This window comes from Cervus elaphus, chromosome 1, assembly GCF_910594005.1.
Source record: "Cervus elaphus chromosome 1, mCerEla1.1, whole genome shotgun sequence".
NCBI classification, from domain to species: domain Eukaryota; kingdom Metazoa; phylum Chordata; class Mammalia; order Artiodactyla; family Cervidae; genus Cervus; species Cervus elaphus.
This window is the reverse complement of record NC_057815.1, coordinates 69,533,647-69,602,067: the sequence shown is the minus strand read 5'-3', so window position 1 is coordinate 69,602,067 and position 68,421 is coordinate 69,533,647. Positions and strand designations below refer to the sequence as shown.

Below are 68,421 nucleotides of genomic sequence, written 5' to 3'. Positions count from 1 at the left end.
TTTCTTCTGGCAAGGGAGGCTTTAAAAAATTGTATTCTTCAAGTTTCTATATTTGTTATTACACTGAAGAAAGCAAAGAGTGGGGGAATGTGTCTTAGAGCAAACAGACAAATAACTGCAGAATAAGGGTTTTGTCAATAATTATAATATTCTAATATTATACTTATAATAATATATATAATTATAATAATAATTCTTATGGCAGAAAGCAAAGAGGAACTGAAGAGCCTCTTAATGAAGGCGAAAGAGGAGAGTGAAAAAGCTGTCTTAAAATTCAACATTCAAAAAACTTAGATTATGGCATCCAGTCCCATCACTTCATGGCAAATAGATGGGGAAACAATGGAAACAGTGATGGATTTTGTTTTCTTGGGCTCCAAAATTACTGCAGATGGTGACGGCGGCCATTAAATTAAAAGGTGCTTGCTCCTTGGAAGAAAAACTGTGACAAACTTAGATAGCATATAAAAAGCAGACACATTACTTTACCAACAAAAGTCCATATAGTCAAAGCTATGGTTTTCCCAGTAGTTATGTGTGGATGTGAGAGCTCGACCATAAAGAAGGCTGAGTGCCAAAGAATTGATGCTTTCAAACTGTGCTGTTGGAGAAGACTTTTGAGAGTCCCTTGGACTGTAAGGAGATCAAACCAGTCAATCCCAAAGGAAATCAGTCCTGAATATTCATTGGAAGGGCTGATGCTGAAACTGAAGCTTTAATACTTTGGCCACCAAATGCGAAGAGCCAACTCATTAGAAAAGACTCTGATGCTGGGAAAGATTGAAGGCAGGAGGAGAAGGGGATGACAGAGGAAGAGATGGTTGGATGGCATCACTGATTTTATGGATATGAGTTTGAGCATGCTCCTAGAGATGGTGAAGGACAGGGAAGTCTGGTGTGGTATAGTCCATGGGGTTGAAAAGAGTCAGACACGACTGAGCAACTGAACAACAAATAATATCCTTAGGAGATGCCAGAGCTCCCAGCCTGTAGCTCACATCCATCCCCTTTTCTCCAGCAACTGCCGCCTGCCCTTTGTGTTCCAGCTACATGGAATTTCTTTCAATTCTGCTCTAAAACTTTGTCATTTTCTCCTCTTCATATACTGTTCTTTCTGCCTGGAACTTGCTCTCTGTGGCTTTTCACATACCTGGCTATTCTTGTTCATCAGGTATCACTTCTTCAGAGCAACTTTCCATGACCTTGCTGATCTGTTTAAACTAGCCTCATCTCCCCCACCTCCTGCTTCATCCATTAAATCATCCTATTTATTTACAGTCCTTGTTTCAATTGAAAATTATCTTGGGTTTATTATCTGTCTCCCCTCCCTAGAATGTAAGCTCCAGGAAGGCAGGGGCTTGCTCTGCCTTTTTGGTACTGTGTTCTCAGCATTTAGAACAGTGGCTGGCATATAAAAGGCTCTCAATAAATATATATTGTCTAGATGAATTGCTTCCTTCCATTCTTCAGGTCTGGAATCTTTCCTGTCTCTCTAGCTGAGTGAGGTATTTCTGCTGTATGTTCTAAGAGGAATGCAGACCTCTCTCATTGTGACTCTTAAAATTACTGTAATTACTTATATCTTAACCCTTGCTGGACTTAAACTCAATGAAAGTAGAGACCACGTCTTTCTTGTTCATAGTTTCTAGACACATTCCCCAGTGCCTAGCACAGTGCCTGGGATATAACTGAAGGTGAGAGTTGACTTGAAGGATTTGGTAATCATATTATCCTATCAAAGAGTTTGGGAGAAGATTTAGTGATGAGTGTATTGAAACTAAGCAAAAGAAAATAACAGGACAATTATTAACTCTAGGAAAAAGTCCAAGGAAAAATCTTAACAAAAATGGAAGTTCAATCACAAAGTCCTATGAGGCTTGACTATGAATAATATTTACATAGTCAAAATCAGAGTCAACAGAACTGTATTAATTACATTAGATTTCACAAGTTGTTAACATTTTGACATTTTCCTACACTGGTTAGTAAACAGTAGCTACCCCAAGCTCCCTGAGTACCCCACTGCCACTGTTCCAGCTGCCCTCACTGCCCGCCCTGCACCCCCACCACCCCACTCCCCACCCCCATTTTAGAACTCCTTGAGCCTTCCCAGGGTTCACAACTGCAGAGACAACAGCTAGCACAGCCTGGGGCTTCAGACCCTGCTGGAAAGGCCAGCATCTGTTTGGATCAGTCACTGCCTGTGCAAGTAGGCAGTCTCTAGCCCATCCTGGGCACTGCCTTTGGCATCCCCAGAAGGCTTAACTCAGCCTTGCTTGCTACACTTACGTGGGCCCAGGAAGTTCTGCATAGGAACACCAGGCTGTCAGCCAGTGGTCAGCCTGCCCCTCCTCCCACACTTCAACCCCCTTTCATAATTGTTTTGCCTTCCCCCAGCAGGCTCATACCTCACCCCCCTAGAAACAGTAGTCCTGGAGAGAATGCTGGCGTCTCAGAAGGCAAATATTTTTAATGGTACTCCTGGTCATAATATGTAACAAAAAATTGTGATATAATTATACTGGAAGATGGGGCAGGGAAGTGGTGTTAGAGAAATCTTCCATTGTTCAAAATCAATATACAATGCACTTAAAAATCAAGAAACAAAAGGATAGTTGTATTATTTGGAAAACAGAAGTAAATTCCAAAAGAAACAGCTGGAAGAGTTGAAATTGTCTAGTTATCTCCAAGGAGAAGGGCTTAGTATGGGGAGACATGGGACAATAATCTACCATTTTTTATTAGAAGCTTTAGAGAAAATTGACTTTTGAAGCGTGTACACATTCCTTTTCTTTTCTTTTAGGAGACTATTCCAGGAATCCTGATGAGAGGTGATGGTCAATGGTGATGGCAAGGAGAGAGAAAAATGGATCCAAAGTTATAATTAGGATTTTAATTAGCATAACTTGGCAATTGCCTGGTGCATAGAGTGAGGGAGGAGGAGAGAGCAGAATCACAAAGATTTCGGCATGTAAATTGGGGTTAGAGTAGGACTGCTGTTTTTTTCCTTTTTTCTTTAACATGGAGATGCAGACTTTTATTTATTTATTTTATTTGGCTGCACCAGGTCTTAGTTGTGGCATACAGGATCTTTAGTTGTGGCATGTGGGGTCTAGTTCACAGAGAAGGGATATTTGAGCTGGGTCTTGAAGATAACACGGAAGTTCTCAGTTCCACAAAGGATGAGATCTGTGCTGAGTGGATATGTTAAGAGAAAAGATATTCCAGGCAAGGGTGATGGGGAGTAATAGGAAGTACAAAGGCACAAAAGTATTGGAACATTATTTTGGAGGGAAAATATTGAGTTGTTCTGTGCAGTTGCAGTGTGGGAGATATCTTGGGGAAGAAAATGGTGGAAAATAAAGCAGGAATGAGAGTTTGTGGCCAGAACCCAAGAGCCTGTAATGTAGTCCCAGTGGTCCTATCTCTTGAGTTGGTGGCAAAATAATAGATACAAGTCTTCTGAAAAACAACTTGGAGGGACTTCCCTGGTGGTCCAGTGGCTAAGACTCCGAGCTCCAAAGGCAGGGGGCCCCAGTTTAATCTCTGGTCAGGCAACTAGATTCTACTTGTCGCAACTAAGTTTGCATGCTGTAACTAAAAGATCCCGCATACCTCAGGTAAAGATCCCATAGGTTGTAACTAAAGATCCCACATGCCCGCAATGAAGATCAAAGATCCTGTGTGCCATAACTAACACTCAACATAGTCAAATAAATAAATGAAAATAAAAATATTTTAAAAACTTGGAAATATACATGAGACATTGTTAAAATGAGTCTAACATCTGTTCTGGTGATCCTGTTCCTGGAGGATGTTCTTTTTTTTTTTTTTTTCCATTTATTTTTATTAGTTGGAGGCTAATTACTTTACAATATTGTAGTGGCTTTTGCCATACATTGACATGAATCAGCCATGGATTTACATGTGTTCCCCATCCCGATCCCCCCTCCCGCCTCCCTCCCCATCCCATCCCTCTGGGTCATCCCAGCGCACCAGCCCCGAGCACTTATCCATGCATCCAATCTGGTCTGGTGATCTGTTTCACACTTGATAATATACATGTTTCGATGCTGTTCTCTCTGTACATCTGTGTCTCTTTTTCTGTCTTGCATATAGGGTTATCGTTACCATCTTTCTAAATTCCATATATATGCATTAGTATACTGTATTGGTCTTTATCTTTCTGGCTTACTTCACTCTGTATAATGGGCTCCAGTTTTATCCATCTCATTAGAACGGATTCAAATGTATTCTTTCTAATGGCTGAGTAATATTCCATTGTGTATATGTACCACAGCTTTCTTATCCATTCGTCTGCTGATGGGCATCTAGGTTGCTTCCATGTCCTGGCTATTATAAATAGTGCTGCAGTGAACATTGGGGTACACATGTCTCTTTCAGATCTGGTTTCCTCGGTGTGTATGCCCAGGAGTGGGATTGCTGGGTCATATTGCAGTTCTAGTTCCAGTTTTTTAAGGAATCTCCACACTGTTCTCCATAGTGGCTGTACAAGTTTGCATTCCCACCTGGGGGTTGTTCTTAAGGAATACTTTTTTTTAAAAGATGGAGTGAGCAATATATATGAAGATATTTATTGCATCATTATTGAAAACAGCAAAAAACTGGAAAACAGGCAACATTTCCATTAGAGAATACCTAAGTAAAAGATGATGCATTCATCCAGTGAATATTAAATATACAGGCTGGAGTTCTTGTCAGAATTAAGGTGGACTCATCCAAGAGGCTTTCTGGGCTCAGTGGAGGTGAGAAAGTTCAAAGTGGGCAGAAGAAGAATGGCAGAAGCAGAGTAGACCCTATGTCAGTCCCAGCAAGGGCAGAGGCAGGGGAGCCACCATTATGGGGCATGTGCCTTTTGGTGTCTTATTTAACCCTCACAGCAGTAGCAATCCTATGAGGGTGGTACTAACTGCATCCCCACAATACAGACAAGGACCTGAGGTTCAAAGGATGGAGTGATCTGCCCAGGGCTATCCAGCTTCGAGGTAGATTCCAGCCCAAGTCTATGCAATGGCAGAGCAGCCAGTGCTTTCCTCTGCACCATGATGCCAAGAGTCAATGACCACGATGTTATCTATGGGGCATCCTTTTCATATGACACTGGCAATCTTTCTTCAGTCTTGAGCAAGCAAACAAAGTCGAGATTGTGTGGACACCAGATATGAACAGTAAGTGGAAAAACAGAAAAAGTTGCATGATAGAATGTTGAGCAATAAGAATATGTAATTTTATCAGTGATCAAAGCTGCTCCCCCACCCCACCAGGGACTTCCCGGCTGTCCAGTGGTTAAGAATTCACCTTCCAATGCAGGTAATATGGATTTGATCCCTGGTTGGGCAATGAAGATTCCACATGTAGGGCAACTAAGCCCACAAACTTCAACTACTGAGCCCGCATGCTCTGGAGACTGCAGAGAAGCCTGCACTGCAATGAAGAGCCCATGTGCCTCCACTAAGATCTGATGCAGCCAGATAAATAAATAAATATTAAAAAATAATAAAGTGCATGAGGTAGAGGTCTTTGTATTTTATTTGATTTATTGGCTACTCTGGATCTTTGTTGCTGCACGCAGGCTTTCTCTAATTGCAGTGCTTGGGCTTCTCATTGCGGTGGCTTCTTTTGTGGAGCATGGGGGATCTAGGGCTAACAGGTTTCAGTAGCTATGGCACACAGACTTAGTTGCCCTGCGGCGTGTGGGATAGAACCAAGGATCGAACCTGTGTTCCCTGCATTGGCAGGCAGATTCTTAACCACTCAACCACCAGGGAAGTCTGAGCTGAAGGTCTTACATTAAAAAAAAAAAAAAAAAAGCTGCCTCCCCCAAATTGTGCTCACAGTCAATAGCAGGAAGGGGCAAGAAGAAATGGAAACAGATGATGAGTGAGTGAATGCTCTTTCCTCTTTCTCCTATTTTTGAAGTTTCTGTTTTTATCACTATTTTATTCGCACAATAAAAAATCAATTTACAATGAAAAATGGAAACAGGGAGAAAATATGAAACCCTGGGGTGTCCCGTGGCTATGCCTTGAGACCACCAGTAGCTCCTGGCCTTCCAAAGCCACTTGGATGGCAGCACACTTAAAGAAGTTGGTTTCTTCTGGACAAAGGAGGAAAGGAGAGAAAGGTACTGCACGACCCAAGCCAGGAGGCCTCAGGTCCTCACTGTCATGCTTCATATGTTGGTGTCATAGCTGCATCGGTGAACCTCTCACCTGGACTGAGGAGGCATCGCTGTAACCAGGGCTTCTTAGACCAGGCCACTTTGTATCTGATGGTTGTTGCTGTTCCCCATTCATTTTTATTGTTGGTTATCCTGGCTTGGATTTGGGCTTGCTAGAGGAAGAGCCAGTATAGGATTCTCTCTGATTGAGGGACAGAGGCCAAGGTGACCTCAGCCAGCAAAAAGAATAGTGAAATAGAAATATCCATGCCTTGGTTTCAGAGCAAGGGTCCAGCAAGTCTTCTTTTGTTCGTGCATACACTCCTTTGTTGTTATTTATTCACTAAGATGTGTCTGACTCTTTGCAACCCCATGGACTGTAGCCCACCAGGCTCCTCTGTCCAGTGGGATTTCCCAGGCAAGAATACTGAAGTGGGTTGCCATTTCTTTCTCCAGGGGATCTTCCTGACCTAGGGATTGAACCTGTATCTCCTGCCTTGGCAGGTGAATTCTTTACTACTAAGCCGCCTGGGAAGCCCTTACACTCCCTATCTCACTCAGTTTTACTCTGTCCTCTAGATCGCCATTCCTTTCAGGATTCCACGCACTGGCCATGCTATTCCTTCAGTCTAGAGCGCTCTTTATGATGTTTCCTGACAGAGCCAAAACCCACCCATTCTTTAATAACACCTCCTTGATAAAGCTTTTCCCCATCTCCTCTTCGGAAATAAATCATTCCCTTCTCTGACTCCCACAACATTTGATTTGTATCTTTCCTATGGCAATTGTAATTTTCTGCAGTATGTTATAGTTATTTATGTCCACATCTGTTTCTCCCACTAAATGGTGAGTTTCTCAAGGTGGCCATAGAGCCTGTCTTATCCAAGTCTGATTCCCCACACACCCTGGCCAATGCCTGGCATATGGTAGGTGCTCAGTCAAAGTGTGGAATGACGTTAAATTAAAATAGCTGAGTTCTTCCTCTTTTTGGGTCGTGGACTCTCTGGGAAAGCTATTGAGATTGTAGGCAGATGACCAATTGGTTATATATCTGTTTCTTTCCTGTGCATTTTGAAAGGGGCAGGAAGAGGAAGAGAGTTAAAGCTATCTATGGATCCATATTGCAGAGATTTCAGCCAGGGGTCCTTAGAGAGGGTAGTAATATGAATAATAACTAACATGTGCATAGACTCTGACACTTTCACACCCATTAACTCTGCTGGGTCTCACAAGGACTGTAGGATGTAGGCTGGGTAGACAATATTTGGCTTGTCCCAACGTACAGCTGAGGAACCAAAGGCTCAGAAAAATGATTTGCTCAAGATTACATCAACTCAAAGGAGAGCTGAGACTCCAGGCCAGATCTGTTGATTTCAAATCACACACTCGTGGGGTTGTAGAGGTGACAAGAACACAGAAGTAAGAGATTACTTTTGTTAAATGTTTGTGGAATGAAAGAAGAATACCCACAGTTTAACCCTTGAGAAGGTTTACCTGCATCAGATTCCAGTCGTTATCCTCATGCATGTTTATTTTCTCACCTAGGGGTTCAGTTCCTCAAAGACAGAATCTATGCCTGCTCCTTTATTTCTCTTCCCACAGCTCAGGCCTTTGGCGGCCCCCTCACTTTTGCTGGGTCTTGGTTTCCATGTCTGTAAAATGAGGAGGCTGAGCTAGAAGTTTAAATCAGGTCACATTCCCACCAGCGCCCAGCATAGAGCCTGGCCCACGATTTCCATCACCCTCCTTGTGGACTACTCTCAGCTCCAACGCTAGAGGCCTCTAGGACTCCAGCTGACATGATGGAGTGTGTACCCCGCACGTCGCAGCCTCTTCCCAGGCTGGCCGTGGAAACTGAGCCTCCTCCAGACGGCAGGGCTGCCCCGCTCACACGGATCAAGTTGGGAGCCTCATTAGTCATGTCAGATGACATAGTTAACACTTGGGGCCAGCACAACCAGTTCATCAAAAGCTCCTATGTGCCTGGCTCCATCACTGCGGCTGAGGAACTACTGTATGTGGAGCAGACAGCACATCAGAGGAGCAGTGCCAGAGTGCTTCCAAATTGGTTTTGATTAATTGCATGGACATGTCTTTAATTGGTGCCAGGGTAGCGGCCAGAGAACTTATGGGAAAGCAGGATGTTATGCTTTCATTCCCTGAAGTCCCATAAAGCAATGAAAGATGAGGAACAGAATCACTGCTCGTTGAAAATTTATCGACCGTGCAGACCCAGAAAACACAAATAACTATCTGAATCGAAACCTAACCTCATTTTCCCAACTCATTGGAAGCCATGCATGTTCCCCTCTGTGCCCCTGCCTGCCTGCTGAGATGTACAATCAAGTGAAAGGTGTGATTTCTGAGAAATGAGTGCTTTAGTGTGGAGACGGCACACTCGGCTTTCCCAGATGGGCGCAGAGGTATCTGGGAAGGCCTCTCCCCTCAGAAACATCTGCTCCTCTGGCACATCAACATCCTTTGAACTGATATCAGATGTTGATCCACTTTGGGTGAAGCATTCATTCACACATTCATTCTTTCTTTTCCCTCCTTGGAGATTTGTATTGAGTGTGTCTTAAATACATAGCACGGTTCTGGGGAATACAGAACGGAGTCAAGTACAGATCCTTCCCTAAGGAAAACAGTTAACTAGGGGAAAACAGAGGACAGGTCCATAGATGAACTAATGCATAATGGTTGCATCACAAAAAATGAAGCATTGAGATTTGCCATCAAGAAGACTGGGGTTCAAATCTTAGCTCTGATTCTTATTTCTTAGTCATCGCAGAAGTCACCCTGATTCTCTGAGTTTTAACTACAGAATGGGATAAAACCACTGCACTGGGTAATCATGAAGCTTATAAGAGGTTGCAGAGTTGAAAGAACAGGGTACAGGGCCTGGCATTGATCAAAAAATGGTTGCCAATTCTGAATAAGCATCACCGGGGAGGTTCTAAGAAAGTGCTATGTGAGAGTTCATGTATTCAGGAAACAAATGTTTACCAATCACATACTCTGTGCCAGGCTCTAGGGATTTAAGAAAAGAGGTTCTGCCAGCAATGAGACAGGTCCACTAGGTAGCAGCAATGCTGTATAGCTCGGCACATGCGTGTGCATGCCAAGTCCTTTTAGTCATGTCCAACTACGTGCGAACCTACGGACTGTAGCCTACCAGGCTCCTCTGTCCACGGGATTTACCAGCCAAGAATACTGGAGTGGGTTGCCATGCCCGCCTCCAGGGGATCTTCCCGACCCAGGGATCGAACCCCAGTCTCCTGTGTCTTCTGCATCGCAGGTGCAATCTTTAACCTGAGCCACCAGAGAAGCCTGCTATGTATGGTAAGAATGGCAAATCGTTACAGGTGTGCTGACAGAAGCCTGCTCTGAGTCAGTGGGGAGGAAAGGAGACAATGGTCACTCTTACCTAGGGTAAAGAAATAGGATAGATATGCCTAAAAAGGCAATGCTTGGGCCAAGTCCTGAAAAATGAGAAGATTTTCATTTGTAGCTAGAACACAAAAGGGTATTCTACACACAATAACACAGTGTTCTTTTTGTTTCTAGAACAAGCAACGATTATCCCCTGGGATTTTGGAATCAGCTTCTCTCTTTTTATGGGAAGTTCTTTCCTTAGATTTTCCCAAAATGACTGCTTAACATTTATAACCTGGTATTTTCTCATTTATTCCTTTGTTTCTTGTATTTCTCCTTCACTAGAATGACTGATCCAAGAGAACACGAGATCTTGGCTTTTCTCTTCACTCTATCACAGCATCTAGAACACTGCCTGCCACAGTGTAGGTGTCTGATACATATTTGTTGCCTGAATAAATAAATAAACTTCAGGAGGCTCAGGAAGGCATACTGCCATCAAGGAAATATAAACACACTGCCTGGTGCACTGTTGGCATTTAATTTTTTTTCTCATAAAATTGAATGAGAAATAACTAAAGCACATGCGTGCTCAGTCGTGTCTGACTCTTTGGGACCCCATGGACTGTAGCCTGCCAGGGTCCTCTGTCCATGGAATTTCCCATGCAAGAATATTGGAGCAGTGACTGATCCATGTTGATGTATGGCAAAAACCACCACAATATTGTAAAGTAATTAGCTTCCAATTAAAATAAATAAACAAAAAATTTTAAAAAAGGATACCGGAGTAGGTTGCCATTTCCTTCTCCAGGAGATCTTCCTGACCCAGGAATCAAACCCACTATCTCTTGCATCTCCTGAATTGGCAGGCAGATTCTTTATTGCTGAGCCACCTGGGAAGTCTCACCTAAAGCACAGGCTGGAGGAATTAAGATAGGAAGGAACAGAAGAGGTGGTCTCCGAGCTGCTCCCTGAAGGCCAAGAAGGGTGACAACATGATGGGGATGTTAGAAGGGCTTCAGGAGGATTAAGTAAGATAGCTTTTAAATCTCTTCCAACCTTGAGCTTCTAAGACTGTCTCCCAAACAAATCATCTCTTGCCACCCTTTGGGGTCTCCTCATCACACCCCTCCTTTCTACCCCACCCTGTCTGGAGTCTGTAAGGACATCTGACACACCATTTCCTGCCAATGTAAATCATGAACTGATGTGTGATGCTTGTTCTCAGTTTTTACCATCCCCCACGTGGAGATGGCCCCATAACTCAGGGTGGAGGCCCCAGGCAAGGATAGCCTTTCCACAGGGTGGCAAATAAGGTGGAACTGTTTACCCACCAGCACCTTCCTGGCCCTGCTCCCAAATAATTTTATGTCCTCTGGTCCTGAATCTGCTTCTTCGTTGGATGCACCTCAGTTCACTTGCTAGAGCACTGATGTGTGACTATTTAACTGCCTCTGCTTCCTGTCCCAGTGATGCTGGGCTTTAGGGAGCATGGGAGAGAGACAAGAAAGAGAGCTTTGTATGAGGTAAGCTTTGACAGTCATAATAAAGGCCCCAAACTAGCTTATACACACACAGTGCTCAACAATTTACAAAGCCCTAGAGAACTCCAGTTCATCCCTCAAGACCCTGCACCTCTTTTCACTCACCTTCAACTCTCCCAGGCAGAGCTAATCCTTCCCTCCACACTTTGTAGAGCATCCATTAGATCCCTTATTACCTTGTAATGAATTTGTGTACGTGTCTCATTTCCTTCATTAAACCATCAACTTCTTGATGACAGATTTCTTCTCTCCTAGTTAAACACATTTCTTTCTTAAAAAGTACTTTTCATCATACATATTTTTCTAATTATAAAAGTAATATTTATAATGATCAAAATTGTATATATAAATGTATAATGAAGAAAATTTTAAATCACCTATAATTTCATCACCCAGATAAAACCACTGGTAACATGTTTAATATATCTTGAGCCTTTTTGTAGCATATAGAAAGTAAAAATGGACTATATAATACATGCAGTTTCAGAGTCTGGCTTTAGCATCTTTTCATTGTGAACATAAACACATCATTGACATTCTTCGAAAACATTATTTTAAATGGCTGCACTATTTTCATTTAATGAGTTGACCACAATTTACCTGACAGTTTCCTCATTGAGAGACATTTAGGCTAGTTACTTCTTTTTACTGCTTTTCCAAATAAAATGAGTACCTGTACCAATAAGTCTTTATCTACATCTTTGACTATTTCCCTCAGGAAGATTCCTAGAAATGGAATGTCTAGGTCAACCGGTTTAAACTCCTTACGCTGGTTCTTGATGCTCACTGCCAAATTGTTCTAAGAACCAATTTATACTTCCAGCAGTGCATAAGTGTGCCCATCTTACAGTGTCCTCACCTACAATTAGTATTATCCCATTGGAATCTTTACCAACCACAGTGATCTTCTCACAATTTCCCTTAGGCTGGGTAATTTTTCTTAAACACAGCAAAAATTATTCAGCCATACAGAGTTGTCTTCTTCTGAGATATTAACCTAAGGAGGGTATATTTGTTTGAACAGATCTTTTACGGCTGTAAATATTTCTATACTTTTGATTTGAAAATTGCTCAAAGAGCAGAAAGTTCACTCTTTTGCACCTCAATTGCAATATAATTCTGTCTTTGGGGAATGATTTTTTATTTTCAGCAGCCTCAAAAGCCATTTGGAACTCATGGCAAATGAGATGAGGAGCTGCAGCTGGGTTTGAGTCAGAAATGAGGTGTAATTTTACAGTAATGAGATTGAGGTCTTTTTGTGACTTGTAAAGAGGAGTCCCACAGGATTTCTTGGGCAGAAATGGCATCATCATAACAAGTGCCAGGCCTCCCTACAGGACCATTCAAAGTGCCTACAGGCAGGAGGAGGCATGAGTCTAGCTTGTATACGATCTGTCTACCCAGGACTTCATCATTATAGCCCCAGGTACAGGCGTCAATTCATTTCAGAGCTGGTCCTGTTCCACTTTCTCTCTTCATCGAGCCCACTTGGCCCTGATGTGACTCCAAGGCCAAGATCTTAAAGGGCCAGTTTAGGGGGAGGGTGTCTCCAGCATTGCTGCGTTGGCAGGTGGGTTCTTTTACCGCTAGTGACCCCTGGGAAGCCTCTGGAAAACAACAAAGGCTGCGGAAGCGGCAAGCATTCAAGAATGGGATTCAAACCTACAGCATGCAGAACACAATGGATTAGCAGTCTGTCACTTTAACCACTCGGCCACCTCACCCAGGTGGCACTAGTGGTAAAGAACCCGCCTATCAATGCAGGAGACGTGAGAGACACTAGTTCTAACCCTGGGTCGGAAAGATCACCTCCAGGTGGGCATGGCAACCCACTCCAGTATTCTCGCCTGGAGAATTCCATGGACAGAGGAGCCTGGCAGGCTACAGTCCATGGGGTCACAAAGAGTCAGACATGATGAGAGACTGAGCAGGCACCTAGGTGATTTTACTTCACAGGATAGTTAGAAATGGGAACTACATAGAATCACACCAACATAGACGTACACAGATGCACAGTCACACAAAATAGCTAACATGTATTGAGCACTTACTCTGTGCCCAGTACTGTGCTTTATATGCATGTGGCCAACACCGCTGTTTGACTCCTTAGAAGCTGCTTCTCTCTTTCTACTTCCTTAGAAGTGATTGTGTAGTCCAGTTCCGGCAAGTGAGATTTAGGTAAAACTCTCCTGGGAGTTATTGGGAGAGCTTTTGCTTTCCTAAGGAAACAGGACTGCTAAATCCGGGCTGTTTTCCCGCCCCCACCCTTTTCTGCCTTGATCTTGGAGGTAAAGGTTGGGCATCGCAATCATATTGTAATCTAGATGGAAAGACCAAAGGAGCACCTCTGTTATGTAAGAAAGTGACTACCTATTTGGTTAAGTTACTGCTAGTTATTGCTTGCAGCTAATAGTATTCTAATACACATGCATAAAAGATATCCACACATAATAAGATGCCCTATAAAGTGTTTCCACTGATACACTTGTTCAAACACAGTTCCTCCTTTCAGAGAACTAATGATATGAATGATGATCATCTCGTATTTATGTAGCACTTGGCAATTTGCAAAAGATTTTCACATCCATTTTGTCATTTGTTCCTTACAACTCTGTAAGGAAGGCAACTTTTTATGTGAAAAATCCTTTTCAATTGCAAAAGGATATTTAATAAGTATTTTAGAATGCTCATATGTTACACATAGGCTTGTCTTCTTTTCTTTTTTTCCTTTTTTCCTTCTTTCTTTCCTTCCATGCCAACCCTGGGCCTGTTTTTCTCAGACTCACCCCTCAGCCTTCTGCTCTGTTGTGCTCTGTAATGCAGGGACATTGATCCATTCAGGCTTGGAATCCAGGCTCCAGTGTGTCTGACTTTGGCCTAGGGAAAGTATCATACTAGCAGGAGATTGGAGCTAGGTGGGGGTGGGAAGGAAGAGGCTGGGATGTTTTTTGCCTCCTGCCCCCCACCACCATCTGCCTCAGTGGCATTTCTGGCTGCACATTTTCAATGGCTCCTGCTCCCAGTGCTAGGGTTCAAGCTTCTGACCACATGGCTCCTGGCTTCCATCTCCTGGCTCCCCATACTCTGTGAGACTGCTTCCTCCCTCTGCCCCTTTGATTTATGGACAGCAGTGGTTTCCCTAAGCTCTGGGCTGCCTCTCCATCCCCTATCTTATCACCTGTGTAACCAGTCCACTTCATTAGGTCCCACCACTGTAAATATTTGACCTGTCCTCTTTTTCCTCAGTTACACTCATTGATCCATATCACCTTTTTAGGGCACCCACTCAGGGCCAGGTTCTGTGCAGGACGCACAGGGCAAGAGGTGTGCTAGTCTATGGAGCAAAGTGAAAAGCTTCAGAGTGTGATGGTCTCTGCTGAGACATCCCTAAACTCAGCAAAATTTACAGGCAAGTCTTGCCATTGCTGGGGCTTCTTCCTTTTTCCAGAGGCAAGCCAGAGACAACGTGCGGGACCCTCGGTATGTCCCCTTCACTACCCACTGCACGAGTGAGTTTGGGGGTGCTTCTGGATGGCGGCAGAAATGCCTGTTGGCTTCCACCTCCTCCCAGGCAAATGCTCCTACCAAGGGCTCTCAGGCTCAGGACAGCCCGGCTTCCATGACCTGCATTGTACTCCCTTCCCTTCTCTTCTAAACAGCCTTACCTAAAGAAGCAGGAAGAATCTTTTACAGAGTATTTGCTTCAGCAAAATGCCAGAGATGAATTATCCATAAAAGTCAATAATGGAAAGAAGCCAGTGGTACCAAGTCACCTTGAAGATGCTTATATATCTTGCATGGGATTCTGCAAATAGACTGGACAAAAATCCCATTTAAACTTTTATGGCTTTGGCAATGTAGACAACCATTCTGAGTTTCAGTTTTCTCACTCACAAAATGGAGACAATAAATGTCTTCCTCATAGGATGCTTGTTTCTGATCTGAGAAACTTTGAAACATGACCAATTATCCTAACATAGATGGGTTCTCCCCCCAACTATAGACACGTGGAGATGTTGTATGAGCTATAACAGACAAGTTATATTTTTATTGCCAATTTTGAAAAAAAATATAAAGAGGAATCTCTAGATATAAGAAAGGAAAAAGAAATGGAAAACTCAAAGCCATAACAGGGCACAGGTGACATGCCTGAGCTGCCACAGAGATTTCACACTTAGTTATAGATCCTGAGAGCTGCAGGCCAGGGTTACACTGTACAGTAAGGAGTAGAGATGGAGCTTCGGTCCTGGACAAGTAAGAAAGTTGGAACAGAGCCCACTGCAGAAAGCCCTGACATTGGAAGCTCTGTCCCCTTCCATGAAAAGAAGACTAGCAAAACTCTATCCCAAGGTCAGAGAAGTTCAAGGAAGCTATATGTCTGATGAGGCCTGGGGTAGGGAAAAAAATGGCACTCATGAGAAACAGAAACTCTAATCACTGCCAAATGCTATGGGGGGTTTAAATTTACTCTACCTGCATGTGAAAACAGCTACTGAGATAAGTTAACATAAAATTCTTGGATTAGGGCTGAAGTAAGACCTATTAAAATTCTTAGGTTTAGGCTGAAGCGAATTCAAAATAGCTCTGCGGGTTGCTTAACAATTCAGGGCTTGCAGATCCACTAGAAAAAGCAATCCTTGATGAAGATGCTCACAAAAAACATGAACCCCATTAGGAAAGAAATGAGCAGAATGGAGAGTCAATCGACATAACAAACTAGAAGGAAAAAGGGTAAAAACAGAACCATCTGAAAGAGATTATGAATTAGGATGATTAAAATAGATATAAGAGAAGCAATAGAAGCCATAATAAAATAACAGAATAGTATAAGAGGAAAAGAGTGGGGAGATTTAAAAAACAACCATGTAGAACTTCCTGAAATAAAAGACACTGCCACTGAAATTAAAAACTCAGAGGATATTAAACTACCTATAGATCTAGCTGAAGAGGGAGACTTAGAAGAAAAATTTGAGGAAATTACCCAAAACAGAATAAAAAGAGAGAAAAGAGATAAAAAACCTGAACAAGAATTTAAGAGATATGAGCGATAAAAAGAGAAAGTCAGGCAGATGTTTAATAGGAATTCCAGAAAGATTTAATAGAGGGAATGATGGAAAATCATTATTAAAAATATTACAGCTATATAAGTCAGGGTTCTCCAGGGAAACAGAACCAACAATTTCATAACTAGTCATACCCTGATGAAACTGCAAAACCACAAGGCAAAGAGAAAACTATAAAAGCCCTCAGTGAAAAGGGCCAGATTACCAAAAGGGATGTTAACTATGACAGCAGCCTTTTCATCAGCAACAATGGAAACCAGAATACAAGAGGATAATATCTTCAAAACGTGGAAAAAGAATAAACCTCAAACTACAATTCTGTACAAGTTAAATTCATAAGTGACACCAAATTTTCAGCGATTTGCGGACAAGTGAAGATGATGAGTTTACCTTACACAAACTTTGCTGAAAGAAAATGAGTGGATACACTTCAGTAAGAAGAAAATAATTCAGTCCAGAAAAATAAGTTAGATGTAAGGAGGGGGATGCAAGCAAGGTGCTAGAGTCAGTTCACAGCAGCCCAAAGAGCCGACTCTTAAAATTTCAGGAATTTTGAGAACTGGATGTTAAACAGTCATTGCTAAAAGTTAAATCACACAAACTTACACTTAAATGAATTACTTTAAAATAAAGCTTTAAAATCCTCACAATGTATCACTTCTTAATTATTTTACTACAACTTTGCTACTATCTATCCTCTTGAGGTTATTTATATCTCTCGTATCTGTATGGTTGAAATAAGGTGTAATGGTGTGCTGCTGGGCATCTTTTCCCTTTCTCCAGATTTCAGTGATTGTCATATTGCTAGCTTGAGTATAGCTTGAGCACCTCAGAGATCAACAAATGCTACAAATCAAGACTACCTTTGGACTTCTCCCTTTGGACAATGGATGAGAACCCACCTGTCAATGCAGGGGACAAGGATTTGATTCCTGGTCTGGGAAGATTCCCCATGCTACAGGGCAACTAAGTCCATGCACCAAGACTACTGAAACCTGTGACCCCGAGAGCCCATACTCTGCACAAAGAGAAGCCACCACAATGAGAAGCTCAGTGCTTTGTAACTAGAGAGTAGCTCCTGCTCTCCACAACTAGTGAAAGCCTGCATGCAGTAAGGAAGACCCAGTGCAGCCAAAAAGAATTAAAAAAAAAAAAAAAAAAAGACTCCCTTACTCCCTACCATATGAGAGCTGATTGTTACTATCTATCAGCACGTGGGGCTTCCCAGGTGTCCCTGCTGATAAAAAAAAATCCGCCGGCCAGTGCAGGAGACAGACATAAAAGATGTGGGTTCAATTCCTGGGATGGGAAGATCTGCTGGAGGAGGGCATGGCTACCCACTCCAGTATTCTTGCCTGGAGAATCCCAATGGTCAGAGGAGCCTGGAAGGCTAAGTCCATGGGGTTGCAAAGAGTTGGACACAACTGAAGTGACTTAGCATGCATCAGCACAGTGCTGAATATAAGCAATAATGGTTTCCACTGCTAGGTATATGTCCAAGAGGACTGAAAACATATGTCCACAAAAATACTTAGATACAAATGTTCATAGCAGTGTTATGTATAGTCGCTAAAAAGTAGAAATAAGTCAAATGTCCACCAGCTAGTGAACAGACAAAATGTAGTTTATCCATACAATGGAGTATTATTAAGGCATAAGAAGGAATGTAGAAGAAAAAAAAAAAAAAGAAGAAAAAAAAAAAAAAAAAGGAATGAAGAACTGAAGTACATATTCTAACATGAATGAATCTTGAAAACATTGTGCTAAATGAAAGAAATTAGACATGAAAAGCCATACACTATATGATTCCATTTATATGAAATATACAGAATAGGCAAATCCGTAGAGACAGGAAGTAGATTAATGGTTACCAGGGGCTAGGGAAAGAAAGCTGAGCGCGGAAGAATTGATGCTTCTGAACTGTGGTGTTGGAGAAGACTCTTGAGAGTCCCTTGGACTGCAAGGAGATCCAACCAGTCCATCCTAAAGGAAATCAGTCCTGAATATTCATTGGAAGGACTGATGCTGAAACTGAAACTCCAATACTTTGGCCACCTAATGCGAAGAACTGACTCATTGGAAAAGACCCTGATGCCGGGAAAGATTGAAGGCAGGAGAAGGAGATGACAGAGGATGAGATGGTTGGATGGCATCACTGACTCAATGGACATGAGTTTGAGGATGCTCCAGGAGTTGGTGATGGACAGGGAAGCCTGGCATGCTGCAGTCCATGGGGTTGCAAAGAGTTGGACACAACTGAGCAACGGAACTGAACTGAACTGAGGGTGTAGGGATAGGAGGTAGGGGGTAATACCAGTAATGAGTATCAGATTTCTTTGGGGGATAGTGGTGGTTGCACAATCTTGTGAATATGCTGAAAATTATTGAATTGTAACTGTAAAAGGGTGAATTTTATTGTATGCAAGAAAGGACTTGGGGAACGAGGAAGGGGTAGTTAGGGAGTTTGGGACTGACATGTACACACTGCTATGTTTAAAATGGATGACCACCAATGATCTACTCTATAGCACAGGGAACTCTATTCAGTGTTGTAACAACTTAAATGGGAAAATAATTTGAAAAAGACTAGATATATGTATAACTGAATCACTTTGCTGTACATCTGAAACTAACAAAACATGTTAACCAACTATACTCCAACATGAAATAAAAAGTTAAAATGAGAAAGAAATAAAGAAAGGTAGGCAGAGAAATTGGTATGTGTGTTTGTAAATCTGAATAAATACTGGCTGTTAAAACATCTAATGGAGGGAGTTGAGTGGTTAAAAGTAAGTTGGAACCAAAATACTGAAAACCAAATTACCTGGAAGATAGAAGGGGCTGGAGAGCAGAATTAAAGAATTCTAAAGTTCCTGAAATCCTCACAATGACCTAGTGATTAACTTAACAATGTTAGGTTGAGTATGCACATTAGTAAGGGAGGAATATCCACTGAAGGAATATAATTAGAAAGGATAATTTCCAAACCACTAGTGAGACTAAAAAGGGGGTAAAGAAAATAACCAAAGTAAAAGAGGGCAGGATAAGAGAGTAAAGCAAATAAAACACGTAGCAAATGACAAAACAAAGGGGGAAGATATCTCCAATATATCAAAATGAAAAGAAATGTAAACATGCTTATGAGACAAAGATTCTTAGATTGGATTTTAAAAAATCCAGCTGTATGTTGGTTACAAGAATGCATTCAAAAGTTAAGGACACAGAAGTGTTAAAAGGATGGGGAAGATATACTAGGCAAATACAAAATGAAATAATGCAACAATAATAGATTTTAAGTCAAAAAGCATTGTTAGGGATAGAGTCAAATGCCTTAATGATAAAACGGACAGTTCACCAGGAAGATATAATGACCAGAACATATTTGTTCCAACTGGAAATATTGCCTCCAAATACATAAGACAGAATTACAAGGAGAAATGGACAAATCCACATAGTGGGAGATTTTGACACATCTCCCTCAGTAGCTGATAGAGTAAGAAGACAAAATATTTGTAAGGCTATAGAAGATTTGAGCAACACAAAGATCACTTTTTCTTTCTATCTTTCCATACTTCCATTCCTGGGCCTTGAAAATTCCTCCTTCCTGTAGCTCTACACTGAGTTAATTGCCAAGCATTGTGGATTCTCACTGTAAAGTGGGCTGGTTTCCTGCCAACACCCTTTCATCCTGGAGTTAATTCTTTGGCTCAGGCTTTAGTTGTCTTGCCTGAACCATTGTAATTGGTTCCTAATTGATCCCCCTATATTTATGGAGAACTGCCCAGATGACATGTGGTTTAGGAGTTTCATGTTGACACTATACATTTTATTGTTGGATTAAACCAGACCAACGGAGAAGGCAATGGCATCCCACTCCAGTGCTCTTGCCTGGAAAATCCCATGGATGGAGGAGCCTGGTGGGCTGCAGTCCATGGGGTCGCTACGAGTGGGACACGACTGAACAACTTCACTTTCACTTTTCACTTTCATGCATTGGAGGAGGAAATGGCAACCCACTCCAGTATTCTTGCCTGGAGAATCCCAGGGATGGGGGAGCCTGGTGGGCTGCCATCTATGGGGTCGCACAGAGTCGGACACGACTGAAGCGACTTAGCAGCAGCAGCAAACCAGACCAAAAGTACTACAATATTTCAGTACCAGTGGAATTACTTTTACTGAACTGAGCTCTGGTGAGAGGTTATCGGCTATTTGGAGGGATGGTAAAGACAGAATCCTGGGAAACTCCTTCTGGATGGAATATTATTCTAGGCACACACTGTAACCTCTTTGTGAGGAATATTGGGAGGAAATATTCTGAAATCTGTATGTCTCTTATACAAGTTTGTATGTATTGTATGAACACTAAATCAAGTAACCAATTTCCACTTTACTAGGGTCAGTAGAGAACTCACAGCCAAGCTTGCTAGCTACTTTTAGTAAGTACAGTAGTTCTCCTTTGTCTGCTGTTTGCTTTCCACAGTTTTAGTTACCTGTGGTCAACTATAGTCAGAAAATACTAAGTGGAAAATTCTAGAAATAATTCATAAGTTTTAAATTGCATTCTATTCTGAGTAGCTTAATAAAATCTCATGCTGCCTGCTCTATTCTATCCAGGATCCCCAACCATAATGTCATTCGTTCCTGACATCCAACCATCAACATTGTCATAGTTCTCAATCCAGTATCACCTGGAGCAGATGATTCTCATCAACGCATCAGAAGGTCAGTAGTAGCCTAGCGATACATCACAATATCAACTTCACTCACCTCACTTAATCTCATCACACAGAAATTTTATCATCTTACACCATACAGTGAGTACAGGACATAATATATTTTGAGAGAGACCATATTCACATATTTTTTATTATAGTACCTCATTATAATTATTCTATTTTGTTATTCATTGTTGTTGTTGTTAATCTCTTATGGTGCCTAATTTATTAAGTTTTATCATAAATACGTGTGTATAGGAAAACAGTACATATAGGGTTCACATTACTTGTGGTTTCAAGCATCCACTGGGGGTCTTGGAATACATCCCCTGCAAATAAAAGGGCGAGACTACTGTATTCAGAATAATAATAGCTAATATTTATTGAATGCTTGCTCTGAACCTAGCACTGTTCCAAATGCTTTCCATGTACTAATCTATTTAACCCTCATCTCATTCCAATGAGATAGGATCATTAAGATCTTCCCTTAAAGATGAGGAAATTGAGACCCAGAAAGATTATATAACTGGCCCAGGGTTTTAAAAAAAATAAATGCGCAACATTAGAGTTGTGAGTCGTTTTATTTGGGGCAAAATGAGGACTATCACCTGGGAGACAGCATCTTAGATAGCTCTGAGAAACTGCTCCAGAGAGGCAGAGGGGAAGGCCAATATATGTGTGATTTTGGTGAAGGGAAACTACATGCAATCAAGCACATATTTTTTTGCAGAAGGATTTTGCTAGTCATGAGGAGAAGTCATCACCATGAAGGGTTTTAGTGCTTTTCTAGAAATGAGGAGATATAAGAATTGGGCTCATAAAATCAGCTCCTAAAAATATCCAAATATCTGAAGACTTGTTCTGCCAGTGTTTCCTGGAGTACAGAGTGCCTCATTTCTGCTCTCCACTCTGAGCTCCTTTCAGGGAGTGCTGAAAATCAGCAGCTGCAGCAGCACATGATTTAATCCGTGTAGACAGCAAGTGCCAATTTGTAGTTGACAATAGCTAGTAAGATGGAAAACTAGAATCTGAATCCAGGCAGTCTTTTTCCAGAGTCCATACTCTTAACCACTATATATATTACATCTTTAAGTTTTATGGTATGCACACCCTTGAGCTAATTATAAGCCCTAGCTCTATTAATTTTCTGTGTTGCTTCTGGCCAAGATGTAGTAATAGGGATTAGACCTATTTCTGGACAAAATATATGAAACAATGATTTTTAAGACATTGGATATCAGGTAACTAAACATAGTGATTCCTAAAAGATGGAAATAAGTGAAGTAAGCCCTATGATTATCTCTGCTTTCCTCCTGGAGAGGATTTCCTAGCCTTGGTACCAAGAGAGCAAACGCAGGCAGAATTCAATAGTTTCCCTGAGTTGAGGAGATGGAGTGGGGAGTCTGGGGTGGTTAAGGTGGTGAGTTCACAGAGAAGAATGCCAAAAAAAAAGAGAGATGAACAGAAAGGAAGCTCTGGTTATCTGCTGAGGGTCCACCTTGAATCTTCAGCATGCATGTGAGAAAACTACCTGAATCCAGAAAAAGAATCATCCAAAAGAATTAGAAGGAATAATTCTTGAATATCACAGAGGTCCAGTGCCTGTTCCCAACATTAAGAGTGGCAAGGCATAAATAATAAGACATCAGATGGGCTTCATCACAATAGTGGGACAAATTTAGCCCTAGGATAACTTAGTTGCTCTAGTCTCATCTAACAAAGTTTAAAAATAACAGCCAAAAATCTCTTTTCCAAAAGCCAAAGGACCCATATAAAAGGACCCATAATGAAAGGAGAAAAATCAGTCACCTAAAACTGATTAAGATAGGTAGAATGAGGAGATAAGGACTTTAAAATAGTTATAATTATATTCCACATGATCAAGAAACTACAGAAAAGAGTGGGCTTGATAATAGAGTCATGGACAACACAAAAAAGACCCAGGGACTTCCCTACAACCAGTGTCTTGGTTTCAAAACACCATTCTCCAAGAAAAGGAACCAAATGACTTTAGAGAGATGGTTGATTACAGATCTGGAAGAGGGAAAATGTAAGATGATCTTGGAGCATAATGCAATAGTAGAAAGTAAGGAAGTGTTATGAAAATGAAAGGATGGACCATATCAAAGAGACACAGAAATCAATCTTAAAGGGCATCCAGTGACAAAAGCTGGAACCATTTGAGCAATAAAATAAATAAAATAGTATTGAATTATAATCCAAAATGTTAAATAAGTACACATGAGTCCAAACTGACATAAACCAGTCATTGAATAAATAAATAAATTGGGGAGAAAATATATTAATAACTACTATTCCATATAGAAGAAGTCTGAATAATATATGTAGATACTACCCCCACCATAAGAGGTGGAACTTAATCACTCCCCTCTCCTTGAATGTGGCCTGAACTCAGTGATTTGCTTCTAAAGAAGAAAGTATGGGAAGAAAAGAACAGTAACATTACAGTAGGAAAATCTGCAAAACTGCCTTAACCAAGCGATTAAAATAACATCACCTATGATGAAATGTGGATATAATGTGCCCTCTAATTTAATGTAATAATAAGGACCCTTCACTTCTATGTTATTCTTTCCCAAAACCCACAACTGCAGTCTAATCATGAGGAAAACATCAGACAAATCCGAAGTAAGGATAGTCTATAATATACATGACCGGTATGCCTCAAAATTTTCAAAGTCATTAAAAACAAACAAACAAACAAAAGACTGAGAAACTGTAGTGGGTGAGAAGAGAAGACACAACAACTAAATGAAATGTGACATCTTCAGCTCATTCTTCGAACATAAAAAAGACATTAATGGAAAAAGTGTTGAAATCTGAGTAAAATGTGTTAATTATTTACTATTAATGCACCAATACTGATATCTTAGTTTTGATAAGTGTATTATGGTAATGTAAGAAAGTAACATTAGAAGAAACTGAAACTGGATGAGAGGCATGTGGAATGTTTTGCCGATTTTCTATGATTCTAAAATTATTCCAAAACTAGAAAGCTACTTAAAAAAAAAAACAAAAAAAAAAACCCAAACCAAATTCCTTGGGATAGAAACTACAGATGAGAAGTACATTAAATGAAATAAAAATAAATTAGGTATTTCAGAAGAAAGGATTCATAGACTTGGAGACATAGCAGTAAAAACTACACAAAAAGACACAAGAGGGAAAAAAAGACAGAAAATATTGAACAGAGCATCATTGAGTTAAGGAACAACTTCAAGTGGACTAGTATATATGTAATTGGAGACCTTAAAGGAAGGAGGGGCAAAAAAATTTTTGAAAGAAATGATAGACAAAAATTTTCCAAATTTGATGAAAACTTTAGGACCACACATTCAAGAATCCCAATGAACCTCAAGCACAAGAAACATGACAAAAACTACACCAGGTATATCTTAATAAAATTGTGAAGGTCCATGATAAAGTCTGAAGAGCAGCAAGAGAGAAAACAGTACATACAGAGGAACAAAGGTAAGAATTAACCCAGAAGATAGTGAAGCAAAATCTTTCAAATATGGAAAGAAAGAAAAAAAGAATTGTTTACTTATAATTTGAAAATATTTTTCAAAAACAAATGTGAAAATAGGGAAAGAACAGTCTTTTCAACAAATGATGTAAAGACAACTGGACATCCACATGTGAAAGTATGAAAGTGGGCATTCATCTCACACTATATACAAAACCAAACTCAAAATGGATCAAATATCTAAATATAAGAGCTAAAACTATAGAACTCTTGGGAGAAAACATAGGGGTAAATCCTCATGGCTTTGGATTTGGCAATGTTTTCTTAGCATAAGCAACCAAGAAAAAAATAGATCAACTAGACTTCATCAAAATTAAAAAAAAATTTGTGCATCAAAGGACACCTTCAAGAAAGTAGAGACAATCCATGGAAATTCCTTGGTGGTCCAGTGGTTAGGACTCTGCTCTTTCACTGCAGGGGGGCACTGGTTTGAGCCCTGGTTGGGAAACTAAGATGCCACAACCATGCAATGTGGCAAAAAAAATAAAATTAAATTAAGCAATTTTATAAATAAAAAGACAATCCACAAAATGGCAGGAAGTATTTGCAAAGCATGTACCCGATCAGGGTTTAGTATCCAGAATATATAAAGAACTCTTACAACTCAACAACAAAAAGATAAATGACCCAAATAAAATGGGCAAAAGACCTGAATTAACATTTCCCCAAAGAAAATATACACAAGGGCCAAAAAATACATGAAAACATGCTCAGTATCCTACCAGTTATTAGCGACATGGGAATCAAAATCAAAAGATACCACTTCACACTCATTAGCACGGATAGAGTAAGAAATGAAGTGTTGGAGAGAATGTGGACAAATTGAAACCCTTACCTTGTACATTGTTGGTGGTAACATAAAATGGTGTAATTGTTGTGGAAAAGTCAGGTGGTTCCTTAGTAAGTTAAACATGTAATACCATATTACCCAGCAATTCCATTCCTACGTGTATACTCAGGAAAATTAAAAACAAATGTTTAAACAAAAACTTGTACATACATGTTCATAGCAGCACTATTCGTAATAGTCAAAAGGTGGAAACAATCTAAACGTCTATCAGACATTTAAACATCAATAGATAAAGAAGATGTGGTATATCAATACGATAGACTGTTACTCAGCCCTAAAAAGTATAGAGTTCTGATGCATGCTACAACATGGATGACTTAGCAAACATTATGCTAGGTCAAAAAAGCCAACACAAAGGCCACATGTTGCATGATTCCATTTATTTCAAATGCCAAGCATAGGCAAATCCATAGACATAAAGTTGATTAGTGGTTGCCAGGGGCTGAAGAAGTGGTTAAATGAGTGAATAGTTGATGGATACAAAATTTGCTTTTGGAATGTTCTGGAACTAGACAGTGGTAATGATCACACAACACCGTGAACGTGCCAAATGCTACTGAAATGCACACTTTGGTTAAAATGGTGAATTTAATCACACACAAAAAAGCAATTTCCATAAAAGTCTATTCTTTCATTCATCTATCAAACATTTATTGAACAGCTCCAGGCAAGCTTTATTCTGGATGCAAGAAATACAGAGAGTAATCAAATGTGGTTTTGGCTTTTAAGTTCAAGGGTTGGTAGGGGAGGAAAAACATGCTGCAAACAATTAAGTTCAGATAAGTGTTATGGTTTCCTTGACATAAGAATGGGCACTGTACATTGTGGGGTCTGCTTTACCAAGAAGTAGCGGGTGGAGGACAGCAATGGTAAGGCTGAAGTTTGAATGCTGAGTAGCAGTTTGCTAGGTGGATAGCAGCAAGGATGGATTCCAGGCAGAGGGTGTGACTTAATCAAGCTCAAAAAGCTGGCATCAAAAAGCCTGTGGCTTTTTTAAAGCAAATTCCAAACTAAATAGGATGTGTGCAGCATTGCAGAGAATGGACTTCAGAACAGTGATGTGACAGATGGGTGACCACCTGTCTGGTTGCAGTAGGTGACACTGAGACATGTTAGGCGGATGACCTGGACTTGACAGGATGTAAGGATCAAAGGAAGTGTGACTCCAAGATTGGGCTACTTTGTTGGTGGTGGAAATTGCCAGTCCTTAAAGTGGGTCTGCAGGACAGTCAATTCTTTTTTTTTTTTTTCATTTATTTTTATTAGTTGGAGGCTAATTACTTTACAATATTGTAGTGGTTTTTGCCATACATTGACATGAATCAGCCATGGATTTACATGTGTTCCCCATCCCGATCCCCCCTCCCACCTCCCTCTCCACCTGATTCCTCTGGGTCATCCCAGTGCACCAGCCCTGAGCACTTGTCTCATGCATCCAACCTGGGCTGGTGATCTGTTTCACCCTTGATAGTATACTTGTTTCACTGCTATTCTCTCAGAACATCACACCCTCGCCTGCTCCCACAGAGTCCCAAAGTCTGTTCTGTACATCTGTGTCTCTTTTTCTGTTTTGCATATAGGGTTATCATTACCATCTTTTTAAATTCCATATATATGCTTTAGTATACTGTATTGGTCTTCATCTTTCTGGCTTACTTCATTCTGTATAATGGGCTCCAGTTTCATCTATCTCGTTAGAACTGATTCAAATGAATTCTTTTTAATGGCTGTGTAATATTCCATTGTGTATATGTACCATAGCTTCCTTATCCATTCGTCTGCTGATGGGCATCTAGGTTGCTTCCAAGGACATTCAATTCTTATGGGACATCAAACTAGAATTTATAGTCCTCCCCATCTTATTTAGTCTACTTTTAATTTTTATTTTGTATTTGAGACCTCCTTCCCTTTTTCTTGGGCTTCTTCTGTTTTCCTGTTTGAAATATATGTTACTATGGAAATGTCATGGCGCAGTACAGTGGCATTTACAAGTGAAGTATAAAGAATTTTCAGAACATCTAGAAACACAAATCTAGGGTTTAAGAATATAAGCCCTAATGGTGTGACAGTGTTCATGCTTTCAGATACTGTCATGAATATAAATATACCCAGAAATTTCAGACAGCAGAGAGAAGATAGTTGAGAATTTTATTAAGATTTATGTGCCCAGATTTTGAAAAATGTGATAAATATTAAAAACATAAAACATTAACACACTACTTGGGAAGAACATCTGGAAAAAAATGAATGACAGAATGCCAACATTTACTTGTGAATACACACCTCTGGGAGAAGGAAGAGAGAGCCCAGACATCCCAGGAAAACGGAAAAACATTTTTACCACCTTCTATGTCATAAATATGTTCTCCCCAAATTGCATGTAAATCAGTTACTGATAAACCATATTTATCAAATGCAAGGGTGACCATTATTTTAAAGTCATCTGAAGAATGTACACTTTAGTGAAGGAAATTATTACCAACTGAGTAATGGAAAAAAAGTCACTGGACCGAGTGAAATTCAGGGTCCTTCATTATTATCCTGGCTCTGTCACCAACTAGATGTGTGATTCAAGAAAATTCACTCAATCTCCCTGGGCCAATTTCCTCATCTAATTTGGGTTGTAATTCTGAATTTTCACTTATTAGGCTCTTAAAGCAAGCCACAGGAGTGATGGCCCACAGCCTGACATCCAGTTTCTTCTGAGAGGTAACATCACAGGACAGAACCGAAGGCCCTTTTACACAGAGGAGCTGGGGATGTCAACGCCAGTCGGGCAGTTACCACTGCTCTCTGTGTTTTTCCTCTTTATACTCCCCTTTCTCATCCCCACCATCACCCTAAGTGTGACGATTCCAACTTTTGTTCCCAATTCTTTACAAAAGCTTGTTCTAGAGCTGACTTGTGGGGAAAGGGCCTGACAGTCAAAGGTAGGAGCCCATTCTCAGGGGTGTCTCCACATCTGGCCTTTCCCTACCCCACAAGGCTGGTACTGCCAGAGGGCAAGGGCTATACTCTCTGTTCCTAGTACAGACGCAGGCCTAAAGAAGGCACTCGGGGGCTTCCCTGGTGATGCAGTGGATAAGAATCCTCCTGCCAATACAGGGGACACAGGTTCGATCCCTGGTCTGGGAACATGGATTCCATCCCTGGTCTGGGAAGATTCCACATGCTGTGGAGCAACTAAACCCATGTGCCACAATCACTGAGCCCATGTTCTAGAGCCTGTGTTCCACAACAAGAGAAGCCACCGCAAATGGTGGAATTCCTGAACCCTAGATGTGAACTTTTGGCTGCTTTTTTAAACATTTCTGAACTCCCCAAATTTTCTACAATGGGCAAAAAATATATAGAAACCACAAGTATTAAACCTTCTTTTTCCTGGCTTTTAGTCAATACCCTGATTTCCCATAAATAATGTAAACTTTGCCCAGTTCTCCAATGTTTGGAACAGGATATAGGTCACACATCTTTTCTTTAAGAGCAACAGCCAGTACAGTTTCCTAGTCCATTTTGCTTAAAGAGCAAAGACACTATGCATTTGTCTTTGTGGACAAATGCCATCTAGCTCCAGGCAAGGGCCCTTGCCAACTGGTTTCAGAAAAGGACATTTATCAACAGTGTTTAGGCACCACCTTGATTAACTTGCCACACAGGAAGTACAAAACACACCTCTAAGAATTCTTTTGTCTTCTTAAACAAAATAGGCTTTATTAACTGGCAAGAGGTAGAAAGCACTGGGTCAGGCCTTTTGCTGATTACTACCATGCTACAGACTAACTGAGGAGCTGTTAGGAAGACTGAAGAAGCAAAGGAAATTACTCTCTGTTGAATACTTACTACACGCCAGATCTTGTGCTGGGCACCTCACATACATTAATGTAAGCCTCACATCTAATAATCACTAACATACCATATTTTCACTCATTTATTTATCTTATTTCTTGTCTGTCTCCCCTACTTAAAGGTAAGCTCATAAAGAGGAACATTTTTTTTTTGTCTTGTTCACTGCTGTCTCAGTGTTTAGAAGAGTCAGATACATATATGCAATCAATAAATATTTGCTGAATGAACCAAATGAACACCTCCATGAGGTAGGTTTTATTATTCTCCTTCTATGGATGAATAACCTGAAGTGCTCCAGCGGTGCAAATGAACTGCCCAAAGTCACACGGCTTGATAAGGAGCAGGACTAAAACCCCAGTTTCACTCTTTTGTTCTTTCTATAGACCAAGAGACTTAGACCTTGAAGAAGCCTTCCAGCTTGACAAATCTGTAACCTAGATGCTTATAAAACATGTATTTACCTTGTGTACTCACTTGAAAATAAGAAATTCACCAAGGAGATGTATTTGGCATTTTAATGATAAACATTTTGCTAAAGTAACAATGAAAGACACACTTCCCCAACAGAGCAACTTCTATGACATTATCGACATCATTTCTCACTTGAAAATACCATGACATGATTACTCTTCAGATATAAATAAAAGCACAGTAATTCTGGACACCATCAGAACATATTTGCGAGTCTTAGAGTTTGTAAGTTACATCATTAAGATGACCATTAATATGTGTGTGGTATTCTCTGGGCAGAATATCCAATATTCTTGTGCACATCCATGTTGAGTGTCCCAGTATGGGAGGAGGTAGACTTGGCACATGGAAAGTCATTCCTGTCCTAAAGAAATTATATGGATGGCTCAATGATTCTTCAGAGAATCAGCTGTAATAAAATCTATCTCAAGAATATTCATTTTGTATGAGAGAATGCAAGAATGAGGTTAATTTTACCCAGGAGAGTACTTCAAATCCTTTCCACTTGTCAGAACATACTTGATCCATAAGTGTTCCTTACCTCCCTAGGACCACGTAATAGGAACATGCCATTCATGGTGTCTTCTCATGCCACCTGGGATTTCTGTAGGGATTCTGGTCACCTTCTCCTTTCAGAAAGGCCCTTTTCACTTCTGTTCCACTCCTACTACCAACACAATAGTATCAAACAGTCTCTACGTGGACCCAGCCAGTTAACAGTTCCTGGGCCAAAGTCATGGTTTGGCCCAACTTTCTCCATTGCTAACTTTTGGTGCTACTGTTTTATTCTGATAATAAAAGTAATAATATTTTAGAAAAATACTTCTGGATTTATGTATGTAATTTTGTGTATCACTCTTTTCACTTAACATTCTAAGCATTTTGCCATGCTGTTTTTTAACTCAAATGTTAATTATAATGACTGCATAATAGTCTACTGTATAGTCATATTGTAATTTACTTAACCAACCTTCTACTGTTGGACTTCTGAATTGTTAAAGCATAAATTTTGCCCACATTTTAGACTGTTTCTTTAGGACAGATTCCCAGAAGTGGAACTAGAGGATCAGAAGATATAAACATTTTTAAAGTTCCTAATAGATACTGCCAAATTGCTTTTCAGAAAGCTGTTGCCAATTTACACTTCCAACATTGCCAGCGTGTTTTTCTACCAATAGAGACTGGTCTAAAGGATAATAAAATATAATACAGTCCTTAAATTATTAATGCAGCTGGAGAGGCATCATGACCACAGCAGAGAGGCCTGTGACAAGGGTCATACCTTTCTCCAGGTATGCGATTGAAAAAGAGTGAGTATGAGCACATGGAACAGAAATTTTGTAAGAGTGAAGAGAAATATAATTAGATTTCAGACCATCAAATCTAAGGCTTGTGTCTGCTTTGTCCATTCCTGCACCCCGGTACACAGGACAGTGCCTGGCACATAGAGCCACTCAATAAAAATTTGCTGAATTAACACAGAATCTTCTTTCAGATGCAGTTTTTCAGCAGCTGTAGTATTTAGCCACTCCTGGATTCAAAGGAAACATGACTGGTTGGATTAAACACCCTTGCAAATGTCTGTTCAATCCTGAGATTCTATTTCAACTTTGGAAAATCATTTTAAATGAAGGTGACACAATATGGCTCTCTTTGGGAGAAAAACAAGTAAAAAAACATCTGAAAGGACACAGCTTAGCATCAGCTGCAAGTATACACACACACACACACACACACACACAAATATATAGTTTTTTTTACAAGCATGCAAAAAATGTAATTCAATAAGTTTTGTCACCTCCTGATAATAAACTTACTCAAATGCTATCCATGGTCAAGGCAATTTTGGAATTATCTTCAGTTCATTCTGTTATCACTGGTTATAACTTGGCACCATTCTCAGTATTGCCAATTTTTTTTTTTTTGGAGATATTACAAGGGCAAAATATAGGTAGTAGTTTGTATATTGTAATTTTTAGTAAAGGATGGCATAAAATTTATCTTGGGAATCAGAATATGGTCAAGGTAAAACAGTCAATCATTCAGCTCAGGTTCACTCTCCTGTCACCATAAAGATTCCCTTCAGTATTCCACCATTTCTATAGTAGTAAGTTGCCAGATATTGCCAGATCAACTTAACATTAACAATGTTATTGACAGAAAAGGATCAGTCATCTGTCATTTTTATAAACACACTTTCTAAACATTAGGCCATGGTCAGCATACTATGGTCCTTGGGCCAAATCTGGCCCATCATCTGTTTTTCTATGACCTACAAGCTTAGAATTTTTAAAATATTCTTAATGGTGAAAAAAATTTGTGGCATGTGAAAATATATGAAGTTTAAATACCAGTCTCCATAAATGAAGTCTTATTAGGACGCAGCCACACTCATCTGTTTCCATATTAGCTATGTCTGGTTTTGCATTAAAATGTTGAGAAAGTTACCCACACAACCGAAGACATTTCCTTTACAGAAGTTTGTTGATCTCTTCATCAAATCCAAGTGTGTCCTTAGAGGTATTAAAGTTTCTCCCTACAGAATTTTTGTTCCTGGACATTAATACTGCAAGAGGGGTGATACAACTGGGACAGATTTGCTAAGGACCTGATAAGGGAGGACAGTAGAAGATAAATACATGAGTGTGGCCTCATATAGGATGCAAAAGCCTGATAAAATCTGAGAGGTCTAATCCAACTAAGGAACAGTTGGAGAATGCAGGGTTACATACACAATCCCAGCAGCAAAAAAGACTCTTAAAGTGAGCCACGTAGGACCCTGGTAACCGATTCCAACAAGCCCAGTGAGACTTGCTGGCAATGATGTCTGCAGATAGCAGGCTGGCTGATCAGTACATGTGATATGGTGACAGACGGTTCCCAATAGTACCCCATTCCTGTATTTGACATCTTCAAGTCATTCAGCATCCAGATTTACTTAGGCATCTCCAAAGGCAAGTCTGAATGCTAAGAAACGGATCTGAAAGGAAGATTCTGGAAAGCAGGTCCCAGGCACACATTCTTCCCAAACAATGACATTTCAATGAGAATTCAGAGCCAGGAGCAGAATTCAGAAGACTGCAGAACTTACCCATGTTTTTCAAAATCAAAGATTGGTGAATATTTTATTCTTTCTATCCTAGTACCAGTGAGACAGGTGGAAGGAAGGTGGGATAATGGGAGAAGAAAGAACTGGATAAACTCAATGATGGGATGATCTGCCCTGGAAAGTGTGTGTTCCTCCCAGACTTGCAGCCATGGTATATAACATATATATATATAACATATATAACATTCCATGTGGATTTTGAACCATAATAGGGATGGGGAAGATCAGCCTGAAAGCCAAAGAGATTCCCTGATTGTGTGTTGAGCTTGAGAATTATGCTCAAGGTTTGCAGATGGCCAGCTCTTCCTGACAACCCATAGAGAGCCAGGCTTCATCTCTTATGGTTAAATGGAGCTTCTCTTGCCCAGGAAAATACAGTTGCTGGGAGAATGGATTTGCATATTATACCTCTGAAATCCTTTTACAATTCCTGAGTACCAGAGATAACTAAATTGCCTTGAGAAACTAGTAATATTGATTGCCTCTGGGGAGTGGAACCCCTGGTGGCTAAGGGTGACAGGTGGCTAGAAACAAACAAAAAAGATTGCATTTCCCCATGTTCCCCCACCCCTCTTCTTGAGGATAGGAAAGCAATCTGGGGCCAGGGATGGAGTAATTTATTTACTCAAGACTATAGGGCCAGGAATTCCCTGGTAGTCCAGTGGTTAGGACTCTGTACTCTCATTGCCAAGGGCCCAGGTTCAAACCCTATTGGGGAACTAAGATCCCACAAGCCACATGGCATGGCCAAAATAAATGAACAACAACAACAAAAAAAGACTTATAGGGCTGAACTAGGGAGTCAAAGAGGGATCTAAAAATTAGAAGAGAGAAGAGCTGCAGTGGAGTGGAAAATCAAGATCAAAAGGGGAATTCAAGGTCAGCATACCAAAGAGGTCAAAAGCAGCAACTGGAAGGTGTGGTCCAGAATTTGAAAACAAAGCCCAGGGAAGCAGAGGAGCTTGAGTAGACTGGAGAATGAACTGAGCAATATCTGAGAAAAGTCAAGGCCAAGGGCCCGTGGCTTGATGATGGGTGGATCCCTGAGATTATAAAATCAAAAAAAGCTCAAGGGGCCTAGGCATCAAGGTGCAGGCCAGGCAAAATTCTTGTCAGAAATAAAACAGGTTTGACAGGTGGACACAAAAGGGGTACTGTTACATGAGAACTCTCTTGTCTGGGGATACTCCTTAGAGATTATGCTCTAAAATGGGGTGTAGAGATCCTGAGAAGCCGTATGTGAATGATTTGGTGTGCATGAGTATTTTTATTTCCCTCCAAACTTGACACTTTCTAGAGTGTATTATGATCTTATTGATTATTTTCTGAGAGACCTTGCAAAAGGGTAATGGGTTCACGTGATATAGCTCAACCTGACTACTGCCTATGACATGATCTAAAGTAAGGTAGGTAATAAATAAGTCTTTCTCATTACAGCTACTTGAAACAATTTGAATTCACCCTCCTGATTACCTGCTTCTGGTTGCCAGCTGTGGGGTTTTCTTCCTAGAAGCGCAGTGTCCTTGTTGGAAAGGCCTTATGGGGAGCACAGGGCTTTATCTGATGTAGGAAGATGTAATGATCCTGAGATGAAATGCCTAGAAACTGCTCTGCAGGCAGGCGTCTGTGAGCTGTTGCTTAGAGTTTTCCTGAAAAATATCTTTTATTTGCAAGATAAGGTCTAGTTTTCAGGGTGCCTCAAAACTGACAGGTTGTAAACTTGTAATTTTTTGAAGGTGAGAGTGCAAGAACTAAAAACAACTGTGTTGAATAAATGTTGTGCCTCTACCATCAACCAGGATTGTTTACTAACTTACCAGTTAAATAATAGGAGCTATTATATGTAAAAATCCTTGGGTTAAAACATAGACATTGGCCAATTCTGTGAAATGCTGTTACTAACCATCCCCACCTCTACCCAACACACACACACACACCCCTCCACCAGGCATCCTGAGATGTTTCCAGTCTATGTGGTATTTCTTGGAATCCATTTGGGAAAAGTTCCACTTCATAAATCCTGGCAGAGAGCCAGGAAGAGATAAAAGAGTCTAAAACTAGTAAAGACTGCCTTTTTTTTTTTGAGGGTTTGATGAGAAAATTAGATAATCAAATAAGTGGGCTATTACAAACTTGCCTACAGACTCAAGGGGAAGCAATTTATAAACTATTAGAACAGAGTTTGGGGTGGAGGACAGGAAGCAAATTATCTAATTGTTCATCTTCTGCACAACACTATTATCTTCCTCTTTAGACTTTGCTATTTCAGCCAATAGTGTCCTCATTTTCCTACTGACAAGAGGTTTGAAGCCTCATCCTGTTCTACCTGCATGGAAATGTGCCTTATTTCCTAAGGATCCAGCCCAGGAACCACCTCATGCATGAAGTCCACCCAGCCCTTGGTGATCTTATTTCATAACCTCACATTGTCAATGCTCAGCAGTGTTCTAAACACTGCAGGTGCTCAAAAAAAAATAAAATAAAATACCTGACAATGTTGGTATTAGTTACTAAAAACAGCTGATATGTGGGAATCAGCACAGAGGCAAAAGACTGCCTGAATTCAAGGTCTAGAGTGTTACCTTTTCTTACTCTATACACATCACAGCCTGGACCTGAATCCTCTGGTTTATATTATATTTTTCAGGACCAGATCTTCCTTCTCCATGAGACAGGATACACCCAAATGAAGTGCGTGGAGGGGAATCCAAACCACAAAGCTAGAATGAAACAAACCCAGCTCTTCTGTGAGGGGTAGGTCTGTGAGAAGGTCAGGATGGGAGGCTAACCCCTGAGTTCTGAGGGGCTCCCTCTGAGTCATTTGGACTGGACAGGCCCTTAGCATTGCTCCATATGTCAGCATGCCACTGCCCTCTGTATCATACCTCAGGCCCTGACTGTGAAGCAAGTTAGAACTGTAGGCCTTCTTTTGGAGTCCTCCCAGCAGAGTATGCCTCCCTGGGCACAGAGAGAGAGAGACTCCAAGAGGTCATGCTCCCACCTTTCATTTGTATGATCCCAAGGCAGAATACTGAGAACAAAGGAAGAGGACAGCCTCATCAAGCTAAGGTCTGGTCAGTGAAGAAAAAACTTGTTAAGGGGCAAAAAAAAAAGATCAAGCACAATCAAGTACCAGAAGTCAATAGCCAAAAGTTCTTCAAAGTTGTGGAGAAACAGCAACGAAGCTGGCCCAATAGTTCAGTAAAGAGTAACTAGCAGAGATAGGACATACAGAGAGGAGCAGTAAAGAAGCTGAAAATAGATGAGCATCAAATGAAGGTGCCTAACTGCTAGGCAGCTTTCCAGTTTGGGTTCAGCCACCCCACATTCCTTTCACCACGGTGTGAACCAATCCTGAGCTGTCCTGCTGGGAAGGCTGGTTGAAGACAAGTTTGCAGCAGCTGGCTGGCAGGGGAACGGATTTGGGGATGGGATACAGGCAGAGGCATTTCCCCACCAGCTTCTCACTGGAGATGACTGCATGCTTCAGAACTCCTTACCTTTCTCCTCACACATGAGCTGTTTTTCCTAGTTTCCTTTGAAAGATCAGAGCAAAAGTGAAGTTTTCGGGGTTTAGGCTCATCCTTCAAAATACCCGATATAACTTTTGCAGATACTTTCCTCATATTCAAGTTTTCTTTCAGAATAAGCCTAACAGTTTCTTTATCTAAATTTAACTCTTCGGCCATCATCCTCACGGTTAACTGCCTATTCGAACAGACCAAGTCCTTGACTTTCTTGATATTTTCATCCGTCCGGTGGGTGACAGGACGACCACTTCTGGCATCATCTCGAATGTCTTCGCGTCCTTCTTTAAACCTTTTGTGCCAGTCGAAAACTCTGGCCCTTGACATGACTTCATTCCCGTAAGCTGCTTTTAAAAGATGGTGAGTCTCACTTGCAGACTTGTTCAGTTTCACGCAAAATTTGATGCTAATCCTTTGTTCTAGATATCGGTCACTCATTTGGGGGCTTAAGCAACACAAGAACGTTAAAACGCCACAACTGTGAAGGAAAGACGGAGGGATAAATCTCTATAGGGGTGCAGGTGGAATCATGCCGCTATTCTTGCTCCTCTGGAAGCCTCATGAGGTAAAAGAGTAATTGCTTTTCTGAATTTTAGCCCCTGGGGCTTCCAATCTAGAAGCTAACGGGGCCACGGTGTAGCTGCAAAGCTGGGTAAAATGAAATCTCCTACAACCCACGTCTGCGTCCAACTCGGGCACGAAGATCTGATGGGGGTGTGCAAATCAGTCACCAAGATCGTCCCGTTGCCTGCGGCTCTTTAGAGTCTAAGGCAATTTCTGCAGTAGAAGCCTACGTGGTGGCAATTTAAACAAGCAAGAAACAACGCATCGGTGTTGTAACGTGCAGGCTCGCTCCAGATCCGCGGAAACCCGCGCACGCCAAACCTACCGGAGCTGCAGAGGGCTTGGAGCCTCTAGACTCCCTGGAAACACGCCCACATGCGCCATTCCCTCCCTTCGCGGGTAGGCCGCGCGCAGGCGCACTGCGGCAGCCTGCTCAGGCCCCGCCTCTGCCTCGCCACACCCGAGCGGGCGCGCTTCCTTGCGCGTACCCGCCCGCGGAGGAGAAGGCGGAAAGGAGGGGGCGGGGAAGGAAGGCTGAGGGAAGAGAGGGCACCCCCGGGCGCCAGGGTGCATTGTGGGAAGGAGGCGGCAGCGTCCCGGGCGGGCGGGAGGTGCACCAGCGGCGGCGGCGGCGGTAAATCCTCCCGGCCGCTCACAGCACTGTGGAGCCGCGTCCCCAGCCCGGCCTCGGACCGCGGCGCCCCTCCTGCCCCTCGCGGCTTCTCGCCCGCCCCTCCCCCCCAGCGAACCGGCCCTGACGAGCCGGCCGGCCGGCCTGGCTCCCCTCCCCGGCCCCGACGGGCGGGCGGGCTGCCCTGAGGAGGCGGGGAGGGGAGGGCTGGGTCGGCCGGCGGGCAGACAACGATGCCGAACTTCTGCGCGGCCCCCAACTGCACGCGGAAGAGCACGCAGTCGGACCTGGCCTTCTTCAGGTTCCCTCGGGATCCGGCCAGGTGAGCGGCGGGCGCCGAGCTGGCAGTCCGGGCCCTCCTCCGCGGTCCGCGCTGCCAACCGCCGGCCCTGGGCAGGCTCCGGGGCTGAGGGGCGTGGGACACAATTGTCGACCCCAACCCGGCTCCGAGGTGGGGAGCGGGCCTCGAGCTGTGGGCGGGCGGGCGCGCGGGGGCCTCGGAGCACGTGCGTCCGCGGGGGCTCTGCGTGTTGGGCACCACTCGAAATAAGAGGCAACTGGGCGGCACGAGTGGGTAAGGTGGGTTCTTGCCCTTTTTCGCTTGCTGTGTGACCTCAGAGAAGCCGCTTTCCTCTCTGGGCTTTAGTTAACCTAGCTGTCAAAAGAGGGACCTGGAATCTGGTTGTGGTCTCCGGGGCCCTTCTACCCCCGGGACAGTGTTTCTTTTTGGAGTCTGACCACCTTTGATCTCCAGTCACAACTGCTCCCTCCTTCGGACTTGCTCATGGTTCAAATTCTGTTTCTGACCGTTACTCATTATCTCACTTGGTTAATGTGGGGATAACTGGCGTGGGAGAGGACGGGGTATGCGAGAGGGCTTGGTAGTTGTTATTGAAACGTCTTCCTTGAGGTAACCCACCCGCTCTCACTTGTGTTTAGAGAGTGATAGAGTAGGGGCTGTGTTTGAAAGTCTGAGGATTTTCCTTGGCATGTCTTGTTGATTCATTCATTTCCGGCCAGTACCTACTGTGTGTGTGTGTCAGGGCACTAACGTTAGAGGTCCCGGAAATTCAGAGTTTATGAAACAGCATTCCTGCCTGCAGAAAGCTTACAATCCATTTAAGGAGGTAGATATATAATATATATAAATAGGCGATTATAATATAGCGTGCTGTTCTACAAATATTTATAGAATGCCTACTATGTACTAGGCATTGTTCTGAGCATTGGGAGAGAATAGATAAATAAAACGAAGTCTCTGTTCTCATGGAGTTTACATTCTAGTGGGGAAAATTAAGTAGATACACCGTCTGTCAGATGCTGATGAATCAGTTCAGTTCAGTCGCTCAGTAGTGTCGGACTCTTTGTGATCCCATGAACCGCAGCACGCCCGGCCTCCCTGTCCATCACCAACTCCCGGAGTCCACCCAAACCCATGTCCATTGAGTTGGTGATGCCATCCAACCATCTTTTCCTCTGTCGTCCCCTTCTCCTCCTGCCCTCAATCTTTCCCAGCATCAGGGTCTTTTCCAATGAGTCAGCTCTTCGCATCAGGTGGCCAAAGTATTGGAGTTTCAACTTCAACATTAGTCCTTCCAATGAACACCCAAGGACTGATCTCCTTTAGGATGGACTGGTTGGATCTCCTTGCAGTCCAAGGGACTCTCAAGAGTCTTCTCCAACACCACAGTTCAAAAGCATCAATTCTTTTTTTTTTTTTCCTTCATTTATTTTTTTGGACTCTGTGGGAGAAGGCGAGGGTGGGATGTTTTGAGAGAACAGCATCGAAACATGTATATTATCTAGGGTGAAACAGATCACCAGCCCAGGCTGGATGCATGAGACAAGTGCTCAGGGCTGGTGCACTGGGAATACCCAGAGAGGGAGGTGGGAGGGGGGATCGGGATGGGGAATACATGTAAATCCATGGCTGATTCATGTCAATGTATGACAAAAACCACTACAATATTGTAAAGTAATTAGCCTCCAAAAGCATCAGTTCTTTGGTGTTCAGCTTTCTTTATAGTCCAACTCTCATATCCATACATGACCACTGGAAAAACCATAGCCTTGACTAGACGGACCTTTGTTGGCAAAGTAATGTCTCTGCTTTTTATTATGCTTTCTAGGTTGGTCATAATATTATGGATAAAAAGCAAATCTTTGACGGGAGGGGGCTGGGAGGGTAGCGAAATGGGAGTAGTAGGGGAGGCACAGTTGCTGTTTTAAATAGGATTATCAGAGAAGGCCTCAGTAAGAGAGTCTATCTAAGCAAAGACCTGAGGTAGGTAAGGGAGTCAGCCATGGAAGTATCCAGGGGAAGTACATTTCAGTCTGTAGAAACAGTAAATGTAAAGGCAGGGCATGCTTGTTAGAGGTACAAGCAGGAGTCCTCAAGCTGATTTAAGGAAGGTCAGTCACTCAGTGGCGTCTGATTCTTTTCTTCACCCCATGGATTGTAGCCCACCAGGCTCCTCTGTCCATGGAATTCTCTAGGCAAGAGTACTGGCGTGGGTTGCCATTCTCTTCTCCAGGGGGTCTTCTCTACCCAGGGACCCAATTGTGGTCTCCCCCATTGCAGGCAGATTCTTTACCTTCTGAGCCACCAGGGAAGCTCAGAGGGATGTGGAAGAGGAAGAGATGAGACCAGAAAAATGTACATGTGTTTGTGTTAGGTGCAAATTGTGTAGGTTGTTGTAGGCTGCGGAAAGCAGGATGGCATCCTGAGTGAAATAGGAAGTCATCAAAGGGTTTAGAAGAGAGAGACTTATACGTTTAACAGAATCACTGGCTAACTTGATGAGTACATTGTAGGGAAGCAAGGGTGAGAGCAGAAAGACCAGTTAAAGGCAGTTGCAATGATCCAGGTTTAATTGCAGTAATCCAAGTTTATAGAGGTGGAGGTGGTAAATAGTTGCATTTGAGGTTTATTTGGAAGGTGAAGCCAGCAGGATTTTTAATGGTGTAGATATAGGTTGTAAGAGAAAAACAGAAGTCAAGAATGACTCCAGGGTTTTTTGCCTTTAAAAAAAAATTGAAGTATAGTTTATTTCCAATGTTGTATTATTTCTGCTATACAGCAAAGTGATTCAGTTATATATATACACACACATTCTTTTAAAAAAATTTTCCAGTACACACATTCTTTTAAAAATTCTTTTACAGTGTGTTTTATCAAGGATATTGAATGTCGTTCCCTGTGCTACGCAATAGGACCTTGCTATTTATCCATTCTATGTATGATAGTTTATATCTGCTAACCCCAAACTCCCAGTCCAACCCTGCTCCACCACCTTCCCCACTGGCAACCACAGGTGTGTCCTTTATGTCTGTGAGTCTGTTTCTCTTCAGTAGAGAGGTTCATTTGTGTCATGTTTTAGATCCCACATATAAGTGATATCATATGGTATTGTTTTTTTCTTTCTGACTTACTTAGTATGGTAATATCTAAGTCCATCCATGTTGCTGCACATGACATTATTAAATTCTTTGTCATGTCTTGTGTAGTATTCGATTATAGATGTGTACCTCCTTGTCTTTATCTATCTTTTGATGTACATTTAGATTGTTTCCATGCCTTGGCTATTGTGAATAGTGCTGCTATAAACATGGGGGTGCATATATCTTTTGAATTACAGTTTTGTCCAGATAAACGACCAGGAGTGGGATTGCTGGATCATACAGTAACTCTGTTTTTAGTTTTCTGAGGAACATCCATACTGTTATAGTGGTTGCACCAACTTGCATTCCCACCAACAGTGTAGCAGAGCTCTCTTTTCTCTACACCCCCTTCAGCATTTGTTATTTGTAGATTTTTTAGTGATGGCCATTCTGACTCATGTTAGGTGGTACCTTGTGATTCTGGTTTGCATTTCTCTAATGATTAGTGATTTTGAGTATCTTTTTATGCGCCTGTTGGCCATCTGTATGAAGAATGACTGTTAAGATTTTTAACCTGAGCCTTTTTTGAGCTATAGAAGACTGGGAGGAGCAGGTTCAGTGGAGGACTATAAAAAATTTGATTTAGGACATGTGAAGTTTGAGATCCCTGATAGACATTCAAGAATAGATGTTTTTCTTCATACGTATCCATAAATGAACTCAGAATTGTCCATGTTTAGATCAATGACCTAAATATTTAAGAGCCAAAACTATTAAAAGATATACAGGTCTGGAATTTAGAGACTTCCGGACTGGAGATTGTGAATATGGGCATTCTCAGTTTATAGAGGGTATTTAAAACCATGGAACTGGGTAAGTGAAGTAGACTAGGTCTGAGGATTGAGCCCTGTATTCTTAGTGTTTAAAGTTCAGGGAGATAAGAAGGAACAACTAACTCAGGAGAGTGAGGAATAGCCATTGGGTTCTGTGGGAGCAGAGAAGAGGAGCATCTTAATCTGATTGGGCCTCTCTCTCTTACTTCCTTTGAGCCCAATTGGAAGTATATTTCGCTTGCATGATGAAGGCACCACCAGTCAATTCTGGACCACAGGTTGTTAATCTTTATAGGTAGTGAATACTCTTTTCATTATACTCCATAGATGGGGAGTTTGGCCTGTAGGGGCTTAAAGTCTCAGATTTGGAAGGAGTTTGTAGATCTAGTGCAGTATCCTTTGAAGTGTTGGAATTCCCTCAGGAGTAGTGGCTTTTAAACTTTCTTGGGTCTCTGTTCCTTTTGAGAATCTAATGTAAGGACTGTTAAAAAAAAGACATAGACATGTTTTTGTATCAAGTTATTTATGGACCCTTAAGAGGCTCTGCACATTTCTGACAGGTGAACCTTTGCTAAAACACCTCTAGTGTCAGTTCCTTTGCTTTATGAGGGGATACTTGAGGATTCTGGACAGCATTGACTATTGTTTCTTCCTTGTATTGAGTGGAAATGTGCCTCCCCCTTATAATTTATGCTTTGGAGATCCTACTTTTGTTCTCAGGTGACAATGAACAAAGCTGTGTCCTGTTTTATCTATTTTTTAATTTGTTTTTTGGCCTTGCCTTGTGACATGCAGGATCTTAGTTCCCTGACTAGGGATTGAACCCGTGCTCCCTATAGTGGCAGGGCAGAGTCTTAACCACTGGACTGTCAGGGACTGGCACTGGACTCTGCCCTGTTTTATTAGGTTGGTGAAAAAGTAACTGCGGTTTTGGACCGTGAATTTTAAATCATTATAACTAGGCTCAGATACATCTTTATTAATCAAAAGAGGAATAGTTACAATCAAAACATTTTTGCCAACAAGAAATAAGTTTGTTTATTCCTGTAGTGTAAAAAATGGTGTTTCTGGATTCAACGCTCTTGGAGAATATTTTCTGCCTCTTGCTGGTTGTGGAAGCGTTTTGTCTGAAAAAAAAGTTGTCCAGATACTTGAAGAAGCAATGGTTGGTTCATGAGAGGTCAGGTGAATATGGCAGATGAGGCAAAACTTCGTAGCCCAGTTCGTTCAACTTTTGAAGCAATCATTGTGCGATGTGCCGTGGAGGAGAATTGGGCCCATTCTGTTGACCAATGCCGGTTGCAGGCATTGCAGTTTTTGGTGCATCTCACTGATTTGCTGAGCATACTTCTCAGATGTAATAGTTTCACCAGGATTCAGAAAGCTATAGTGGATCAGATGGGTAGCATTAAAATGATGTATTAACCACATTTATATAAGAATGTATTCCACTCTCAAACAGCAAAGTTCAACAATGGCAAGACTGCTATTACTTTTGCACCAACCTATATGTAAGAGCCCTTTGAGTATTTCATGACCAAATTACGAGCTTTTTAAAAACTCTTTTAAAAACATCTTTATTGAGATGTTCGCATACCATACTATTCACCTATTTAAAATGTGCAGTTAAATGGCTTTTGGTGTGTCATGTTATTAAGTTAACATTTTTTTGATAAAAATATGCAGGCGTGTCTTGGTGTCTGTAGAGAACTGTTTCCAGGAATCCCCTGCAGTTACCAAAATCCATGTATGCTCAAGTCCCTTATGTAAAATGGCAGTAGTGTAAAATTTGCCATTTTAATCATTTTTTTAAAAAGCATATTTGAGTGTATAATCCAGTGGCATTAGTTACCATTCATTGTGTTCTGCATTCATCACCGCTGTCTACTTCCACAGCTTTTTCGTTATCCTGAGCAAAAACTTAATTATTAAGCAGTAACTTTTTACCCCAGTCCATTTTCAGTCTTCATGAATTTTTCTGTTTTAGGTACTTTATACTCATATTATCTAAGTCAGTCATACAGTAATAGTTCTTTTGTGTCTGTCAAATTTTCTTAATGTACTAAAAGTCTTAACTTTGTATCACAACCAAAAATCAGTACTATAGGATTTCAAATTCTACTGTATTTGACAAATTTTCACTGTGCCTAGAGTTTATTATAATAAAGAAATAGTTTCCAGAGTTGCATACTGAATTAATAATTGTATTCTTAGAGTTAGTGGTTATAGCTAGTTTTTTTTTTTTTTCCTTCTGTAAATGGGTTGTAGGGAGGGTTGATAAAAGGTGACATTGCCAGCCCATCTATTATTCAAAAGTTAACTCACATTGTTAGCTAACCACAAATATAGATATATCTAATGCTGTTAAATAGTATATTTCCCATTCATTATATTTATAAATTCCATGCACATGAAAAAAAAATTATGGTTGCCCTGGGTCTTTGTTGCTGCACGCAGGTTTTCTCTAGTTGCAGTGAGTGAGGGGTATTCTTTGTTGCGCTGTACAGGCTTCTCATTGTGGTTTTTTTTTGTTGCAGAGCATGGGTACACAGGGTTCAATAGCTGTGACACAAGGGGTTGTTAGTTGTGGCTCGAAGACCCTAGAGCATGGGGGCTCCAGTAGCTGTGGTGCACTGGCTTTAGTTGCCTGTGGCATGTGAAGTCTTCCCGGATCAGAGATCAAACCCGTGTCCCCTGCATTGGCAGAGGGATTCCTACCCACTGTACCACCGGGGAAGTCCCTCTGCACACTTTGAAAAACAACTAGAAGTAACTTAAAATTCAAGAGTATAATTAATACATGGCACTCTGTGGAATTTCGTACCCTAATACCTCATATTGGTTTAGAAAAAGTAGCATTAATACACTTTAAATATATATATATAATATAATCAACTCACCTTAGGGCAGTGGCAGGAAGATAAGTTACCTAAAATTAAAATTTCTTTAAAAATACCTAAATTGCCCCAGGGTGGCTTGATTATTGCCCAAGCTTAGTAGAACTTATCCCCAAATCAGGTGAAGATACAGCTAGAGCTAATGAATTGCTCTTCTTATTAGAGTGAATTGGGCAGTTGAAACATTCTTCTTTCTTCTCAGACAGTACCGACTTTCCCCTGAGGTGGTGAGGTCTTATAAGATTCTTTGGTAGTTTAATCAAAGTTAACTGAGAGTTGGTATACTCTAATGTATAAAATGTAAAATGGTGGTTTCCAGGCATTCAGGAGGGTCCCCACGACCCTTTCACGGAATTTAAGAGGTGAAAACTACTTCATAATAACACTGACATTATTTGCCTTTTTTGTGCTCATTATCTCAGGAGTGTACTGTGGAGTTTTTCAGGGACTTTATAAAATTATGAAGTCTCTACTCAGATAAGTTATATATTGTGTTTTATAAAATTTTCTAAGTATGACTTCAGATATCGGTGTTTAGTAGACATTTTCTTGGAAATGAACAAAATAAGCCTGCCAGTTAAAGAAAAACACCTGACAGCCAAGCATTCAAACAAAAGTTATAATTTTGGAAAATTTATATTCCTTACCTTGAGCCAGACAACTCTCTAATTAGACTTTTCTGATGAAATCAGTGGTGATATTGATAAATGTGACTTTTAAAAAATATATCCTATAATGAAATGTGTTACCATTTAGCCAGTCTGCCAAACTTACTGAACTAATATTTTCCAAACTGATAAATTCATGATTTTACAAAGACATACATGGATAAAAGTTCTAGTCAAAGTGTAAGTTAAGAGTAGTGGATTTTAATCAAACAGTATGAAAAGGCTCATTGGTCTGGTTTCAAATTCCACATTGCAGCTAATCTTTAAGAAACCACCGCTTGTGGAGTTTTAGTGTTCTATCAAAGAACATCCACAATTATGTAGGAAATAGGAATATTGTAATAGTCTTTCAAACTGCATATCATTGAGAAGTCATTTCTTTCTTGTACTTCAGCCAAAACAACGTATGGCAACAGATTATATGCAAAAGCAGATTTGAGACTGTAGCTTTCTTCTATAAAGTTAGACATAAAAGAGATTTGCAAAGGTGGTGAACTGTGCCATTATTTTCACTAAATGGTTTTTGTTTTGGAAAGTATAGTTATTTCATTAAATGTTATCTATGATAACGTGTAATGGAATTGCTATTTTTAATGAAATAATATTTTAAATTTCTAAGTTGTAGTTTCTATAGTCATAAATATTGATAGATAAAATACATGTAAACAAAATTTCTTTAGTTACTCAATAATTTAAGGGGTAAAGGGCTCCTGAGACAATGATGTTTGAGAATCACTTCTATAAGATACAATCTTAAAGTACTTTCATATGATCTTATTTAATCCTCCAAACAATGCTGTGAATTATAATAATAACAATAATACTTATAGAATACTTCATATTCTGTGTGTCAGGCAGTATTCTGTGTGTTTTATGTAGACTATTTCAGTTAACCCTTGCAATAAATTTTGAGATAGTCTCTGCTTTCAGATGAGAAAAGCAGGCACAGAGAGATTAGCTAAATTATTCAAGATCCCAGAGAAATATCTAAAACCCCAAATGTAGGATAAAGTATGTAATATTATCCAAATTTATTTGACCATGAAACCTTTTTTTTTTTTAAATTGGAGCAATTCTTTGACTAGTGTTCTTTGGAATATGTTTTGGAAATCTTGGCATTAGTAGGAGGCCATTGAAAGAAAAACTTTCAAATCTTAAAAAGGAGTGGTCAGTGATGGTTGACTAGTACCAAAAGGGTGGTTAAGTTGAAGACAGGAAGTGACCTTTGGATTTGGCAGGAAGAAATTAATAACCTTTAGCTGTTCCTGGGTAGCCGTGATGAAATCTTACATGGGCCCACTCTGTCCTGTCCTGGATGTGAATCAGCCCTTTGTCCAGCTTATCCACACTGTATACACTACCTACCCATTAGTATTGGAAAGACATAGTATATATAGGGGTCAGTACTATATGTGGTTTCAGGCACCCACTGAGGGTCTTGGAATATATCCCCCATGGATAAGGAGGAGACTACTGTACATGGAGGTAGAATAGTCTTACCTACCTAGGTGTTTGTGTGTGTGTGATGTACACACTCTTTTCAAATCTGAAAATTGTTCCTCAGTAAGTGACATGTGAGTGAAGATCTAAAGACAGATCTTTGTATAGATTTTCCTGTGCAAAGGAAGTGAAAAAAAAGCAACAAGAAGAGTATTCTAGGTTGAATAAGCAGCACGGGGAACAGCCCTATGATAAAAGGAATCACAGTGCATTCATGAAACTGAAATAAGGCATGTGAGGTGGCAAAGTGAAAGGGTGGTGTGATATGAAGAGGGAAAAGAAAACAAGGGTTAGATTGTACAGAACCTTGTAAGACATTTGAGGAGTTGGTTCTTTATCCTAAGAGTAATGGGAAGTCACTAAAGGATCTTAATCAGAGAAAGATAGTATTCTCAAATTGGTTTTTTAAAGCATTTTCCACTAGGAGAAGAGGTCACAGAAAGGTAAGACCAGTTTGGAAGTTGATGGATTTGGGTAATCATTCCATTGTGCCAAGGGAAAAAAAGGACACAGAACAGTGACGGGGAGAGCTAGGACAGGGAAGACATTAGTTTTAAAGAAAGGTTGAGAGATAACTGTAGAAGTGTGTATGTGCATTTTAACATGTACACAAATAGTTGTAAGTGTGTAAAGAAAGACTTGTGGTCATATGTAATTTTTATAACTTACTGATGTAAAACATATATACACAGAAGATCGCAAATCATAAGAATATAGCTTGTTAGATTTTCAGAGTAACATGTCCATGAAAATTTTGCCCAGATTAAAAAAAAAAAAGAATATTACTAACATCCTAAACTTCCTCTCCCTTGTGGTCCTTTCAGTTATTATCCTACTGTCCCCCGTGGTAGGCACTGTTTGACTACATGCACATTAGATTAGTTGGTTATTGAGGGGGAGGGGAAGCGTGATGGGAAGCTGTTTTATTGGTATATGACATCCATAGGGAAAAGTGCAAAAATGATAGTCTAGAATTTGATGAATTTTTGTAAGGTAAATATACACAGGTCATGTTCAAGATCAAAAACATTACCAGCACCTCAGAAAGTGCCCAGTCCTGGTTGTTAACCTCTCCCTAAATGTATCCATTGTTCTCACTATCATTACTATGTTGAGGGGGGTCTCCAAGCCACCCCCATATTCACAGATTCACTCGAACTCGTAGAACTCAGTATATAGTTGCACTCAGTATATAGTTGTATCACAGCTCAGTATATAGCTGTACTGTATATACTCAGTATATAGTTGTACTCACAGCTAAGATTTCTTACAGCAATGTAGTAAGAGCAGGCATCTGCATCCTGAGAGGGAAAAGACAGAGGTAGAGTTGGAAGGATCTGTGTGTAGTCTTCCTTATGTTCTCTCCCTCCCATGTCTGGTCACTCAGAGTCCACTTTTCCCCAGCAGTGAATATGCAACATTTGTGCCAGAGAAGCCTTTAGTACTTTTTATTGGGTTCTGGTCACTTAGACACTCTCTGCTTAGTATATGCTAAAATTCCAGACTCCCAGAAAAAGGACAGACTTTCATTAAAAGTCATACTGTTTGCACGAACAGTCAAGGCACTAAAAGTCACCTTATCAGTTAGAGGAAATTTTAAATCAGTGTAGAGAAGCCAAATTCCAACATCAGCCAAAAGACCAGCCTTACAAACAAGTCTTTCTGAAGATAGCAGCTTGAGGCCTGCTGTGTTAAATAACTCTTTCTGTACAATCACCATATATGAGTTTTGCCTACTCTTGAACTTAATATGAAAGGAATTATATATTGTGTGCTCCTGACTTATTTTGCTCAACACGTTTGTGAGATCTAGCTAGTTCATTCCATTGCCAAAATAGTAGTCTGTATGTAATAGTATACCACAGTTTATCCTTTCTATCCTTGATGGGCAAAGTTGTTTCACCTTCTCCTCAACATTTGGTATTATTTCTTTTACATTGTAGTCATTCTTAACCAGTATTGGTAATAATTTAGTTACAGTTTTAATTAGTATTTTCCTAATGACTAGTGAGATTGAGCTTTTTAAAAAATTTTATTTTTCTTATTACTGAGCTTTTTTTTCATGTCTATTGGCCTATTCAGGTTTCTCATTTTTACATTTGATTGTCTGAATTATTTGTAGGGAGTTCTTCATACATATTTTGGATATGAGTTCATTGTTAGATTGGTATATTACAGATCCCTTCTTCCATTTTGTGGGTTGCCATTTCACTCTTAAATGATTCTTTTAATGAATAAGTTATTAACTATAAAGTAGCCTGATTTATTCATCTTTTCTGCTGGACTTTTCTTCTGTTGACTTTTTAAGAGTTTTTTGTGTCAAGGTGATTAAGACAGTCTTTTATGTTATCTTTTAGAAACTATATTGTTTTACCTTTCATATTTAGGTCTATAATCCACTTGGAATTTATTTTTCCATAGATGAAAGTGCAGGTCAATATTCATTTTTTCCCATACGGATGGCCAATTCAGGACTATTGAAAAACTTTTAACTTCACCACTGTGCAATGATTCCTTTTCTTAAGCATTCACAGCTCTCCATTTTGTTCTATTTTTTTATCTTTGTGCCAATATCACACTTATTTTTAAAAAGATATATGCTTTTTTTTTAAATTTTTTTGACTTCATCTTGAGTCATGTGGAAATTCCCCGACCTAGGATGAAACCCGCACCCCCTGCAGTGGAAGCTCAGAGTCTTAACCTTTGGACCACCAGAGAAGTCCAATGCCACAGTTTTAATAAGCTTTATAAGTCTATCTGGTAATATAAGTCTTTTGACTTTTTCCCCCCAAGATTGTCTTGACTATGCTGATCCTTTGAATTTCTATATAAAAAGTTTTAGAATGATCTTTGTCATTTCTCTCTCTCACAACGAAGAGACGCGCATAAAAGAACTTGTTGGGATTGTGATTGTATTAAATCAATAAAGCATTTTGAGAAGAATTGATATCTTTAGGATTCAGTGTACCAATCCATGAGCTTGTGTATCCCTCCATTTATTCATTTAAAATTTTTTTCTAAAAGAAACAATAAAAATTAAAAGTTTTTTCTATTAGAAGTCTTATATATCTTTCATTAGATTTATTTCTAGGTATTTGATATGGAACAAGTAGGTGTAGTTAATTGGGCCCACTGCTCAACTTATTCTTGATTGAATCTGAGTGTTCTTTTTATCAGAAAGCTATTTCAGTTTGGTTCAGAAATAATACAGACAGTGATATTCTGTGTGGAAGATCTCCAGAGATTTAAGAATTAAAAAGCAAACTAAACTCTAGCAATATGGCATTTGTTTTATAGTGAGTTTTTATACCAAATAATTCAGATGTTGAAATCGAAATATTTATAATCACATTGTACAACTATGTAAGAATGTGATTAAAATACAGACATCTTAGGCATCGTTACTGTGTATAGTAATTAATACCTCTTGGTCAAATGAAATGCTTTACAATTTTAGGTTAGATAATCAACATTTCACCATGGTAATTTTGTTTTCCTGAAATTTCTACCGAGAGCTTAGTTTTTCTCTTTTAGGTGCATAGAACATTTCTATCCTTTTTGGAAACAATTTAGAGCAGTGTCTGGTACTGTCCATGGGGTCGCAAATAGTCAGACACAATTTAGTGACTAAACAGCAGCAGCAGCAGCTGGCTCTTTATAAGGGCTTAATAAGCGTTATGGTGATGAAAATGATGTTAATTTTTTCCTACAGATATTTAAGCACCTAGAGGACATGGACTTTGTCTCAGTCACTGTCTGTTAACACCATCTGTGTACTAGATTGTGTAGACACAATCCCTGCATTCATGGAACTTACAATCTACTTTGCACGTATCATTGTAGATAATCATGTTTATAATAAAGCAAATGAATATAGCCATTATGCTTCCGTAATAAACTCTATAGTTATTTACAGAACATCTACTTAGTGATTTTCTACAGTGACAATGTGTTTTCATATGCTTGTTTAAGTTGAAATCCTAGTGGGAATGTTAAGCTATTGGCCTCATGGTTGTGCAGTTTTTTGCTTGTACTGCCGATGATTAAGTCCTCTCTGATGCTAGGATGTCTTGGGAGTTGAAAGATTCAAGTTTAAGTTCTAGTTTTACTGCTAATTTTGTACATGACTCTGACAAGTTACTTCTTAACCTTGTCTGTAAATGAATGTACTAAATGATTTCTGAGGTTTCTTCCAGCTCTCATTTTGCTGTTAATCAACTTCTCCAAATTATGTTATATTTTTGGGGTCTAGGGGAACAGAAATCTATTCTCCATAACAGATATTTACCTTAAAACTGAATGCTGAAATTTAAATGTTGAGCTCATAGTCCATAGTTTTATTTTGGCTCTATTTTTGTAGATGCCAGAAGTGGGTGGAGAACTGTAGGAGGGCAGACTTAGAAGATAAAACACCTGATCAGCTAAACAAACATTATCGACTGTGCGCCAAACACTTTGAGACCTCTATGATCTGCAGAACTGTAAGTGAGCAGAGGGTTTGTTTTTGTTTGTTTTGTTTTCACTCACTATTTGGTTGGAAATGTAAATCTTTATATATTAATGTTGGAGCGTATCCTTACACCCTGCCACTATTTTTTCCTTTAAGATGAAGACAGATTTGGAACTTAATAGTACCTATTTTGTTCTTAAAAACCTCCGTGTGTGTGTGTGTGTGTGTGTGTGTGTGTGTTTTAGTGTGTGTTTTAACCCTTCTATTTCTGATGCCCTATTCCCACTTTATCAAAGGTCACCACTTTTTAAACTTATTTTGTAGCCTTCAGAAAATTTTAGATGATTATAAAAGTGTATGTTTAAGGTGAATTTGACATTTTTATTTGGAACAGCTTCTCTAGAGCTTTTATATGAGTGAAATCTTCATCAAGGGATAGAGCTCTTTGCAAATTTTTGTGTGTACTGTTAGAACCTACCCTTAATTTTTATGTGCTGGATACAACAGGAAGCAAATCATACAGTTCATGTGACAAAAACATTTTCATCAGTAATCTGCAATTTCATATCAAGACCTGAATCTCTTAGTCTTATTACAGTTAACTGTGAATTTGTCCAGATCACTTCTCCTCTCTGAGCCCCAATTTCTAATGAAGAATTTAAAGCAGATAATTCCTGAGGTCTAAGATTTTTAACCGTCTGTGATTCTGTTACTGCTTTGATTCGTAAAAGGCACAGATAAGACAGATTTGATTGAAATAAAGCAGACTTGAAACAATTAAAAACTAGTTAGGAAGACAATTTTGTTAAGTATTCTTGCTTAGGTATGAAAGCAAATATTCTTGTTTAGGCATAACTGTCATCAGTTAATGGGATAGACATAAATTTAATTTGAAGATACACTATATACTGTTATGCAGCAATTTATTTTGATATTTTTTTCAGATACATTTTGCAGAGGCATCAGAAAACTAAAGAATGATTGGGTTATTTTATTTCTCAAAATTAATTGAAGCAGATACTTGTGAAGTCATTGGGAGGTGAGCCTATTCCGGTTCAACAGTTTAATCACAAATATTTGAGGGATATTTTTGCCTTGCTTTGTTAACAGGGTAATGATCAAAATAAAAAATTTCATCTGTTTAAAAGGCAAACTATGTTCTTGACATTAAATAAAAATATCCCAAATTATTTTGAATACACATGCCATATGCATTAAAAAATTTTTATTTTATTAATAAATGCCATTTCTTAATCAGTTAATTCCAACAAGATTAATGTGAAAAATATAAAAATATAGTTCTATTCTTGTTTAGTCAGAGCATAGAACAGAACTATTTTTACTTTTTAAATTTCCACATAATTTTTAAATCTTGAATCAGTTAATGCAAATGTGAGAGATTTTCTTTCTCCATGTATAGAAGATATTGCTATTAAAATCTGGGTTATCTAATGTTTACACCCAAATGTTGTAAGAGTTTTGAATTCATTAGTTTGGCATTTAAGATCTCATCAGTAAACATTTGTGGTTAGTTCAACCAAAACCAAACATTATCTTTGATGCTAAAGTAAGATCATTACTTTATACTCAAGCCTTCATTCAGCAGTTAAAGATTAAATTTTGATACTGAATAAAATTGTCATGCACAGGAATAGAATGTAGCCTTTTTTGGCATGGGTACTTATGAGTAGGTGTAAAAATATTGCATGTTTTTCATTCATGTATTGTTTTTTGGTCTATAATACCTTTGCTTTATAACAGATTAATTTTATATGAAATTTTAAAGTTCTCCACAGTGTTTTATCCCTCCTCTGTTTATTTAATTGGAAGGTATCAAGACTTGACTCTGTATATGGATACGATTTTGCTTTGAGATGTTTGCTAAGCAGGAAAGCTAAAGCCCTTAGGGTGTGGTATTGTGTTTGTGCCCTTCAGTGATTGTGTACCGTAGCAATCCCTGATTCAAACTCCATAGTAGACTGAGGATAATTGGCCCAGCACTAGAAGTTGAATGTCATTAAGAAATAGATTTTCTTCTTTGTGTTTTCCCTGAGGCTTGTGATTGAACTAGAAAATGTTGAATAGAAATAGAAATTCTTCCCAAATGTGTTTAACAGTTCTTTAGATAAAACTTAAGATAAGTGTGTTCTCTTTAGTTATATATATTTTCCATCATATTTTCCTAACCTTCTTTCCTTGAGTTAAAAACATATGGGGATTGTTACTTTTGTTTGACATATACTTTGAATGTGCTTTATTAGCTTTGAAACAATCATTGCTCCCACATAAGCTTTTTAAACTGAATTGTGTTTTGTTTTTATCAGTGCAAATTTGGGAAGACATTAAAGGCATGGTTTCTTTGGACTAGCTAAAGGAATGTAGTAGCAGTTATTCATCTGTTACTCTACCTCTTAATAAACTTCTTGTCCCTACCTGACATGTGGTCTATCTGGCTGTGGGAGACTGTCACTATCTAAATGTGCATCCAGCTTCTAGTCAGATTGAATAAGGTTATAAGGATAGAGAATGGTCACCCTTCAGTGATAAGACTATTATTAGAAATACCTGGTTCAGTGTTTGCAAAAATGTGATTATGTGTATAACTTGTGGCATATGAGTGGCACATATCAAGTGGCACTTGTGGCATATATCAAGTGGCACATGAATCAGTTTTTATCTTAAATTTTGTAATATGTGTTAAAAATATAACTGGCTCATCAAATCATTATTTTGTAGTTTTTATTCCTTAAGATTTTGTTAGTTAAAAAAGTGAGTCAACTATGAAAAAGTATAGGTGATTGGGTAACTGAAATGGCGAGCATTATGATCATTAGTGTGTGAATAACTTCATCTAATTCAATACCTGAGTTCTATTCAAAAGAAGAAACTGAGTCCAGAAAGGGAAAGTATTTGTCCATGGTCTCAGAGTGAGTCACGGGTAGAATAAGGACTAGCTCCTAAGCCTCCTGTGGAAGTATTAGTGGCTCAGTAGTGTCCAGCTCATTTTGACCCCATGAACTGTAGCCCGCCAGCTCCTCTGTCTGTGGAATTCTCCACACAAAAGAATACTGGAATCGGTAGCCATTCTCTTCTCCAGGGGATCTTCCCAACCCAGGGATCAAACCTGGTTCTCCTGCATTGCAGGCAGATTCTTTACTGTCTGAGCACCAGGGAAGCTCTTGGTCTCCTGGGTCCTCGTCGGTATTATTTCACAGTGCCTTAATGCTTCTCAGTAATAGTAGCGAAGGAGGAGTGAATGGCAGGTAAAGGAGGGAAGAGTTTTTATGAAACGTAAAAGAGGATAGCTAATTTGAAAAACTTATGTGCCTGCTTTCCTTTGTAGGCTCATGGAAGAACAGAAAAGTAGCTGGGAGATTGAATTAGAAAACTATTTATAAAATACAAATACATGTTACTTTTTATGCCTATCATCAGTTCAGTTCCTTCATTTATAATAGTAAGATTGCCAGAAGGACAAATGTAAAAGGAGTTAGAAAGCTGATCTGGACTGACATCATCAGTTCTGCAAGTCTCTATGCTTTAGAATTGGTGTTGAAGTACTACTGGGGAAATCATTAACAATCAGTTTTGTTTGTGTGTAATGTATTCTTAAGGACTGTTTCTGCATTAACGCATTTTTCTTTTTCAGAGTCCTTACAGGACAGTTCTCCGAGATAATGCCATACCAACAATATTCGATCTTACCAGTCATTTGAATAATCCACATAGTAGACACAGAAAACGAATAAAAGAATTGGTATGTCAGTGTGCTTCCAGCTTTTCTATCCTCTATAATATTATGATATCAAGTATAGATGCATTCATGTTAACACTGAACCAAGTTACTTTCTATATCAGTGTAGCATTATGGGGGATTAATGCCATGGTTATTGAAGTAGCATGGACCTAAAATGTTTAGTTTGTTTTAGTATTTGCTTTGGAAAGTCTTCCTCAAATTTAGCCAGTTGATACTTGTTGACTTGAGCCAAAGTATGCTGTTAATTCAGTTTAGTTCAGTTCAGTTGCTCAGTCGTGTCCGACTCTTTGCCACCCCATGAATCGCAGCACGCCAGGCCTCCCTGTCCATCACCAACTCCCGGAGTTTACTCAGACTCATGTTCATTGAGTCAGTGATGCCATCCAACCATCTCATCCTCTGTTGGCCCCTTTTCCTCCTGCCTTCTATCTTTCCCAGCTTTAGGGTCGTTTTAAATGACTCAGCTCTTCCAATCGGGTGGCCAAAGTATTGGAGTTTCAGCTTCAGCATCAGTCCTTCCAAGGAATATTCAGGACTGATCTCCTTTAGGATGGACTGGTTGGATCTCCTTGCTGTCCAAGGGACTCTCAGGAGTCTTCTCCAACACCACAGTTCAAAAGCATCAATTCTTTAGCTCTCAGCTTTCTTTATAGTCCAACTCTCACATCCATACATGACTACTGGAAAAACCATAGCCTTGACTAGATGGACCTTTGTCAGCAAAGTAACGTCTCTGCTTTTTAATATGCTGTCTAGCTTGGTCATAACTTTCCTTCCAAGGAGTAAGCATCTTTTAATTTCATGTTAATTTCATGCTGTTAATTATGGGCTACTAAATCATTTTCTTCCAGGGAAGCAGGAAAAAAACTCACCTCTTCCTTTGTGGTAAAGAAAGTGGGACTGAAGCATATTTCTAGAATATTTTGGCACACAGGGATTAAGAACGGGAAAGAGTGAAAGTTAAGACGTGGGTAGTTTTACTAGAGATAAGGATTCCATCACTATTAAGTACTGACAGGGTTTATAAAACTTGTAAGTCTCTCTCTGTGGCATCTTTGTGCATGTTTTTATAAACCTTTGATATCCTTAAAACCTACCTGGTTTTTGTTGACCTTAGATGAACAAAATGAAATTACTCAGACTCCTCAGACCCTGGCTTTCTGTCATCATTGCCACCAGGAAGCCCCTTATTTTTTTCCTTATTACCATTCCCATTCCTCCCCTTCCTCCATTTTGTATCCGTGCTCGTGTACTAATGAGTCATTTCAATCCATTGGCTATGTGCTTTTTAAAGATAACATTTGTCTAGTTTTCCTCATTTTCTTCTATATTTACCTTTCATAATCAGATCTTTGATCCATTTGAATTTGTATGGTGTCCGGTAGAGATCTAATTTACCTTTCTATTTATAAGGATCAAGTTTTCCCAACATAGTCTGTTAATCAGCCTGGATAGGATGCTGCTCCTTACATTGCTTTGTATTATATCATTTTCACATAGAGTGATTTCTTAAGTCTTCTTTTTCAAAATTGTCTTAGCTATTTGTAGACTTTTATTCTGATGTGTGAATTTGAGAATCCTTTTGTCATATTCTAGAAATTCTGTCGAGATTTTCATTATAAATACTTTGAACTAATATTTTTACAATGTTAATTAGTCATATCCACGAATGAAAAAAAAAACAATAAAATAGCTATCAAGTAGCATGGCAGTCATTGACAAAGCTACTAGTTCTTTGAAAAGACTATTAAAATACTTTCAAAACAGTACTTCTCTGGTGGTCCAGGGGCTGACTCCTCACTTCCAATGCAGGGGGCCCAGATTTACTCCCTAATCAGGGAACTAGATCCCACATGCCACACGAAACTAAAGGATTTTGCATGCTGCAGTGTGGCTCAGCAGTAAAAGAATCTGCCTGCAATACAGGAGACTTTCAGGAGACTTGGGTTTGATCCCTAGATCAGGAAGATCCCCTGGAGAAGGAAATGGCAACCCACACCAGTATTCTTGCCTGGGAAATCCCATGGTCAGAGGACCCTGGTGGGCTACAGTCATGGGGTCAAAAAGAGTTGGGCACAACTGAGCAACTAAACAACATGCTGCAGTGAAGATCAGAGATCTTGTGTGCTGGGACTAAGATCCAGTGCAGCCAAGTAAATAAACACACACACACACAAAATTATAATTTAGAAGTGCAGAAAGTAAAATTTTGAAAAATTTTCAGGATTTTTGTTGTTCTTTAGAAGAGAACGTGTACATTCTTCCTTAATTACTTCCTAAATTACGGTGAGAGTATGTTTTTCTGGTTAAGAGATTGTTTCCGCCAGTTAAAAAAATTATTTGTTTGACTGTGTTGGGTCTTAGTTGAGGCTCATGGGATCTTCGTTGCATCATGCGGGGGTCTTTTAGTGTGGTCCATGGACTGTCTGTAATTGTGGTGTGCAGCCTCAGTTGTGGCACAAGGGCTTAGTTGCTCTATGGCATGTGGGGTCCTCTTTCCCCAAGTAGAGATCAGACATGTGCAACCTGCATGGCAAGGTGGCCACTGGGCCACCAGGAAAGTCCCTCCACCAATTTTGAAGATCCCCCCCCCTTTTTTTTTTTTTAAGATTAATTCTAATAGTCTACTGGGTTTTCTGTGTAGTTGATTGTATCATCTATAAATAAGGACAAATTTGCCTCTTCTTTCAGTCTTCCAATTTTAATGTTTTCTGTTGCCTGTCTTATTGTTTGGTCAGGGTCATCTCTAGAACTGTATTGAGTAGTCCCAGTAATGTCATGGCTGATACACTTGTCTTATTCCATTAAATGTGATGTTTCCATTGGTATTGTTAGGTAATTTTTTTTTATCAAGTTAAAGAAATACCCTTTATTTTCTTTCAGTCCTCATATTCAGAGGTTTTTTGTGTGTCTTAACTTATGGAACATATCAATATTTTCATTGCATCTGTTCTTTTTTTCCCTCTTCTTTAATGCTTAGTGAATAACACTGATGGATTTGCTGATGTTGAACCGTCTTTGCCCAATTGATTGCAGTATATTTCTTTTCATTTTCATATACTGTTCGATTTAGTTGGTCAGTTTTGCATTTATAAGTCTTGGCCTGTAATTTCTTTTCACGTCTTCTTCTTACACAGTTATGATATCAGGGATCCATCGGCCTCATAAAATGAGTTAGATAACTTTTCTTTTTTTCCTCTCTTAATTTTCCTAGAAAAACTTGTATAAGGTAGATATTGTCTGCTCTTGAAAGTTAGGTTGAACTTGGTAAAACCATCAGAGGGCTTTAGGTGGATGAGGGAATATTTTGATTACCATTTCTGTTTATTTCTGTTGTTTCTCTTTCTTCTTGTGCTTTATATGTTTCCAAAACTTTATGAGCTTCACCTAGAGTTTTAGATGCTTGCCTTCCTCTGCTCCTAAAATTACTTTAATAGTCTTTTCAAAGAAACAGTAGTGAGTTTTATCACTGATTGCCATACCTATGAACTATTTTATTGGTTTCTGCTTGATTCAAAGGATTTATTTTTTGGCTCTTTTTTAGCTTCTTGAATTTTTAACTTATTTACGTATATTCAAAGCTATAAATGTCTATATTTTAGCTGTATCCTACAATTTTAGACATGTAGTGCTTTCATTGTTCAACTGTGAATGCTTTGTAATTTCCCCTGTTTCTTTAACATAAGATTGTTTTTATTTTTAGTTTCTAGACATGGGTTTATTTTTTAAAACTTTATGCCCCCAAATGTTTGATGCATAGAGGGTATGTATAGTCTATGTGATATTCTTTCTAATTTTTTTTTGCATCCATTATTGCTGTTGACGTCAATGCCAGTCTCATTCTTGTTCCTTTTTAGGTGAATGCATTTTTCTCCTTTAAATATTTTTTTCATATTTGATATTTCAAATTTCACTAAACTATATCTGAATGTGAGGTTTTTTCTTATCCAGACTGATACTGTACAGTTCTGAGGAATCCTCAGTTTTTATTTCTTCATGCTTTTCTTCTGCTCTGTTTTTTTCCTGGGACTTCTCATAGATGAATGCTGACACTGCACATCAGCTTTCTTAGTAACATGAAGCAGGGGTGAGGAGCTCAATCACTTCCCATCCTGTAGCTATCATTTCCTGTTCTCTGCCCCTCAAGGAACCTCAGATATCTTACAGGAGGCACACTCTTCCAGATCTGCCATCCTTGTAACTCCACAGCCCATAGGATGAGGAGGGAGTGCTCCAGACTGCCTAACCTGCTGACATTTTATCAGTACCACATCCTGTGTGCCCAGCAGGTACCCTGCTGTCTCCAGCTGCCACTGGTACTGCTGCTTTCATGCCCTACAATAGTAATGGGGTGGGTTGTGATCTAATAGTTATCGTGGGTTAGAGGGAGAGAAAAGGACACATTTAGAAAGTTCTCCCCCAGTCTAAGCCTGAATATGTCACTTGGCTGTCTGTGCTGCTTGTATCCATTTCTCTTCCATTTTGGCATTGTCACTTTCTCCTTCCCAGAGATTTCTCGCAGCTTTCATGTTAGGTTCTGGGATCCAGCAAATCCCTTTTACATGACATCCCCTGGGGTTAGATTTGGGGAGGGGGCATGATTTATGGACCTTGAGTTTGACCTCAAGTGCCATCATATATGTTCATGCCTTTTATTAGCCAGCACATACTTGTAACCCCAAATTATGATGATTTAGGTATAAAGTTAAATGATGTATTCTTTACCCTCTAGTATTTTATTATAAACTTGGAGTCATTAGCAGATTATTCTAGTTTTCTTGCCATCCGTCTGTTTGAAGAATGTATTCTTTATGAAGCATTTATGCTCTTGAAAGCATTAAATTTGGGACTTCCCTGGTGGTCCAGTGGTTAAGATTTCACACTTCTACTGCAGAGGACATGGGTTCAATTCCTGGTCAGGAAACTTAAGATTCCACATGCTGCATGGCATGGCCAAAAAAAAAAAAAAAAAAAGAATTAAATTTGACTCATAATATGCTTTTTACTTGAGTCTGTGATGATACACTGGAGTTCAGTTTTCTTAAAGATAATTCTTTCTTTTTTTCTTATCATTTAGAGTGAAGATGAAATCAGGACACTGAAACAGAAAAAAAGTAAGTGATAGTGTTAATGACTCAACTTCTGAATGCCTTTTTAAAAGGCCTTGACCTGGTAAGGACAAATAAATACGTTTTATGTCCAAAACCTACTGTGAGAATGATGTAAGAGTGTGGTAGGCATTGTCCTGTGGTCCGCAATTGTCTGTGAGATAAAATCTTAGCTCAGTTAGTCTTTATTGAGTACCACTATGCCAAGCACTTGGCCTTCTCTCTTTCCACTAGGTGCTCCCAGTGTGGTGGGGCACAAGGCAGAGTATCTCACTGTATCTCTGTCCATGCAACCTGTGGTGCACACTGAGTTCTTGGTAAATATTTAAAGAATAAGTGCTGTTGAGATCCTTGGCTTTATGGAGAGTAGGAGTCACAGTAGCTGTTCTCCAGGCACTGATGCCTGACTGTGTCACCAAAGAAGGAGGACTAGAGGAGCTTTTGTTTTTATCAATTATTACTATTAATCTTCCTTTCCTATCTCTTCCTACTACTGTTATTGTTATTAACATAACTTTTTACTGAGTGCTTACTGTGTGCCAAGTCATTAAGAGCTTTGCATATATTAATTCATGTAATTTTCACAGTAACCCTGAGGGGTAAGGACTATTATTTTTCCCCTTTATAGATGAAGAGACATGGAGTCAGGCAAAGAAAGGAGCAAAGGATATTCTGTGTCTTGAAACAGGGTGCCAGATTTGGGGAACTACACATGCATTTTGTTGTTCGGGCTTCTACTAACCCATGATGGTTAAAAAACGAACCTAAAGGGGCCACAGGGGCCAGGATTTACAGGGTTGTGAGCTAACTATGGTCAGAACCCTTAACCTCAGGGCCTCAGTTCTCCCATCCACATATGAAGAGATTATGCTGAGATTTCTGTTAATAATATACTAATATAGCTCTAGAAATTGCATGAATATAATTTGTAGTGTATTGTCTCATCTCTCATATAAAAGTATTGCTTAAAAGTTTCAGCATGGACCTTGGAGCCAGACAAGCTTGGATTTGAATTTTCACCTCTATCTGTGACCTTGGCAATTATTTACTGTCCTCATTTGTTAAATGGGGTTGATAACATGCCTGTAGAGGGAGCAGTGTGCTACATAGAGGACAGCACAGTGCCCCAGTAAATGTTAGTCCTTCCTGTCCTTTTTGTGAGGGCATGGACTGTCTGTATATGTAATGTGCCTTCTTAAATTCATAAGAAATTGTTCCTCTCAAAATAGCATTGACATGTAGGATGAATATATATTCATTCATAATGTTTGTCTCCTCCACTAGAGTGTGTCTTAATTTAATCTCTGCATCCTAATCTGTGGTCTAGTAGGTGACTCGTGAGTGTTGAATGAATGAATTTGTGGATTTTAAATATTTAACCAGTCATATACGTAATTTTTTGTTTGTATGATTCCTTATGAGCCTGTTTATAAAATTAATTCTTTGTTTTCCAGTTGATGAAACTTCTGAACAGGAACCAAAACATAAAGAAGTAAACAACAGCAATGCTCAGAATCCCAGTGCAGAAGAAGGGGGTGAAGAGCAGGATGAGGACATTTTACCTTTAACTCTTGAAGAGAAGGAAAACAAAGAATATTTAAAATCTTTATTTGAAATTTTGATTCTTATGGGAAAACAAAACATACCTCTGGATGGACATGAAGCTGATGAAATCCCAGAAGGTCTTTTTACTCCTGATAACTTTCAAGCACTGCTGGAGTGCCGGATCAATTCTGGTGAAGAGGTTCTGAGAAAGCGCTTTGAGACAACAGCAGTGAACACACTGTTCTGTTCCAAGACACAGCAGAAACAGATGCTGGAGATCTGCGAGAGCTGCATTCGGGAAGAGACCCTCAGGGAGGTGAGAGACTCTCACTTCTTTTCCATCATCACTGACGATGTGGTGGACATCGCGGGGGAAGAGCACCTGCCTGTGTTGGTGAGGTTTGTCGATGAAGCTCACAACCTGAGAGAGGAATTTGTAGGCTTCCTGCCTTATGAAGCTGATGCAGAAATTTTGGCTGTGAAATTTCACACTACAATAACTGAGAAATGGGGATTAAACATGGAGTACTGTCGTGGCCAGGCTTACATTGTGTCTAGTGGATTTTCATCCAAAATGAAAGTTGTTGCTTCTAGACTTTTAGAGAAATATCCCCAAGCTATCTACACTCTCTGCTCTTCCTGTGCCTTAAATATGTGGTTGGCAAAATCAGTGCCTGTTATGGGAGTATCTGTCGCATTAGGAACAATTGAGGAAGTTTGTTCTTTTTTTCATCGATCACCACAACTGCTTTTAGAGCTTGAAAATATAATTTCTGTCCTCTTTCAGAACAATGAAGAAAGGGGCAAAGAACTGAAGGAAATTTGCCATTCTCAGTGGACAGGCAGGCATGATGCTTTTGAAATCTTAGTGGACCTCCTACAAGCACTTGTTTTATGTTTAGATGGTATAAATAGTGATACAAATGTTAGATGGAATAACTACATAGCTGGCCGAGCATTTGTCCTCTGTAGTGCGATAACAGATTTTGATTTCATCGTTACCATTGTTGTTCTTAAAAATGTTTTATCTTTTACAAGAGCCTTTGGGAAAAATCTTCAGGGGCAAACCTCTGATGTCTTTTTTGCAGCCAGTAGCTTGACTGCAGTGTTACATTCTCTAAATGAAGTGATGGAAAATATTGAAGTTTATCATGAATTTTGGTTTGAGGAAGCCACAAATTTGGCAACCAAACTTGATATTCAGATGAAACTCCCAGGGAAATTTCGCAGAGCTCAGCACAGTAACCTGGAATCTCAGCTAACCTCTGAGAGTTACTATAAAGAAACTCTAAGTGTTCCAACTGTGGAACACATTATTCAGGAACTGAAAGATATATTCTCAGAACAGCACCTCAAAGCTCTTAAGTGCTTATCCCTGGTACCCTCTGTCATGGGACAGCTCAAATTCAATACGTCAGAGGAGCACCATGCTGACATGTACCGAAGTGACTTACCTAATCCTGACACACTCTCTGCTGAGCTGCATTGTTGGAGAATCAAATGGAAACACAGAGGGAAAGATATAGAACTTCCATCCACTATTTATGAAGCCCTTCATCTACCAGACATCAAGTTTTTTCCTAATGTTTATGCATTGCTGAAGGTCCTGTGTATTCTTCCTGTGATGAAAGTTGAGAATGAACGCTATGAAAATGGGCGAAAGCGTCTCAAAGCATACTTGAGGAACACTTTGACAGATCAAAGATCAAGTAACTTGGCTTTGCTTAACATAAATTTTGATATTAAACATGATTTGGATTTAATGGTGGATACATATATCAAACTCTATACAAGTAAGTCAGAGCTTCCTACAGATAATTCAGAAACCATTGAAAATACCTAAGAGACTTTTAATCTAGACTTTCTCTTATATTTGATATTTGAAAAAAAAAACTTGTAAGAAATTTAAAAATATCTTACAGAAAAGTTGTAAGGGTAGGCCACTTAATCACTGAATATCTTGACCTGTAGGCCTCCCATTGAGTACATTAGTCATTGATAATCTGCCTGTTTAAATGGCCTGTTTGAATGCCCATGCTTTGGAGATCTAACTGTTCTTCCAGAAGATAGCACTGAAAGTACCATATTACAGTTTTATGTGATGTCTGCTAATGGCACTTTGGAACTGTTTTAGTTAAGTGATTTTAGACATTACGTTTATCACTGTGGATCAAATTGTCAGGTATTAAGTTATCAGATCTTTGAAAAAATAAAGTTAGAGGAGGTATGGGAGGAAGGAATGCATTTTGTAAAATGTTACAGTGAAGCTCATGACTGACTTTTGAATAGTAGGAGTTATAAGTATGCTATTAAAAATCTGTAAAGGACAGTTAAGAAAATTATCAGACTACAAGAGAAACGTGTAAGCTTGTCAAACAAGGATTTCAGTGTAGATTTTCTCTTTATCAAGTGAAGTTAAAGCAACAAGTTAAAATTTGAATGGAAGAGCCTGCCATTGTTGTTCCACATCTGGTTATTGCTGTTTACATTCCTTTATTGAGCCTACGTCTTCGTAAGCTTTTTGGCAGGTATATGTTGAACACTTCAGTTTCATGGTCAAGAAAGGATCAGAGGCCATGGATACTGACAACTGATTTGTCTGTTTTCTTCTGTCTTTTTCCATGACTGTATCTACTGCCTCATCTTGATTTACAAGCAAAGCCTAGAAAGCCTACAAAAAGAAGTGTTTTGTAGTTTATCTAGGAATAATACAGAAAATATTGCTGTTATTTTTGGTGAAGAAAATCAATTTTGTATAGTTTATTTCAACCTAAATAAAATGTGAATTTTGTGTAAAGTTCAGATACATTTTTTTTCGTGGGGACAAAACAGATTCTTGTGGTAAAATTATCTTTTCAAAAATATCACCTTCACAATTGAAGGTAAGTTCTTTTCTCTTTGGTGTATGGTTTACTACTTGGGTATTAAAAAAACCATTTTAATTGTGAAGTTATTAAATGTAAGATGTATCTAACTTTTAAAATATTATATGTTGTATAACCCCTGATATAGTTAACTTTTGCATAATTGTTGCTGGCCAAAATGTAAATGAATGAATATTGCAGAAACATTGAATTGTTTATGTTGGGATAAGTTAGTGCTATTTGAGCTTCAGAAAACATGATGAGAGTGTATTTGCCGATTGCTGGGTCTTACTGATAGTAGTGCATTTTCTTCTTGTATACAAACAAGGCAGATGTGTCAAATCAGGACACATTACCCATGCAAGCTATAAAAATGATAACAGGGTTTTTCTTATATCCAGAGCTCTGAGAGGTGCCTCTGTCCTTGACAGAACTGTTCAGGTTCACGATGGCAGGATGACAGAGGAGGAAACACAGCAGGCCTTTTAATAGCTGCATCTAGTTCTTAGGACACTTAAGTAGCGATTTGACCTTGGCAGATTGTATAATCTGGGTATATTTCCTCAACTGTAAAACCACATGCTGCGCTATGAGGATGAGATAATTTATCATCAGTCATCTATTACTACTTAACGGTATGCCAAAACTCAGTGGCTTAAAAAGAAAAGAAAAAAAGCTAAACCACCAGTTTTGAATAGTTCTTTTGCTAGTCTCATCTGGGCTCTGCATTCATTTGGCAGATTGACTGGGGGCCTAGATGGGACAACTGGGCCTGTCCATGTGGTCTTTTATCTTGGGCTTGTGGCATGGTTATAGGGACTTACCTGGTGGCTCAGAAGTAAAGAGTCAGCATGCAATGCAAGAGACCCAGGTTCAGTCCTTGGGTTGGGAAGATCCTCTGGAAAACGGTGTGGCAACCCAGTCCAGTATTCTTGCCTGGAGAATTCCATGGACAGAGGAGCCTGGTGGGCTACAGTTCATGGGATCGCAAAGAACGGGACACGACTGAGCTACTAACACTTCTGGTCTTAGAGTACAAGAAGGCCAGGCAATAGCTTTAAAGCGTGGGCTCCAGAACTCACAGAATGTCACTTTTACCACATATTTTTGTCAAAACAAGTCACAAGGCTGGCTCAGAAGGGATAAGAATAATAGACTCCTCATCGTTATGGGCAGAACTGTAATATAGGGCCCTGTTTTCAGTGTGCTATAATAATTCATCTAAAACATTCATGTAGCAAGCATTGGTTAAGCTTTTAAGATGCCCACCACTTGTTTTCATAATTTATGTATGTTCTCCAAGTTACTGGGGAATTTATTAAAAGCTTGAAAACCCTGATTTGTTAAGCATCTTCATAAATTCTGGTCTTGGATGGTAGATTGAGTCTGGTAGTCTCTCCATAGATGAAACAGAGATTATCATTTTTGCAAGATTAGATAGAGGTTGGTGTTCAGTTCAGTCGCTCAGTCGTGTCTGACTCTTTGCAACCCCATAGACTATAGCATGCCAGGCTTCCCTGTCCTTCACCATCTCCTGGAGCTTGCTCAAACTCATGTCCATTGAGTCATTGATGCCATCCAACCATCTCATCCCCTTTCATCCCCTTCTCCCGCCTTCTGTCTTTCCCAGCATCAGGGTCATTTCCAGTGAGTCAGTTCTTCTCATCAGGTGGCCAAAGTATTGGAGTTTCAGCTTCAGCATCAGTCCTTCCAAGGAATATTCAGGACTCATTTCCTTTAGGATGGACTGGTTGGATCTCCTTGCTGTCCAAGGGACTCACAAGAGTCTTCTCCAACACCACAGTTCAAAAGCATCAGTTCTTTGGTGCTCAGCTTTCTTTGTAGTCCAACTCTCACATCCATACATGACTACTGGAAAAACCATAGCCTTGACTAGACAGACCTTTGTTGGCAAAGTAATGTCTCTGCTTTTTAATATGCTGTCTAGGTTGGTCATAATTTTTCTTCCAGTGAGCAAGCATTGCTTAACTTCATGGCTGCAATCACCATCTGCAGTGATTCTGGAGCCCCCAAAATAAAATCTGTCACTGTTTCCACTGTTTCCCCATCTATTTCCCATGAAGTGATGGGACCAGATGCCATGATGTTAATTTTCTGAATGTTGAGCTTTAAGCCAACTTTTTAACTCTCCTCTTTCACTTTCTTCAAGAGGGTCTTTAGTTCTTTGCTTTCTGCCATAAGGGTGGTGTCATCTGCATATCTGAGGTTATTGATATTTCTCCCAGCAATCTTGATTCCAGCTTGTGCTTCATCCAGTCCAGCATTTCTCATGATGTACTCTGCGTGTAAGTTAAGTAAGCGGTGACAATATACAGCCTTTCCCGATTGGAACCAGTCTGTTGTTCCATGTCCAGTTCTAACTGTTGCTTCTTGACCTGCATACAGATTTCTCAGGAGGGAGGTCAGGTGGTCTAGTATTCCCATCTCTTTAAGAAATTTCCACAGATTTTTGTGATCCACACAGTCAAAGGCTTTGGCATAGTCAATAAAGCAGAAGTAGATGTTTTTCTGGAACTCCTTGCTTTTTCAATGATCCAGCAGATGTTGGCAATTTGATCTTTGGTTCCTCTGCCTTTTCTAAAACCAGCTTGAACATCTGGAAGTTCTCGGTTCATGTACTGTTGAAGCCTGGCTTGGAGAATTTTGAGCGTTACTTTGCTAGCATGTGAGATGAGTGCAATTGTGCGGGAGTTTGAGCATTCTTTGGCATTGCCTTTCTTTGAGATTGGAATGAAAACTGACCTTTTCCAGTCCTGTGGCCACTGCTGAGTTTTCCAAATTTGCTGGCATATTGAATGCAGCACTTTCACAGCATCATCTTTTAGGATTTGAAATAGCTCAACTGGAATTCCATCACCTCCACTAGCTTTGTTTGTAGTGATGCTTCCTAAGGCCGTCTTAACTTCACATTCCAGGATGTCTGGCTCTAGGTGAGTGATCACACCATCATGATCATCTGGGTCGTGAAGATCTTTTTTGTATAGTTCTGTGTATTCTTGCCACCTCTTCTTGATATCTTCTGCTGCTGTTAGGTCCATACCATTTCTGTCCTTTATTGTGCCCATCTTTGCATGAAATGTTCCCTTGGTATCTGATATGCTTGAAGAACTCTCTAGTCTTTCTATTCTGTTCTTTTCCTCTATTTCTTTGCATTGATCACTGAGGAAGGCTTTCTTATCTCTCCTTGCTGTTTTTCGGAACTTTGCATTCAAATGGGTATATCTTTCCTTTTCTCCTTTGCCTTTGGCTTCTCTTCTTTTCTCAGCTATTTGTAAGGCCTCCTTAGACAACCATTTTGCCTTTTTGCATTTCTTTTTCTTGGGGATGGTCTTGATCCCTGCCTCCGCTACAATGTCATGAACCTCCATCCATGGTTCTTCAGGTACTCTATCAGATCTAACCCTTTGAATCTACTTGTCACTTCACTGTATAATCATAAGCGATTTGATTTAGGTCATACCTGAATGGTCTCGTAGTTTTCCCTACTTTGTTCAGTTTAAGTCCGAATTTGGCAATAAGGAGTTCATGACCTGAGCCACAGTCAGCTTCCAGTCTTGTTTTTGCTGACTGTATAGAGCTTCTCCATCTTTGGCTGCAAAGAATATAATCAATCTAATTTTAGTTGGTTTAATTGGTATAGTCACTATTTATTCCACAGATATTAGTTGAATGCTTATTGTGTGCCAGGCTTCTGGGTTAACTGCTGGCAATAACAGATGTGCTTTCTTACAGAACTTATAGTGTCGAGCTGGCTCATGGGACTACAGTTGTGCTTACAACTGCACACACACACACACACACACACACTTCACAGAGTTAAGTGGATCATATTACTGAAGTTAAAATAACACATAGGGTATCCATAAAAGTTTTGTGTGATTTTTAAAAGATTCTATATCAAAACAATTTTTAAAAGATACTAGGAAATATATTCAAGATTTAGCATATACAATTGGAGGAATTTTTGCTTTTGA

At 39.8% G+C, this 68,421-nt stretch overlaps 2 protein-coding genes across 2 annotated transcripts; one reads left to right on the top strand and one right to left on the bottom strand.

Moving 5' to 3' along the window:
• Positions 1 to 8,173: 8,173 nt before the first annotated feature.
• On the bottom strand, positions 8,174 to 37,192 carry GVQW3 (GVQW motif containing 3). Its single transcript, XM_043907845.1, has 2 exons — positions 36,202 to 37,192; positions 8,174 to 8,434 (listed from the first exon to the last, which is right to left on the bottom strand). Exons 1-2 carry the CDS (start codon positions 36,664 to 36,666, stop codon positions 8,174 to 8,176), a joined length of 726 nt encoding a protein of 241 aa, XP_043763780.1. The 5' UTR covers positions 36,667 to 37,192.
• A 163-nt stretch (positions 37,193 to 37,355) lies between these two features.
• On the top strand, positions 37,356 to 64,359 carry THAP12 (THAP domain containing 12). The gene is made up of 5 exons (XM_043907832.1): positions 37,356 to 37,745; positions 51,063 to 51,183; positions 54,802 to 54,909; positions 59,987 to 60,023; positions 61,472 to 64,359. Exons 1-5 carry the CDS (start codon positions 37,657 to 37,659, stop codon positions 63,403 to 63,405), a joined length of 2,289 nt encoding a protein of 762 aa, XP_043763767.1. The 5' UTR covers positions 37,356 to 37,656; the 3' UTR covers positions 63,406 to 64,359.
• The last annotated feature ends 4,062 nt before the right edge of the window (positions 64,360 to 68,421 follow it).

Excerpts from the sequence above, each read along its gene's own strand:
- GVQW3 (XM_043907845.1), bottom strand. The coding sequence starts at position 36,666 with ATGAGTGACCGATATCTAGAACAAAGGATTAGCATCAAATTTTGCGTG. Across the intron at positions 8,435-36,201 it reads GCTCATGTGTGAGGAGAAAG|ATAGTTATTTGTGTTTTCTG; the intron begins GTAAGGAGTTCT and ends GTTTCGATTCAG.
- THAP12 (XM_043907832.1), top strand. The coding sequence starts at position 37,657 with ATGCCGAACTTCTGCGCGGCCCCCAACTGCACGCGGAAGAGCACGCAG. Across the intron at positions 37,746-51,062 it reads TTCCCTCGGGATCCGGCCAG|ATGCCAGAAGTGGGTGGAGA; the intron begins GTGAGCGGCGGG and ends CTATTTTTGTAG. Across the intron at positions 54,910-59,986 it reads GAAAACGAATAAAAGAATTG|AGTGAAGATGAAATCAGGAC; the intron begins GTATGTCAGTGT and ends CTTATCATTTAG.